Source organism: Anarhichas minor, unplaced genomic scaffold, assembly GCF_050575085.1.
Source record: "Anarhichas minor isolate MPS153535 unplaced genomic scaffold, ASM5057508v1 ptg000062l, whole genome shotgun sequence".
Lineage (NCBI taxonomy): Eukaryota > Metazoa > Chordata > Actinopteri > Perciformes > Anarhichadidae > Anarhichas > Anarhichas minor.
The window spans coordinates 2,332,202-2,404,290 of NW_027466508.1; positions in this window are offsets into that span (position 1 = coordinate 2,332,202).

The window sequence follows — 72,089 nt, forward strand, 5'->3', positions numbered from 1 at the left end:
GTGTGTCTGTGTGTGTGCATGTTCACGTGGTGGAGCTGACACTTGGTTGTACAGGAGCTCAGTGCTGACCATACATAGTCTGTTTCATCTAGAACAAAAGCTCAGTTGGAGGACACAAAAGGCCAGGTTCAAAAGCATTGCAGGCATCAGGAGCCCAGGCCTAGATACATGAAACAATCAGTGTAAACTTGTCCAGAGCTAAGAGAGCTGTGATGCACATGCAGCAATGGTCCTCGTGCTCAACAGGCACGGTTCTGTCCACACAGGACAAGATTAAAGCTCTGGATAGATCAAACACAGTGTTGATGATTAGCGCAAAGGAATGTTTTTGTGTTTCCATCATTGATTAATATGTTGCTCCCAAGACGAGCGATCATTTATGCATGCAGTGCACGACCGAAACCGCAGCACTCTGTTCTGTGTAGTTGGCATTGGGGTGTGTGGCGGAAAAAAAGGCAGGGGACATATGTGCGTATGGAATGCCATTTCGTTCAATGTTAAATAAATAATAACATGAATATGTCAAAGAAATAAATATTATGGCATTAAAATAAGTCCTGGAGTAAGTAATGAGGCAATAAATATATAAAGAGATGTAAATAAAAATCTATAAATTAACCAATATAGTTCAATAAATAGGTTTTTATATTTTCAAAAAAGGCATTTTTCAAATGACAATTTTTATGTATTTCAGGGGTCTTTTATTTCTCGAATCCACATTTATTTTACAGCTCTTTTTATTTCCATCTGTTGTATTTAATGGGGCGTGGTTAGATTCAGACCAAAGCACAAGAATGAGCTAGCTACCTCACATGTATTTATATATTTATTGACTCAATAATGTTTTCCAGGATTTATTTCATAGCCATATTTATTTATGTATTTAGTTAAAGTGGCAATAGACAGGTTTTTTTTAACTTATCATGTAAATGTTGATTGCACAATGTATAGAATAACGACAGCATCGGCGTTTAGGAAGAGGGTCGCACTTGCGCTCCTCGCTGACGACGGAGGCAAAGAAGTCGAAGAGGGAGATTGATAAAAACTGTTCTTTAACTTATATACTGTACATGTAGGTACAAATGAATCTTATATGACAGTTGTGATGAGTGGCGGTGGTTGTGTAACTTCTTAAGGGCACATCTCAATGACAGATACCGGAGATACGTTGACGGATTGAGGCACTGACGAGCGGCAATGCCTGAATCCTGTTTTAATAAAGAGACATATACACACACACACACACACACACACACACACAATACTATACATGTCTGAAGGTCTCACCCCCCTTTCTGTTATTCCCTCATTTCCTCTCCTCTCCTCCACCACTCTCTCCAGGATATTTATGACTGATAGATCTGGCAGCGCTCTTACTAAACAAATGAAAGTTGCAGCTTGTGCCATTGAGGCGACGCTTTCATCAGCACCCAGTGGGTTCCGTTTGAAGTGGGCCCCCGCCTCCCTTCACGTGCCGCCGCTGAACTTGATGAGCTAGTACTTGGGAATGTGACATTTACATGCAGCTACCACATGTAGCATAACTATGTTTATTGTTCAGCTACAGAAAGCTGATTGGTCAGTCAAATTGTTAAATAACACAAACTTTGATTAGAGTTACATTTGAGTACTTCACCTCTAAGGAAGTAGAAGTCGTGCTCGGATAGGACATGTTTGACACATGGATGTCGAGTGTGATGTATTTTTTTACTACTGCATAGGGAATTTTGTCCCATCTGAATTGGCCATGTCAGTAATGTTTATGGACTGAGTTCTGCAATGTCAGTCAAGATTTGAGCTATTTTCAACACATATTTTTTACTTGAGAATGTCAGTGCGAATGAGCGTGTGTGTGCGTGTGCGTGCATATGTGCGAGAGAGAAAGAGAGAGCGATGGTTCAGGTTGTGTTTTTGTTCTATATACCTGCAGGCTGCTCCACTGTGACCAGATACAGGTGTGTTGTCAGCCCAGGGGCATTGTGTCTGGGTTGGCCTAGCTTTGGTCCCCTCGCCATCACTTTGCTACTGTTGCTTCCAAACCCGAGAGCCCTCCACCAATCCACTCTCTAACTCCCATGTCCTTATTAATTTCTTTTGCACAATTTGCCTCTACCATTTGTTTTTGCTTAATCTGACCCATATAGGCAACGCCTACTACAGTCTTTCACTGTTGGCTAAATGGCAGAAGGTTGAGGATCACACAACTTTAATTGCAGGACCAGCATTGCTCAGTTATTTACCCCCCCCCACGGTTTTGGGACATGGATTGGCGGCTCGATGAATAGATGGGTGTTCTGTGTGTGCCATGCTGATGGTGTCAGATCTGTGTAGCTAGCTTCTGTTTCCCCTAGAGTGAATGCATTGGAACGGATGAATAATAAACATAAAAGTGGGTGAAAGTCAGGGGAGCATCAGTCACAAAAAGCACTGAGGCCTATAGCACAAAACTACAACACAGAAATGCCTAAGGGATACACAAACTCACATGGAAACCATGCACACAGGGAGACATAGTAGCACACTCAGTCAAACAGGTGCTGAGGAATGTGTTTTGTTAAGTTGCAGCAGTTCATGCACTCGCCAATGTGAGCAGGCTTCTCAGCTAACGTTGCTTGGTAAACCATAGGCTACTGATGTTTTCTATTAAGGCCAAATCAAGTACATCAATGCTCTCCAGTCACATGAGAGAAAGCACTTTATTTCAAAATATATTGTGATGACTGACATCTGTGGTCTTTTTATAAGGCAAATGCATTTCAACAGGAATTGTGTAGAGCTCAGAGAAAGTTGTTGCTATTTGTAAAAAATAGTCTGGAGCCTTGTATACCAGCTGCTATAACAGAACAACAACAAAAACAATCTGTATCGGCCGATATGGCTCAACAACTATCGGCGATCCGTCGGGGCATCTTAAAAAAGGGCTAAGTTATATTTGCTCCTGTTTTTTCCCCCTCTGATCCACTCAAAGCGTGATACAATCCGAACAAAGTTTTGTGATCCTTGCTCCCCTATATACTGTACATATATCCACCTGTTGCAGACAACATGCTAGCTGTATTTGTTCATGTTTGTTGAGCAGTGTTAAGAATAGCCTAGCCTAAAAGGCTAATGCAGTCGAACAAACTCAAACAGAGCTGTGTTAGTAAGCTCCAGGTCTGGCCGTTGTTTTGTTCAAATTACTTGTGGCTTGGCACACACTCACACGCAACGACACATAAATATAGACACAAACACATGCACAAAATGTTTAGTCTCCTCCAAATATGCATGTGTGTATCCGAAAGTCGGAGGTAAACAAGTTTAATCATCCTGTTCCACGTCGGTTCCACTGACAGTTTACGTTAACAGACTGGGAAGAGATGGGAAAGGTGGAGCGCCGGGGTATTCGCCCTATTTGAGGCTATAAGTAGAAAAAAATTGCAATGAAAGGAAAAACAAAAGCTCAACAATAAATAGTTAGGCGGTGATGTCACATAACCTAACAGCGCTAATAGGATACACATATTTGTGGAGGAAAACTTAACGGGCCCTTAAATTATGCATTAATCAAACATAGCTTAATATGAACTGACAAGGAGCTTGGCAATCTGGCAGCCATCTGGAAGACAGGCCTGTCAGTCATAGAGAGGTGAGAAAGAGGGATGGCTGAACTCTGGGTTAACCCCAGAGAAAGGAAGAGCCAAGGAGGGAGAGAAAGACGGCAAGACCGAGGAAGAGACAAACAGAGACAAAAAAATACAAGGGGAAGACAATGAGAAATCCAGGTAGAGACAGACAGTGAGAGAAGCTGAGTCGAAAGGTTACTCTGACAGATATGAAGACTACAGAAGTTGATTTGGACATTGCTAAAGATGGGGGGGGGGGGGGGGGGGGGGCGGTCAAGTATCACTGACGCCAAAACAAGGTCAGAAAGAGAGGCGTGTCTTTGACAGCTCTGGTGAAAAGCATTGTCAGGGTCACCATATCTGTTTTACAAATAGCCACATGCACACACACATAAAGCTCTTTGTGCTGCACACCTACACACCGCCACTCGCGAACATCAACCAAACACACTGAACCGCACAGAACGACACAACCATCCATTCTTGTGGATTCAAACAAACACACAGCACATCCCACGAGCATCCAACACGCACTTGCTTCCACCCAGACGAACACCTTTCATTCTAAACCTGCGGTGTGTGTCTGACTGCAGCCTGTACCTCATGAACCCTGTTGACAAGTGTTGATAATATTGTTGTCGGTCGCAGTCGTGCCTTACAAGTACTCTATGATGGCAGAGCAAAAGCATACAATCAGAGAGCTCTCCAAATGGCACAGTTACACAACCGGGCTGATCGGTTGCCATTGGCAGCCGCTTCATTCCACAGATGGGGACACAGTAACGAGGCGAACAAGAAGAAAACTGACAAGACTGTGATACAAGCAAGGAACGATACTTCTACCGGCTCACGCTGCACTTTGATTCGCTCCCTCCAGTGGTTAGAGCGATTTAGATTTTAACCGCCTGTAGTGTGCTAAGACTCCTTTTCTCCTTTAAAATCCAAGTCTGATTTCACATTGTTCTCCACCTAAGTTATGTATGACAAACGCCTGGGGCCAAATCACCATCAAAGCCGCACATCGCGGGAACACGGATGCTTCCGAGATTCTTAGTGATGACAGATGTCACTTTTGAAGTGAGCAAGGGGATGAAAGTGGCGAGATGTGACAGGCGGCGAGAGGACAGCCTCTCCGCCGCGACCTGCCGTCATCAGTGCTGCGGAGGTGTAATGGGGAGAGACTGGAGGGGCCCCGGAAGCTCCAGCGGCCGTGTGGGGTGTCTGTCTCGGGGGCCCAGCGGGGGCCAATGTCTTAAATGGCGCGCCCGCCTAGCCAAGCAAAGCAGCCAGCACCCAACCTGGCAGCCCCTCAGCCAGTCAGTCAGTAAACCACCCGATCGGGATGGAAGTGTCTCCCTCCGTTGCACCGGCTGCTCTGCCAGTGCATTCGTCAGGGTATAGAGAGAATAGCTAATCTGAGGGAACCAGCGGCCCGGAATCAAAGGGGCACTGGCTTCTCTCCTCCTTGTGTGCAGCAGCGCTCACCTGGGTACTATCCCCGGTGTGACAGAGCGAGCAGCAAGAGGACTCGGTAAACAAGGCAGAGCAATGCAACTTTCAAACAGAGAGGCAGCTAGTGCAGGGAAACCAAAACAAACTCTTAACTCAGGAAATTCACAGAACGTTTTCCCCCTGCCTTCTCCACTGTTCCCGGTGTCTTTATTGTGGCTTGATATGTCACCACTGTCTTTATCTCCTACTTACTCAGGACTTCAAGTGGCTGTCTCTATTTTGCTGGGCCATAAATTATTCAGTGCCGTGTGTCTTCTTAGTATCTGCGCTTTCCGTTGGGATGCTATCTTATCCCCTCTTCTGCAAGATGGGGCTGGTGCTTTGAGACAGAGTTTGCAAAAGGTAACACAGGAACTTCAGCACCGACAACCACTTTCTTAGTAGGAGCTCTTGTCAAGTACATATATTTGTTCCAGCACAAGGAAAATATGAAAAAGTGAAAAAAAAGGAAAAAAAGTTGTATCTGAATACAACATGGCAACCAACAAGCTCCACTGCTGCTACTACAACAACTTGGACTAGTATCTGAGCCTAAAATAATGACAGTATTCCACACTGAGGAGTGTGTGTTTTGTTTCCCTCTGTGCATGCATGTGTGTGGGTGTGTGTGTGTGCGGTGGAGCCCGGGGAGCCTACTGTATGTAAATAGCCATATGAGACTGCATAGCATTACTGTCCAGACATTGAAGAGGTGACCTGATCCCAATTAATCACACAATCCCAGGGAGAACTGTCACATCCCATCTCCATCAGCAGTACCATCCTGTTCTGTCTCCCTCTCTTGTCATCCTCTATTCCTCAATCTCTCTCTCTCTCTCTCTCTCTCTCTCTCACGCAAACAGCAGACGCTGCACGGATACACTACACCAAGGCCCATCATCCTCTCACCAAACCCCCCCCCCCCCCCCATTTTATTCAAACACACAGGGTCTAAAGCTGACAGGTCAGCTGGCACGGGCCAGTCGGTCCCCACCTGTCCCCTCGCTTCTTCCCCCAGAAGGCAAAGTGCCAGAAGAATGGTGAAGAGGCACTTCTATCTTTACAGCTGCCAAAACAGGATGCAGCCGAAAGCTTTCTATCCCCCGAAGAGATGAAATGTTTGCATTGGTGAAGGAGAGTATGTATCTTATCTAAGGGTGTAAGAAAATATCGACAAGAGTATCGCAACAATATGTTTTGGGATACTGTATTAATTCTCAAAAACACTCAATCAATTTTAAATTGATTGGTTTAGTTAATTTATTGTTTTGATTGCATAAAAAAGTAAACTTTTTTTTTTTTTACCAAGATGTTATGCATGTGGTGGTGCATTCTTTATACTATGACAGTTTCCCTAAAATTAGATTTAATCTTATCAACAAGAGTGTATTGGGATGAAGATAAAATTCAACATTTATGTGTAACAAGCAGGTTGTTTCAGCAAAATGTGACACTTTTTTAATACGCTGGCATTTGTAACGCCGGTGTATTTAAAAACCAAACGGCAGACTGAACCTTTTTTTAAATGTGGTATGCAAGTATATCTTTACTGCTCTCTTGACTGACATGACAGTGGATGTAGGTCCTTTGAAGCGTATAGTGATGACTGCGTTGGTGTGTCACACAAATCCACACACACACACACACACACACACAAGCCTGAGCTGCAGCCGTGCAGAGTATCATTAAGAAAATGTAACCAGAAATATGATGTTCCAGATACGTGTCATTTCATATTTGTGTTGTCAACTCATATTACTTCTGGGAGGAATTTCACGAGTAGATAAATGATAAAGCATGTATAAAGAAATTAATCTGTCTTCCGATGTAAAAGTGACCAAAAAAGGAAAGAAATCTATCCGACTCCAGTGTGACCTGCACCGGATAGGACTGGTCTAATGAAGTGTGTCTGTTGAATCTATCAGCAACACTTGAATGAAACACATCCCTTTTTTTCTTATCTTTTTTTTTTTTTAGACATACATACAAGTGGAGATCAACACCGGGTATGTCTATAAAGCGGCACACTGGATACAGGAGTCATGTCGTACCTTTGTCTTGATTCATCCTGATATAACCATTTTGAGTATTCCCTTTGAAATATGGAGAACTGGCATCTTGTGAAATCACAGTAGAAGTCAGGAGACTATGTATCACATGTCGTTAAAGTTCTATTGTTTCACCCATCTGTTCGTAGACTTTTTCATGTCAGCTTGTTCAAGCTGTTCCCTTTTGTGCTGTTACAGTTATAGGACTGTGACATAAAAGAAGTCTGCAAAACGACAGGGTAAAGCAGGGTGTTCTGTCCTCATTCAAACAATATATGACAGTAAGAGAGTTTTTAAAAGTTGCGTTAAGAAATAACTTTTTTGTGCTGCGGTTGCGTGGCAAAGTTGAAATCACATAAAACGTGGTATAAAAGTGTGGAAGACTTGTAAACTATTGAAGTATACTGCACTATTTGCCTCTAATCCAAAGAGGTTTTTTGATTAGAGTCGGGTCTCTCAATCAGTCTCTTTCTCTCACACTCTTCCTCTACTAGTCCTCCGTGTCTGTGCAGCCTCCTCTGCTGCCTCCATAGTTCCTCATTAGTGGTTATGCATTTGCTGTAAAAACCGGAGTTCAAGCCCAGAGAGAGGAAGCTGGGAAGTAGTGGGCCAAGGGGCCATCGTAGGGGCCCCACAGAGGAACCTGGAGAGGAGGGAAAGACAACATCTTGGGAATCAATCTTAGAGGAGAGGGGAGAAGGTTGGATCTGCATTCCCCAAACACCAGAACCTCCCCTCCTCTTACATCGTCTTGTGTTCTTTCCTAACTCTCTCTACCGTCTCCTCTTCTCACCATGCCGTGGAAAAAAAATGGGAAACTGGGAAGAAAAATGGAACACTGGGATACGTATTTACAATGGTAATGAGGCCCCATGTGTCTTCCTCCATCTTGTTATCACCAGGTGAGTGAGGGCTGTTTTACTGGGAATCCACAAAGGACAGCAGCAAGTGAAGGTGTGTGTGCGCAACAATCGGTTAAGATCTCTGATTGCAGCACCATCAGCAGCAGCAGATATGAGACATTCACCTTTACCACAGTGAGAAAATCTTCCGTAATTTTCCTTAATCTACCATTGACTGCTCTATGTCTTCTTGGGAAAAATAAATATAAATTACGTACTGATTTTGTAATGACAGCAATATTGTAAAGAGAAGAAAGAGATTCCATCATGGCAGGTACAGTATTACGCTACACTATGTAGATTATGCAGTTACTATGCCTTTTGAAAATGTCTCTGAAGCAGAGAAATAATGCCTATCTTCAAGACCAACAAGTCAGCAAGATATCTCAGCAATTAAATGTGTCCGGTTGTTCATATTGCCCAGGTTCATGGTGATGACATTGGTGACGTCCAGACCTTTGTCTACTGTAGCACCGTAGATCAACTCACTACTATATCAGAGATTTTTAATTGTACACATATTGGCTCCCACAGGGTACAGCCTAAGGTTCATCTACAGATTCATTTTAACCATTTTTGGCCTACAGGTCTCTCTATATCGTGTGAACCCTGCATGGTCCAGCTGCTTTGACATATCTACTGTAGACCCAGGCTGGGTAATTATGAGCTACAAAGCTCACTGACCTTGTCAAGCTCTCGCTACCCTCCCCAAGCTATCCAAGTGTACTGGAGGAGGGGGGGTACATTCTGTGGCTGTCTGGTTACGCCCGGCCCAACACACACACACAAACACACCTGGACCATGGCTGTTTACCTGCCAGGTTAAAGGGCTAATGTCAGTGACAGAAGGAGATTTAACAAGGAAGCAAGGAAGGTGGGGAGGAGGATGAATATGCAGGAAGAGTAGAATGTGAGGCAGAGGGGCAGAGAGGAAGGAGGGTGGAAAGAGAATGACAGTCCAAAGCAGAGGGAGGGGGTGAGTGGGGGTCACAGAGTGATGAGGGGGTTAAATGCCACAAATGCCATGTCTCAAGGCCTCATAAAGACAAGCTCTGCATTGCTCCCAAGGTCAGGGCCTGCACACATGCACCTGTGCGATGGCGGTGGAGGCTTCGTGGGCAGGGAGAGCAATTGAGCAACACAGTCTAGCCAGTTAGCGCTTATTGTCTGGGACAAATGGCCTCACAAAAATAAATTGTGCACCACTCTTAAAGGGGATTAAAGGAAGAAATAGATGCTTTTAGCCTCGTCTGCAGCAGATGACAATAGAACAAAGGTTTGGTGAGAGGGCGAGAGGAAGATGAGTGGGGAGAGAGGAAGGCATGAACCATCTCGTGGCATTGTTTGCCCTTATGAGTCTCAGCAGAAGTGACTAACTTCTGAGAGGGATTTGATAATCTCTAACCTTTTCAAATTTGTGTGCAAAACTATATGTGTTGTATAGTATATGTTGTGTATTCAACTCCATCGCACCGTTGCAACATCATTAAATGAGCAGTTCTTATGAAGAAAACATGAGCTTAGAAAGTCGGAGACAAAAAATTCCAACACAAACGGATCATTTGGTCTGCACTCGATAAAACAACAGGCTGTTTGAATTTAAAGAGTCCGCGGTCCCAAAACTTCCACCAAAGGGTTTGGGTTAAGGGGCTTTGTTAAAAATACTCGTCCCATAAAATGGGATGTGACAAAATCAGATGATGAGAGCGAGTAAGTACATATAAAAACATGTAATCTTCAAATTATTTGCGTTCACAACATGTGTTTCAGAGTTTCAAAATTACAAAATGACATGCAGCCGTGTTGGAATCCCCCTGCTGAAAGATGATAACAGGCAAGCCAAGTGGCAGGTTGAACATGCCAGCGGCCAACCAGCATGCACCAAAGTCCCTCTAGTCAGCCAGCTAGAACCCCAGATGGCTGGCCAAACTGTGGTCAATGGAGTCTGCAGGAGGCAGCATTACCGCCATCCGGGGATACCAAAGCCACCATGATCACTATGGTAACTGACAGATCTGGAATCATCTGGAGAGCCAAGTCTTCAATTAGGGGAGGTGGGAGGCAAGAGGACAATGAGTGCTATCTTCAGTCCAGGCGGGAGAGCAGTGACTTATAGCCACAGGCTCTTCACAAATATGCTGACAATCACATATGCATGTTCTGTAAAAATACACACACACACACACACACACACATATGGTACATACCCTCAACCTCCAAGGCCCAAAACGGCACCGAAGCCAGACAATGAATGTGAGATGGTTAGGAGTCTGATCCTTTGATCACTTTCAATATCCAGTAACTTTGCCACCTAAACCATTATTGTCCCATGAACTTAACAGGCAGAGGCAGCCTTCGGCCAATTACAGGACGGCATTAGCGTTAGGCGGGAGTGTGTGTTATATGAGACAACCAATTAAAATCACTTATGGGAAGGGTAATATCCAGTGATTTAGGCCTGAACAAAACGGCTTTGGGGGGATTATCCCAAGCGTAACCTGATCTCATTCTCTTCCACTCACTCTCACACACACACACACACACTTACGTCCAGGAGCTGACACTACAAGCTTTCTGGTGTGTTTGTCTGTCCTGTTTCCTATGACATTAGGGACCATGTTGTAAATAACTGTTTACACTTTACACGTTATCCCTTGGATTGTTTTGTCTTCTACTGTATATCTATAAATTAAATAAATAATAAAATAAAATGCAACTTTGCAAACTAAGTACACACACACACATACACACATGAGACAACTGAGCCTTGAGCTGCATTCATGCACATGCCTTTGTCATTCTCAGACAGACAATGATGAGGCACATTCAAGTCTACACTAGGATTGTTTGCAAACACATGCTGGCAATCGGCCAGTCGTTGTATGAGACATACAATTTTTCCAAAAACTAAAACACAGAGGTGCGCAATCACAAACGAGATGGTTCTTCAAATATTTGCAACTTTTACTATTTTTGACCAAAACTAACATTTAACGTACATGAAAAATGTTCAATTAAATCCTCAATAAAAATGAAAATATGCAAGTTTAATTCTCAGGCAGACTTTTCCTCAGAGAGTTGAGCTACATAGACACCACCTGTCAGATGGATAATGGTCAATGTGAACTGTGTCTACACAGATCCAGAAAGTCAGCAATACAATCTGACTGATACCAGTCAATCCCAGGGGATTTACTATTTATGCTGAGGCCTTCAATCTAATCCTTAACTGGTTTGGTTTACAGGCCTTGTGTCTGCACTTGTTGTGCTTTGTTGTTTTTACACTGTGGGTCAGGAGAAGAAACGCCAATTCTGAGTAAATGGAAGGTTAAGTATTGATAATATTGTTGGGATCAGTGTTGTAACCTATGAGTAATTCAAACAATGAGCACAAAAATGACATCATTATGAACTCTGATAGCCGGTATTTCTCATTCCCATGGTCTTGACAGCAAATAGCTATCATCTCCTCACCACAGCCAAACCCAGCGTGTAGCCTACTGTGGAGCTGGGGTCTGCTAAAGAGCTAATGGCTGCAGTCATTTGACTGACACGGCCAATCCGCAAGCTCTGTTTGCCTTTCACCTACTTGTGGTTCCGCTGTACTGCCAAAGTTCCCACTAATTCTCCCCATGGGCGTTTTTTAAGGCATCCACAGAAAACCGTTGAAACGCAACCTAAAACCTCAAATGGGCATGTCAGTGTGGGCTAAGTTTAAACTGGCACAGTGCAGTGTACTTTCCTGCACCTCGGGACCACTGAAGCTGACCTCGACATGCAGCGAGATGGTTTAAGGGATGTGTTTGCTGATGTGCGCCTTGGCTAGATGTCTCTGCGAGATCACTGACAGTGAGGACATGTAGCATTGTCAGGATGTCGTGGCAGGCTCTGTGGTGAAACTGCTCCTCACTTTCCCCACATTTCCAGCCACCACAACTGCATCTTTCCAGGGGTCAAGACAGGGAAAGAAATCAGAAATGCTCTTCCAAGACCTTATAAAATTCCCATGTCTGGGGACAAATTGTTTCACTCAAATAAGGCTTGGATGAAGACATTTTCGAAAGAGAAAGAACAACAGAATTAGCTGATAAAGGAAGAGATTAGTAGTTCTACGTAGAAGGAGGTAAAAATAAAAAAAACAGCTGACTAACACTAAGCCTTTTAATCTTTCTGATTTGGAAATATAAATAGAAGCTCTCGTTTAAATTCATCAGTCTAAAACAAAAATCATACAGTCTGCCAAAATGTATGACACAGACACTCTCCATGAGAACATTAGTCCAGCAATTTGAAACCTTGCACTCACAAATCACCGTACAAAGCACAGAGGCGAACAAAGCAAAACTGACCTTTCAAATGATTAAGCTGAAACATTATCATCATGTTCCCAATTTTTTCTCTCCCCGAGATCACAACAACTGGTTTGCCAGTTCAGAGCTGGCAGGGGCAAAGCCCATCTATGATTTCAGTTCAGAGCTGCCGGGCTAAGGGGCCAAGCTGGCCGGTGCCCATCTGGAGCGGGCCAAGTGTCTGCTCCACTCAGACTCAATGCACAGTGGTGATTACTGCGATGATGCGGCAGCGGTCATGGTGGTGTGGTTATAAATATAAGCCCAGGTTTGATCCCTCTTGTTCATAAACAGAGGTTTGGGGCTGCTGTGGGAACTGAGCACAAAGGATTGTGGGCCTTCGAGGGCAACTGAGCTCCACGCCACTACTCTACCTCAGGTCTGTCTGGCCAGCTGCTGGTGTCTCACCAGATGAGGACAGTTGGGCAGCCAATAAGGGGGCTGAACAACAGTACAGAGGGATGAAGCCACGGCTGGCACCGGGAGAGATGGTGGCAGAGATATGAGGGTTGGAGCATAGGAGTTGAGAGAGGCCACGGGGCACCGCTTCCAATTGACTGGGGTATTCTGCAGCACAGTTTAAAAGAAATTAGGCTCAATGATTATTTAGCACAGATTTAGTTTGTGTTTCCAAAGGAAAAGAGAAAGTCCAGAATTTAGATATTACATGAATATAACGCTGACCAACCCAGCAGATCAGAGTTCGACTGTGATAAAAGTCTTGAATCCCAAACACACAACATCTCCTACACTTGATCTAATTAGTGTGGTAGGAGCTGAACCCAAGTGGTGGCATTCTCCAGTGGACTAACTCTGCCATGGTGCCCACTAATCCATGCAAGGATCAGCTCACCAGCAGCAAGCCCTCGCCCCTCTTAACTCCTACCCGCCAGGGGTCATATGGCTCACAATGCATGCTCCATGCCCAATCCTATATTAGCATTAGTATCGAGGGTTAAGCCGCTAATGCTGCCAGCTGTGCACGGCTGCCCCCTCCACACCAATCCCTTCAGAACAATGGAATGGCATGTGGGCAGGACAGTTGGGATGGGGTGGGCTGGCATCCCCAGGGGGTAAGCGTGGATGTAGTGCCCTCTTGTGCCAAGTGCTTTAACTTGTTATTCATGGTAGTGGCCACAGAAAATAATTTTTAAATGAAAGCGATGAAAAAATAATAGATAAAACCAAGAAAAAAAATTATGAAATACTCGGTATCTATCCGGTTAAATAAACAATCTAATAAACAGCTAGCAGCTTCACTGTCAAACCAACAATATATTTGCTCGAAACTTAAATTCTCTAAATGGTGGCTTGCCAAGTATGTCGTGTTAAAGTTGTTAAACTCAATTTGCTGCCATTTGTTTCACTTTTTAACCTGTAAGTAAGTGCCGAGCTAAATGTTTTATTCTGCTTGGTTTTTAATGGGTAGGCCCAGCGGTAAGCGGAACCCTTAAATCTGGCAGTGCTGTTGCATTGCTTTACTAAAGCACGTCAAGACAGTGCACTGGTGTAGAGCACACAGGAGAAGGGCATGGCTGAGTTGGCGACACTGCTTTCTCAGTTAAGCTGATAATTGCCCTTATTGATGTATAAAAGATATCCCACAGAGCCTTGTGAAACACCATTAGCAGGCAGAAGCTGAATTGTTCATGAGCTGCCTCCAAATGAGAGAGAAGGGCAAAAAAACTCTGAAGATTAATAAGACTTCCCCTGGAGTGTGATAATAGCACGATGTATGTGTGTGTGTGGGCCTATGTGTGAATGTGTATTTTCAGCCCAGCCTCTGAAGAGTTCCCATTACTAACAGACATTATTCGGGGAAACTAATCTATTTAAAATCTCAAATTGAGGGGAAAAAGATGTAATGTCATTTAGCATACAGGGGAGGGTGATGGCCATTATCATAAGGGCTCTCTCAATTTGACTAAGGCTGCTGAAGCCTAAACGACGATACTTAAAATGCCCCAAGAGCTCAAAAAAAAAAAGTAGACACTGACAGCAAATGTACACCAGTGAGGCACACTGTGAGGCCAAGTCTACCGTGTAGACGAGTCTATGGTGAGCCACATCAAAGAATATTCCAAATACGGTGGATGTTTGCCTCTGTAGGCTCCTGATACCCATTAGAGCTCTAAAATCAGCTAACAAAGACTAGTGGCCACAAAGGACAATATTACAGTTCAATGGTTGCAAAAAAAAAAAAGGGACAAGTGCCGAGTGAAACTTTGAACAAAATCTTAACCATGTACTGGAATATTAGCATTAATATCTCCCATGAAAAGAAAAGGGTTGACATACCATTTAAGTGGCTCCATAGCAATATATGAACTAAGCTTAATTATTTACTACCATGTCAGGAGGAGTTTAAACCAGCTGCAACACACTGTACATAACATCAAATCTACATAAACTTTCTCTACATTTTTGAGCAGGAGCTTGGAAAAAGAAGTTGAAAGAACCCATTACAAATATTCATGGTTTTTACTGAAGAAGGCAGTTTGTGAAATATTAAACAGAGCATTGCACACTGTATCTAACGATTCCTGAAATCTGTGTATGTATATATATATATTTAAATCCAAACCTCCTAATTATTCAGAAAGGGAAGCTACGGAAATTCTGACAGAGCTTCTCGATGAGAAATGACATCTTGTTAAGTTAGGAATTCTCTTTGTGTTAGCAAGCTTTCTTTAGTTAATCTGGCACCTTTCTTGATCTGCACCAAGGTAATTGGAATGCACAGTGAAAACGCCTGCCGTATTGAGCCAGCAGAGAACAATGAAAGAATTGGATATCAAAACAGGCGTTAGCTTCGTAATCAATCCTCCGACTTAATGTTCAAAAGTAGGTTTGTACTTTTTTAATGAGGACGCGGGGGCTGAACCTTCCTGGCTCCACTAACATGGCAGATTAGAGTTCAAATTAAGTAAACTTTCACTTAGACATCAAGTAGTTATCTCTTTGTTGTGGAGACCTTGTTTGTTGTTGGCTTTCCAGACAAAAAACAACAAATGTCGACTAGAACACCTATATTCATCAAACAGTTGCAAAATGTAGCGAGACGCTGAAACACAGAAAGTGTCATCTTTAACTTTGTTTGACTGTGTGGGTTAATGTGGTTCCTGTGTGTGTGTGTGTGTGTGTGTGTGTGTGTGTGTGTGTGTGTGTGTGTGTGTGTGTGTGTGGTGTGTGGGGGGGTGGGGGATCTATGTGCTGAAAAACATGTGTGCATGCTCATTTATCTTACTGTGAATAAATGGGTGTTATCCAGTCATCACACCCCCAGTGCTCTGGCATTAAGCAGAAGGAGGGGTGAGGGGTCGGGTCAGGGGCAGCCACGACCTTTCCGTCTCCGCGGCACGGTGTCATCCTTTGGGCAAGGCAAACAAACAGGCCTGGCCCCCGGGCAAGGTGGGCCCAGCGGGGGTGGCATTGCCAGGTCAGGCTAAAGCCTCGGACAAGACAGGACGGGATGGCAGGCCCCTGATAGATGCTGCTCATTATTTTTACCCCAGAAAACTGGGACAATTACAAACAGAAAGATGCCATGGCAACTGGGGTATGGGGTCACGGGCAGAGGGCTTTTCATCTGAGCTAACCCGGCCACATTTGTCAACTCAGCCACACACAAGCACATACACACACACACACGGACACAAATATACAAATACACATGCTAAGTTTCTCCCATTTGATTAACAAACAACCTTCTATGGATGGAGTATCCGTGTTCAACCTCTTGTGTGATAATCACAAGAAACATTTAGGTTTAGACTGTGAAATACATGAGATGCATTATAATAATTTAGATCTCTAAAATTAAGAAGTGTTGACTTGTGTTAGGTATATATAGTATAGCATATGCCTTCTTCATAGACATAGAAGTTAGGACAGGTAGGATTACATCATTGGGAAATTCTGAAAATATTACATTTTTACGCAAAACATTAAGAACTTATGAGGACCCATTCACAGGATTTCTTTTAATTATGTGCAGAGCATCACTTAAGTGCTCATGTGAACTTCTTCTGAGCAAAACCTCAGTACCCTCAAAAGCTGTAAATCTCCCCCGAATCCCAAATGAACCAAATCAAGAAGCTGATTATTCCCCTTCCATTTTGGTGGTGGTGTTTTGTTTTTTTACCTGCATATCTTCCTCGGTTGTTTTGTATAATTTAAAGAGACTGTACGGGAATGAGGGGTGTGTGTCATGATGTCTCTCTGAACTACCTATATTTACCACTGAAAGTGAATTCTTTATGAGAGCACAGATATCAAAGACAGCGGGATCAAAGAGGATTTAATAAGCTACCCACTGTTCTACCAAACCTGAACTTTCATGTCATGCATTTTCCTTGGTTTCTCCATTTTGGGCTTTGGGCCAAGAAGCTGACACTAAAGGCAAGCGTGTGTTGTCACATTGCTGTTCTCTATTCCTATAATTTGTTAGTCTGTAACCCTTGTAGTGGAGAATGTCTCATTGGCTGGCAAGTGCTCATTTTCTTGTGTCAGTTTTGTACACCACATCAACTATCTGTTCCTGTCATTGCTTTCTTTCTGTACATGTTTCCTTTGCTTTTAGCCAAGGGGATCAATAGTGTATTCCTATCAGCTCTTGTAGGCGGATACATCTCCTTATAACATAAACTATACAATAGTATACAAAACTATTACATATAGTAACTGCTTTGGGAACACTAAGTCTTTGACAAGATGCAATAAATGCTGCTCATTATTTTTGTCCAATAAATGATTGTTTGTGTAACCACAGAAGGTTTGCCACAAATGTGGCAGAGGTTGCTATGATGTACTAGTAAAATAGTGCAAATAGAAAAACTATGCACTCAATACATTACTCAACTTTTTTGGGCTGTAAAATAGAAATCAAACACAGCTAACAACATTTTAGGAATTACAATGTCTTGCCAAGAATTAGATAAGAGGGTTGACACCACTCTCTCTGTCCATTGTGTATGAAGCTACAGGAGGAGACAGTTAGCTTAGCTTAGCATAATCACTGAAAATAATGGTAAACAGCTAGCCTGGCTGTGTGCAAAGGTAGAAATGAATCTTCCCACCAGCAATACTAAAGCGCACACATTAATAATGTATGTATATTTTGTTTCATCCTGTACAAAAGCCGATGTGTGAAAATGACGGTTTCACGGGGGGTAAAGTGTGGGACTAGGTCTTGGCCGGGGAACAATAACCTCCTGAATTCTTGTCATCATAATGAGGTTGCCAATCAACCAGTGGAGACAAGAGTAAATCACTGCGCCTGGCCAAGACATAGTCCAGCACATATACGACGTCTAATATTAATTTAGGCAGATATTCAGCCAATCAAAACTCTGTACTGGTACTGGATGATTCCATTGCACATTCACAGTATTACGTTTTCATTATGGCATTTGAACTTCACAGCTTCCTACAGAAGCTTTTACAAAGGACAGTAACGGGTTTAGTGTTCACTCTAATACACAAAGGAAATTTCATTTTGTAAGCAAGTTTTAAAGCTGTTAAAACGTTGATGCTGGAGTTATATCCTGGTATAAGAGTTCAACTAATGGTTAAAAAATACAAAAAGCCTTAGACTACATTGTGTTATAGAAAGAGTAAAGTTTGTAATTCAGATCTCTACCTGCAATACAATACAATTTTGTAAATATTAGAGACTTTTGTTTTCTCATTGTAATTTGTGATGGAGCACACTCTGACCGCGATCACAGAACTGTGGCTCGGTAGAGCTGGTTTATTTATGGTGATTTTATGTAGCTTTAAAAGCTGTCAGCACCATACTAAACCAGTCCCTTATTTAAGCTTACAGCAACAGAATCCGACCATGCCTTTCTCAACACTGTATTAGGAAAGTCTGATGAAAACCACAGGATCAGAAGAGGATCACCAAGGTAAATCAATTTCCTCCTTCGTAAATTTGCAGCACAATATATACATGTTTTGAAAGGTGCTGAAAGAAAAAGATGTTCCAATTATGTTAATTGGAAGTACAAGTACATTATATTCACCAGCATGTAATCATAATATGTACATTTAAGCTAGAGTAGATCATCCTATAGGTCAGTATGGTTTTTCTGTGCAAAGCTGACTTGCAAATCATCTGATAGCCAAAACCTCTTCTTATACCAAATACAGCATATGGAGAAAATACAGTTCTTCCCAGCAGATACACCCCAACTCTAATCTTCTGGGTCCCATGAGGTGCTGGTCCCCTGTGGAGGAACCTCACAAGACCCTCTGATGTCACTGACTGCTAGGTCTGTGGTGTTATGTATTCGATGCCCTCCTCCCCAGAGGATTACAGTAGCTCACTGTACCGGTGTGTATGTCAACTCATGTCTTGGAGTATTGACACATAGCTGCTGCATGGCGCCTAGTGTATTCATCAATACTTTGAGAATATATTGTATGGGTAAAAAGCATCTTGCAATGCAGCAGTTCAATACCGTGGAGGAAATTCACAGAGGTGAGTTGTATACAGTATGTTATGAATTTAGAATACAAAAGTGCAGCTGAAGTTGTGCTAAGAAGCCTGCCTGCTGCGAATACACAAGCTGCTACGACAAACCCAAAATGCAAATGTTTTCAACAAAGGACCCATACAGAGACACACTCGCTCGCACACACAAACGTGCAGCGCGCCAGCTCCATGCAGCCGGTATGCTTTCCCTTTTCTAAACACCATCCAGCATCTACCTGGTTTGAAATGTATTAGCCAATTACATGGTAGCCGTCCAATATATGCAGAATACATTGGAATACGATACTGTAGCCGGCATAGACAGCAAGCTGGCTGGTTGCATGGGTGATTAACATTTAATGTTAATGGTAGGCTTATGTTCAGGGCAACTGCGCTGGGGTTAAGTAATGATAATAGCAGACTTGGCCACACCACATCTGTAATAATGTTTTCTGCAAAGCGTGATGTGATGATTGTGAAATTGCTACTCTCTGCACCGTTTACCGAACAGTCAAACACGCAGTTTGACTGTCAAGCAACCCGGTCACAAAGGCATACACAATGATACACATCAGAGAGACATACGTAGTCACAAGGAAGTGGAGTGTTCCTGGGTATGAATGAATGAAAAATTTGTTTAAATGATGTTCCACAACAACAAACACTGAGAACAGGGGGGGGGGGGGGGGGATTTAGTATTCCTAGAAATGTAAAATGAGTGAAATTTGCATGATGCTTTTATAGTTTCAGGACAATGCTGAATTCAGTTTGAATCATTGAAGTGGTGTTTCCATTCAAGGATGATCGGACATGGTCTTCATTTATTAAGCTGTGTTTACTGAGACGATGAAACAACATCATCAATCATTCTTAAAGACTAGTGCTCCGATGGGGAGAATTAGAATGCATTACAGATGTCACGCATCATCAAGCTAAACATCTCATTTCCACCTCGCTGTGCTCTGTGTCTGCTCTGTGTCTGGGACTCGGATCTCGCTCTGTCTGTGGAGCATTTGTTTGTGTGTGTGTGTGTGTGTGTGTGTGTGTGTCTGTGTTTGCCTGCGCGTGTTTACGGTTAAGTGCTCTTGTGGCCATTCTCCCTGGGGCAAGGTATCCATCACCGTCCAAGCAGTTTTTGACTGGGCACAGCTTAGGCCCTCGAGCCAGTTCTGGTCCCCTGAATGTCTCCCTGGGGTCCCTCTGTGTTAAGGGATACCACCTGCACCAAACACATACACACACACGCTAATACAAATCACTGTGACCCTAACACTCCTCTAATGCCCTCATTAGGTGATTAGTCGCAGAGGCGGGACTAAACTAACATTGCCCACTTCCAAAAAGCTAGCTTTGCCCCTGGAGGATAATGGTGGAGACAGGTGGCCTCAGGTGTGGGTACAATACATGCAGACAGACAATAGGGTGATAATGTATATTTTGCTCACCCTTTCAAAGTGGTTTGTATTATTTTGTATTGTTGTCAACCGGGATGCATGAAATGAGGCCAGCTGTCAACTACTACCTTGCTTTTATTTCTACTTTAACAAACACACAAAAAATATAATTCTACCGAGAATTGGTCCAAAAAATAAACTTTATTGCCTTTATGCTGTGGACAAACCGCTCGGCAGGCTTTTTTTTAAATGTTATAGTTTGTGAATACTTTTTTTCTATTATTTTATTTGACATTGGTGTTGGGCAGGAGTGGGTGACTATCCATATACCATCCATTCATCCGACACTTACCCACAGCAGTGTGTCACTAACAACAATGAGCTGCAGAAACTTACCACAAGCGCCTCTCCAGCAATATTAAAGTCAGTGGCTTTGGTGTCGTAATTAACTATGAAATATTGATGCATATAACTTCTTCTGTGGTCCCTGTGAGCAAGCCTTCCAGACACACCGGGTATAGAGGAAACTGTATGCGTCTGTGAGCTCGCGAACCTGAGTCACCAATGAATAATTGACAGCAACATAATTAGCTTGGTGCTCTATTGTGTTAGCAGCTTTCCCACACATCCTCGAAGCATGTTCTGCTATGAAGAAAAATGTCAAACACAGGCACAGAGAGATCTCAGAAGATGTATAATTGAAATGTATTAGAAAAATGCTTCTTGGACCTTGTATTGTGTGTTCAGTTAAATACTAAAATAATTATGATAAAATGTAGGTACGGTTGTTTTGTTTTTTGAAACCCAATGCTTAAGCACAGCAGGAAACACCATATGTACAAGTGAGTGAACCTGATGCATCAGCTTGGTCGCCTGGGCTCACTGAAGACAATCTTTTACCTTCAGACACAGACATGTTTAGAATAATAATGTGCCTTACTGCCACTCATACACATTTATTTAAAACAAAATGCTGACCAAAATGTCAGTTTTGTCATGTTAGGCTGATTGCTTTCCCGTTTGTTGAAAGGGAGTTGAATGTGCGTTACTCACTGGGGGCAGAGGCCGCATCTTATAATGACATCTCCTTGCAAACATTTAAGCAATTTTACCAAACCATTACGTCTAATATTACTATGTTAGTTTAATGTTTCAAGATGCAATTTTAAACAAGATGACTGCAACCCTTCCTGACGCAGCATCACCTGAAACACACCACGACTATTCAAATAATGACAGCTACGACCGCCTACTACTGTGTAACGGGCACATTTATGAAAAATTACAAGTGAACTGGAAGCTGACAAATCCACAGCTAACTGAGTGCTGTCTGCTCAATGCCATCCTCATGCCATGGAATAAAATAATCCCTCTCATCTGCTCGGACTTGTTAACAAAGCTGTCAGCTTGCTTTTACAACCAAACAGGCCTCAGTCAGACCCACTCTCCGACAGTGGAGAAGGAGCAGACTCTGTGTAATGCTTCAAACAGCAGCAATACTGCTCCCCCCCAACACACACACACACACACACACACACACACACGCACACCCTCCCCTCTTTCCCTCTTGTGTCGACTAAATGTCAGCTCTCCTGACATACAGCCTTGTTTGCAGCCAATGATTACCTCATAGCTAATTAATCCTGATTCAATCAATGTGAACTATTCAGATAGTGTGTGTGTGTGTGTGTGTGTGAGAGTGTGTGTGTGTGTGTGTGTGCGTGTGTGTGTGTCTGTGTTTATGCTACTTGTTTGTGCATGCATCTGTGAGTGTGTGCCCGAGAGTCGCAGTGATCAGGAGGGAGGACCGGTGGGTTAGATGATGATGGATGGCACTCAGTGAGAGGCCTGTTCTAATCAGCAGGACCTTTTCCCCGTGGTAGAAGAGGTGGCAGTAGAGAGGATGGGGAAGGCTGATTGACGACACAGGAGGGTGTGCGGGAGTACGTGTGTGCATTCGGCAGGTCCCGTGCATTCACAAGAGTCTACAGAGCACGTCTCTCACAGAGGTAGGGGTATGAGGAAAATATCCATACACTCGAGTATCGCAATGTTATGTTTTGTGATACTGTATCGATTCTCAAAGACACTATTGATTGTAATTAACAGCTTCCATGTAAAGATTCGTGGCAGACAGTGGTTGATTTCTAAAGTGCTTTGATGTTGGACGTCATGAATGCAAATGTAGAGCCCACTGTACTGATTGGATAAACAAGTTCACTTTTCTAACTCAGATATTATGCATATGGTGGTGTGTTCTTTATACTGTGTGAGTTTTGCTTAAATTAGCTTTTTTTTTTTTTTTTTTTTAAATAATCGCAATGCATCGCCTTGCTTAACTGTCGCAATATATTGTATTGTACGCCCTGTATCCTAATACGTATTGTGTTGCCAAATTCGTGCCAATACACTGCCCCAAACAGAAGACCAAAAAACAGCAGAAAGACAAAACGAGCAATAAAAGGAGGATGTTCTAGAGGTTGCTAGAGAAAGGAAAGGATAAAACGAGAGCAACACACAAAAAAAAAAGGAAAATATTTACAAAGAGCACAAGGGAAGATGAATGCAATAAGTTGAACTGGCTATTTAATGATGCATGTTTGTTGCTTTTTGTTAAACACCAAACGAATGGGGCTAAGGCTTGTTATCCCTATATGTCCTCATTCTAAGAGTGCCACACTCTTACTTTAGCATGCATACTAAAGACGAGCCATGTGTAATAGCTGCTCTTTTTATAGTCTCCCCTCTGCACTGCGCCAAACCACAAGAGGTCTTGGCACACATCTTATATCAAACAACCAAGGCCAGGAGATTTAAGAAAAGAGAACATGTTTGTTGTCTCCCTTCCTCTGTTCATTAGCAGCACTCGAGGAATCGTCCCCAGGTAGCCTCTTTCTGCCGGTTTTCTGGAGTGGCTTTAGAGAACTTTTACCAATGGCATGTTTAAAAGATCATTTGTAGATATTCAACACAAACAAACCAGCCTCATTTAAAATGTTACGGCATAGTTCGTTTGTGGGGCTTGTTTGCATTTGGGTAAACATGGTGGCGTAAACATGTTATAAATATGTGAGTATTCTTATTAATCTGGGATTTTCGAAGATAATTAAAAGTAATTAGTTAACAAGCATTAATAAGTGAGGAAAAAGCTGTCGCATTGCCTCTTTTCAGATGACATTGAAGCATGACATTAAATATATATATAATATATATATATATATTTATCAAATGTTACTGAGAGATGGACAGCATCACTCTTGAGTTTGAAATATGTATCATTTATCATGGTGGCAACAGCAAAATGTTGCAAGGAAGAATGATAACATGTAAAACATTGTTAGCTTTTTAGGTTCAATTATGATACATGTTGAGTTCTTCTCTATTATTTGAATCTAGCTTGATGATAAACACATTGGGGCAGTGGTTTGTCGCCTCACATGTCTTGCACTCTCTTTGTCGTGAGCATCTCCGGTTCACTCCTACAGTCAAAACACCGTCAGGTTACGTGAATTGAAGACAGTAGTTGTGAATTGTTTGGTTGTCTCTGAGCAACGTTAAACGTACCTTTGCATTTAGACTATGATCAACAGAGAGCAGGGATGGAAGGAGACTCATTTAAAAGACTATAGGTTCTTCTTCCTCTGATCTTAATAATGATATTTTCATGTTTCGAGGCCTGTTATGATTATTATCATTAAGGGTCCCAAGCTTCACTGGTTTTTTCACAAGTTGCACACGAGTTTAATGCATTGTGATTTTGACAACACAGACATAATTCAATCAACAGCATGTAACTTCTTTTGGTTTATGCAGATTGAGACTTCGCTCAGACTCTTGCCTAAACGCTGAGGACATGACTCAGAGTGACTTCTCTCTCTCTCTCTCCATCGACAACCACTGAGGTCATCCGCTTGATGCATGATGACACACAGGGCAACGGAGTTTCAGGGACTCCAAAAAAATCCTTTTGTGCAAATGTGTGCATCTGTGTCAATGCACCACAAACGGTGTGCTTGTTGAACTTGCGCGTAGTATTAGTGGGATCAAAGGCAGAGACACACACACACACGCACGCAGCCAATGAGCATCAGACTGTTGCAATTTCTGCAGTCATTAGGTGAGGTAGGAGAAGAAGAACGGTGATGTTTCGACGCCCAGTATGCTCCCTATGGAACAGGAGATGTAGGTGGCTGATTGAACGCAAACACACACACACACACACAAACGTCCAGACAGGCTCCCATACAAACGCACACAAAGATCTTCACCCACGTGCAGCCAGTCACATATGCGAGGCCGCGAACGCACTAAAACATCCACGGGTGTAGTGCGAGAGCTGCACAGGTGGCGCCTCGTATGAGGTCTGCACTCCACATCAAAAGGACACCTCTGACATCTCAGATTGCTCACAAATGATGATGCACAGAGATCTTTTGCCACTACAAAGGCAGAACAAAAGAACTGACATGAAAGAGAAGTCAATAAACATAAGGCGTTTAATAAAACATTTTCTTTTTTTCCTGCTGAATTCACTACAAAGGTTTTCACGGTTTTTCTCCAACACGACACAACAGAAAGAAAAATGGAGAAGTGTTGAGTCACATGATTGACTGAGAGGAGTGGTAACAATCCAGTAATTCTCTGTCGGGATGGGCCCGCCCTGCGTAGATAGCAAAAATGTGAGGGCAACATTGCTGTGCACGTGGAGGAGTTTTATTGGTAACATATGAACACACATCACACATCGGGTAAACTCCAAACTATCTCTTGTAGTTGACACACTTTGCTAATTCGTTTGCTCTCGCAGACACGTAAAAAGTCGCAGTGACACGCTGTGCACACACGGACACAGCGGCTCACAACTCGTACCAAATGCGACCAGCATCAAAGTACGCTGCACACAGCCTCGCAAGCTGTGCTGGAAATACACACTCGCAGCAGCAGCACAGAGAGCGTGTGCCCGGTGCAGAGGCGGCTGAGTGGGAGCGGTGGCTTACAGATGTTCAGTGTCCCACAGCAGTTGTTGGAGCTACAGTGAAGTGTCAGCCCAGGAGGCCAGAGAGCCGAGGCACAGCGGCACAGAAACAGAATGGAACATGAGGTCACACTCAAAGCCTCGCAGCCCACAGCACCTCAAAAACTGCTGGCCCTGCCAGCAGCCTGTGAAGCTTCTAGTCAACACAAGTCAGGACGGGGGACTAGATGATGACTAATCTGAATTTCATCATTTCCCAGTATTGGCCTGTTTTTGCATTGATACTGCCCTCCCCGGCAATGTTCAATAAGCCAGGACTAAAGGGGGTCAAAGTAGCAGCTGGAACATTACCAATATGGGGGGAAAATAACAGAGTTGTTAGAATGTAGAACCTTTTTTTTCTTCTTGAATGCCATCAAGAAAAAACAGCTAAATGGATTTTAAGGCACTGTAAGTTTCTGCTCAGCTAGTTTGTAGACAGCGACATTTAAATAAAACTAATCATCCCTCATACAGCTGCGTATACGATATATTCTTGCTGATAAACTTTACACAGTATTGCAAGCACGGTATTTTGAATCTGAATAAACAACTAAACACAACCGTGCCTGCCACTATTTAGTTCGCAGTATTATGTTCAGCTTGTGATAAAAAAAACATTTGAATTTACCGACCGTTTAAAATCCTGGCCAACAATGTATTGTAGGTGTAGTAGAGCACAGAAATTCTACGATAGCTACTTCTGTACCTTATAAATAACATGGACTTGACATCTTGCGTGTCCACTGTAAATCTCTGCAAACACTGAGGTTTGTTTGAGAGTTGAGTGACAGCAGAATTGCTCCTCAGTTAAGGGGCAGGAGGGGAAGTTGCATGAATGGTAGTTAACGTTAACTCATTGCTTTTCCAGGTGGTCTGTGGCGAGGTGAAAATGACTCCGGTCATGGGTCAATCTGCTCTTTATTTCGTCTCTCTGATGTGGCACTGTAGAAGGCCTTTTTGGCGTTCAGACACCTCTCAGGGCTTTTCCTGTTGACCCCTTGCATCGGTGCGTCAAAGAGTTCCCGTGCTGGTTTTGGCCTCAGACGCCCAAACCCTGACTGAAAAGTTTCCTGCAGAGAAACCCAGATGAAGCCAACTGGTGATTTCCTCTGTGTTTCAACATGCTGTGTACTATTTCAAATAGATGATGCAATATAATTCAAAAGTTCACTCGACACAGTTATTTCAGATGTTTAAAATGACTTAGCCCGTTTTCTTTTTTCCCTCATTTCAAACATTCATCGCGGCTGCTCGGGCCTTTTCATGTTTGTGTGCGTGCGCAAATGTATCAGCGGCTGTGCGAGTGTTGTGTTTGTCTGTGTGTCCATGCTTGTGTGCGTGTCGGTGTGTACTTAGGCCGACGGAAGGATCACACGCACACGGTGGTGTAACATGAATATTCTACTTTGCGTCTGGCTGCTGCGGTCTCCCTCGGTATGGGGAGCCGTGTAGCTGGAGGTGAGGGGGGGGGGGGGGGGGGGGGGGGTAGTCGGGCAGGGGTACACTCTCTAATGGGCTACCCAGGGACCCGACGCCACTCTCCAGAGACACATGGGCTCCATACATCCCCAGTCTGTAGCCTTTGTCAAAATGCACACTTCCTCAGATATTCCTTTTCAAATCTATTAACTCCAAACTAAAATCTACACCCAATTAGGCTAAGCAGGCCAACTTCATAGGAACTGTAAAAGACACACGGCAGGAGAAAGTTCTGATGGGGAGTGTGCAAGGGGCGAGTGTATGTTTGCTTATGATTATGAAATGAGAGTGGGAGTGACATTGTCATGAAATTAGAGTTGGTTCCTCAGACAAACTTATCTGCTCATCGGGATTATAACACAGTTTTATGAAGAAACATCATTAGCAAACTAAGAAATACATGTGAATAATGTTTCAACTGAACTTTGAACAAGAGTCTATATTTTCCCGTAAATCCTCAGATAATGTTGGATTACTAGTACGCAGACTAAAAGTGGGGCTGTGATACATTTCCTCATTATGCGACGGTGTGCAGACGCTTGACAAGGACATAGAAAAATGAGATCCACGCTGTAATTACATCAATTACTGCACGTGCGCCAAGTCTCTCAACCTTCTCTGTGTGCTTTTGTTTATTTATGTGCATGTCTGTGAGTGTATTTAAGCGATGGCGCACATTCGTCTCTGTACCGGCATTCTGCGTGTGGAGTCTGTGTGTGAGCCTCACCTGTCACCATGACCACCACGGGAAAAGCCGTGTGCCTCCTGCCCCCTTTAATCAGAGTCACACAATGGTGAGGCTAAAGCCGCCTTATCTCTACACAATCAGATTAGAGAGGATTGCTGCTCTGCTAAGCACCACAAAGTACCCCCCCCCCCCCGCCTCCACTAACCCCTCCCGGATCAAGATGATTTGATTAATAATTTGTGATCATATTATCCTTTAAGAAGCATAAATTGTTTTATTTTTATTTATTTATTTTCCATTTGTTTCTATTTTTTTCTCCACAGTTCCTAAGGCTAAACAGAGATTGAAAGATTATCTTCCCCACCTGAGCAACTGCTCTCCCCCCCCCCCCCCCCCACACATCACCCCTCCACTCTTTCTCCCCTCTGCTTCTGCTTACTGGAGATGGTTTGCCTGTTAGTTCCGCCAGTGACCAGATGGGGGTGCCATGACTGCTGCACACAGTGGGGGCTTCCTCCACACCTAATCTCATCAAAATAAACATGCCAGCAGTTGTCAGCTCCTCTAGCAGCGAGAGGCAGGGAGGGAGGGTGCTATAGAAACAGGTCAGGCTAATCATGCATATAATTGCATTTTGACATTTTGGGCTACTGGGACCAGACCTTTGGATATCAGGTTATCCTCGAAGCACTTAAGTGATTAACAAATGAAAATGCAGCTCTGAAACTTAATTAGATATTATGTCTCGTCCATGCCTGCGGGGTGTTTTTTTTATTTTTTTATGGTAGCTGTTGTCAGTGGGTGGGGGGTGGGGGGGGGGGGGTTGTAGTTAGTTAAATCAGGAAACAACATATTTTGAACCTCACAAAATGGACATCACTGTGCAAATAATTTCTTTTAAAATGTAGCCCTTACATTTTGGAAATATGGTAGTTCCTTAAATTCCTCAATATACATAGCAGTTGGCGATTAAAGCGTTGATGGTCCCCACACTGTATGTATGACCCAGGCCGCAATCACAATTAAATGGCGAGGAAGTTAGAGCACTTCATCATTAGCGCGCTTCAACCTACTTGTTTGCTCTTAAGAATAATCAGCCTCCCTTGTGGCACAGTTAATAACATTTATCCTCCATTTTCATCAAAAAGACGCTTTCGGCAGTGAGAACTCTCTCGCACACATTCTCTCCGCCTCTCCACCCCTTCTGCCCAAGAGTAAGTTGTTCACATTAGAGAGATGTAAACAGCTTCATCACCACATCATTCTGTAAAAAACTCCTTTCAGTCACAAAGTTGAAGAAAGCCCAGCGTTAAATCGCTCAGCTGGTCTGCAGATTTGTGTTTGACTTATCAATAAACAGCATAGGATCTACAGGACAGGGTCTAATAATAATACAGATTTTGATTAAATACAAAAATAAATTCATTTTCAAATACTGCTACTTTTATCTTAAACGCTTTCAAGATAAAAGGAAGGTTGAAGTCAAAACCTACAAATATCTTAGTCCTCAAATCAATTTTTTTAAATATGCGAAAGAACACAGTGTCCTCCTGATGCCCTCCAAAAAGATACAATCCAACCCGAAAGCAGAACAACATTTTAGACGAGCGTCCCCGTGTTTTGTCCCTCACCCTGCTGATAATAAGGATGGAAGACTGTGAAGGCAGTAGATCAATAGGGTGTTCCCCACAGTATGACCCAAGAGGACTTCTCACTGGCCACTACCTGACTCTTTGCTCACCACTCATCTTACCCCCATGTTGGAACCAGCTCTTGAACACGATTAGCTACTTTTCCACTTTACTAATTCATGGGCCAACTTAAGCCTCTGAACACTAAGGGCACAATCCATCTCCTTATCTTCCTTTATCATGCTCTCTAGTCTATCTGCACTGCTTTTGTCCCCGTAAAGTACAGATCCACTCCATCCGCTTGTCCTGATTCCTTGTCCTGCTCCAGCAGACTTGGCAACCCATCACCGTGGGGTTCACTCCTCCATCCATAACAATGAATCCCATGGCACTGCTGTACCTGGAGACCACCTAGCCTACTTGACTTCTAAAATAGCCTTTTTTCTTTCTAAGGGGAACAAAGAAATAAAGGTTTTTGTTTTTTTTCCTCAAAGAATTAGTTGCATGACAGTAGGTATTACGCTATCAAGGCTAGAGCGACGTGAGAAAGAACATAATTCATGCAACTGTTCTACAGTGTCAGCCCTGTCCTTTAGCTTATCAATGGCACATGTCCTTCCATCAAAATCATTTATCGTTGTATTTATTATACAGCTGCACGCTCTCTAGTGCGCCTATGGCCAATTACAGCATGGAGGAATCCTAGTGAGGCTTCTCCATTCGGCAGACCACTTACAGTATATATCTCACAAGGATAAGTGACAGATACGACTGCGTGTTTGGCCCTTGAAGTAAATTACCATTTAATGAAGTAGTTGGATTTATTTATTGATACAAACAGAGAGTACAGTGTATAACAAGATAATCACTGATGTCGCTGTTTGAACGGCATGATATGAAATGGGAATGACTTGTTAAAATCATTGCATCATCATTGGAGGAGGGATTCATGAGTGGCCACCAATAAGCATGAATATTGCCGACGTCATTTTGGTTTACATTTCATTGCTCTCATGTAAACAAGAACATATGCAGCTTTCTCTTGAGTAGCCCATAAATGATGACAACCGGGCTCTTACTCACTTTGTCAAACCCAGTCGTTGTAAGGATCTGCCAGTGACAAATTATTTTCATTATCACACAGATGAGCTAAATAAGGGCATGACAACAGTTCCAAACAAGGTGATGTATTTGTCGTGTTGACTGTGATGCGCTAAGGCTGTCAGTCCCCTGCACCCTATCCCGTTCAGAGCTCATCATCAGCACAAAGACTGTGATGAAGACATGGCTCCCGACAGATGTCGTGGACCGTGTCTGTGCCTCTGCTTCACGGGACAACAAGAGCCGTCAGTCAAAGAGGGTAGGCGGGGAGAGGGAGGCATGCTAGGGGGGTTTGGGGTTGAGGATGTGGGAGGGTGGACGGGGGAGGACTGGGCCTCAGCTGTCAGCTCTGTGCACTCGCACATGGTTCAGTGTCCTAGCAGCACTATGTTAAATGACAAAGAGCCCCCCCCTCTCCATCATCATAGGGAGACACACCTTTACAGACACCTCTGTCTGTAGATGTGCACACACAGATACCTGCACGAAACATTTTAACATATGCACAACTCAACCACACAACAATATATAGACACAAGTATGCACACACAAAAACATCTACAAAGCCCATTCACAGGCAGACATACTCATCTCCTGCATTTTGCATAGGTGACACTTCATTATTCAAAGCTTCTTTCTGGGGATGTGGTGTGCACATCGAGAGGCGACATGCACTCTCTCCAAACAAGGTACACCTTAATTATGCATGCTCAGACTACTGGCATTGCGTTTTGGTGTGCATGTGTGTGTGTGTGTCTCCGGAATACTGTTTAGTGCTCACTTGCTTAATTGTAAGTGTTTATATGTGGGACATGTGCAATGTTTCCTGTATGTAAGCACTTTCGTTATACCTCTGTGTGTCTCTGTATGTGTCTGAATGTAGAGTCGGCACATGTCTGCCTACACCTACATTGAATACAATATTTTCATGTATGTCCTTGCAGGTCCACAAGTGCAGACATACCTCTGTGACAGAACCTGTGTAGAAATCCCATACTATCTGTGAAGAAGCGACGGTAACTTCCGAGGTTCGGTAAAAAGTGGAACGGTATGTCGCGTGCTTGAGAAAGCCAGCCTACGTTAGCTAAGCCGATTCAGTGTGAACAGATGAGATGCAGCGTGTCATATAGGGCTCCCACCTGACCCGCCCCTCATCAGAGTCATCTTCCGCCCTCGACAAAACATATTTGTATTGTTGTTGTCTGCTTAGTGTCTTTATCCGCCTGACAGGGTTTCAAACTTGCACGTCTCTCCCTGTAGAGACAGCGGTAATGAAACACTTGGAAAGATGGCGGCTCCTGTCGTTCACTAAGCGTTACAGCTCACTGTGAAATACACAAGTAGGCTTTCACTTAGGCAATTACACCAGATTAAAATTTCCACTAATGTTGGGGAGTGTACGTTCCTTTAGAGGGGGGCCTCCGCTTTGAGTGTCGACACAACGACGCATTAGAACAGTGAGCATCACATTAACCAGCAGCACTGGCAGCTCAGAGGTGCAGCAAGACAGGGATTTTCAGCTTGATTGGGTTTTCATATTGGAGTAAAGGGATGAATTATTTATTTTCCTACTTGAATGTGTGTGTGTGTGTGTGTGTGTGTGTGAGTGAGAGAGCATACGGAAATGTGTGCGCGCGTGTGTTTGTGATGGATGAAAAAAGCCAAGCCAAGGTAAATACTTTAAAACATTCTACCTTTCTCTTGATGCAGAAAAACAACAAGCTTCAGGGTCAGAGTGCAACATTCCCAAAAGTGAAATTCCAGCAATTATTCACGGGAGATCCACAGCGGGTGCTCAGGGCAACATGTCCGCACCCTTGAGTGGGCAGGGGAGACTGACAGCCCCATTATAAAACGGCCCGCGTGACAGATAAATATTTCAGACACAAATAAATAAAGGATGCTCGGCGTTTTCCCTCTGAATGACTTTTCACAGCCGAATGCCCACGGCCGCTTGCCCCGGGATCTCCTGACGGCACCCTTCCCTCCCTCTCACCCCACAACCTCTTCCACCTCAGGCTCTGTGCGACGCCCGAAACAGGCCGCCCCCGCTCCACCCCTCACGACCACGGTCCCCCCTCCTCCCGTGCACACCTCCCCCTGGGCCGAGCGGCCCTGGCAGCAGCATGCAGGTTAGGGCGCTGCTCCTCCATTTCTGGGTACAAAGAAGCAATTAATCTACGTGTCTGAGACCGGGTGTCTAGGAGGCCTTCCTTTTGTGTTTGTGGATCTCTCTGTCGAGCAAACTCGGGGAGCGAGGACCCATTGTTGCGCAGTAATTACTGTAATGTGTAGAATACATGTTGAATTGAAATTACTTTGTACTTTATCGTTTGTTTCCCCCCCCCCCCCCTTTTTTTGGCCAATGTATACCTATGCGGCGATTACAAATGGGTCGGGCAGAAGGTTCTCGTGGGATGTGTTAAAAAATAAAAGATTTAATTTAATAGTACATTAAGTGCGTTAAATGCCTGTCGCTGTAATAGGCATGGCTAAGCAGCTGCTCTGCCCTTCCCAACAGTTTCTTATGGATTACCTCGCTCCACTGTGTTAGGGCAGAGTGCCATCCCAAAGGAGGACAGTGTGATCATTTAATTAAGGGAAAATTACGAGATTTTCCTGTGGTTACAATCTAAGAGAGGCTAGATAGGAATCTAGCAGCTATCCGTTTCCTTGACTCCAAGCGAAGAGATGGAGAGAGATCGTAGAGAGAGAGAGAGAGAGAGACAAAGTAGGAGAGAGACAGTTTCCCAAAAGTATCAGTTCTTCCCTCTAAAGTACACACTGGGAAAAGATAGGAGACGAGCACGAGATGAGATCACAGTAAGTGACGGGAAATCTCAGATCAGCGTCCTCAAAAATATAGAACAGTATCTATTGTTCAGGCAAACTTTCAGACAGTTAAAATCCCTTCCATGAGTAGTGCTGAGAATGATAATTTCAAAAATGGAAGCCATATATTGTACAAAAACACATGTATACATCAGCACTGACAAGCATTGCCGTTGAAGTATCAGAGAAGTACTGTATCTGGCTAGAATGCAATCACACACACACACAGGTCCGCCTGCATTGGACTCGTCCATATGTTTATACTGTTGGTACAGTAGTTTGGATAACAGCTGTTTTTTCTTTGGTGCCACGCTGGGCGGCACAGAGAAAGCAGCTCCTCTATCAATGGGACTATTACACCAGACAAGTTGAACACAAGGTCTTTCTGGCTGTCTTTTTGTCTGTTTCTCCGTCTTTCGCTTCCCCCACCTCTCCATCTTTCCCAATATTTCTCTTTCACGGTCTCCCTACCAAAAATCATGTTAGCATTGAGATAAAAAGAACGCTAAAATATTAATGGAGGTGTGCTTTGTTCTGGCGAGCACGGAGACGTAGATCTTCTGACTGGTAGAAACCAGGTCTGATTCATTAGCTGGGGTGTCTGTGTGAGGAGGTCCACAGAGGGCTGCCACATCCGCTGAGAATGCTGGGTAGACTAGACCCCCCACACACACACACACACACACTAGCCTACCCCCTTCCAATCAAGCACTCCCGTACACTCCCTCTGTCTATCTCCTCCTTCCCCTTCATTCTCTCCATCATTACCCCCCACCTCCATAGTCTATCTGCAATTCTTTAACCTCAAATTCTCATAACCTCGCTTTACCGTCTTGTAAATTCTTCTCATATTATCCTCTCCTCCTCCTCCTCCTCCTCCTCCTCCTCCTCCTCCTCCTTCTCTATAGTGATAAGGTTCCATTTACCTCCCCCCCAACCCAACCCCCCTTGGATGCTTGTTGTTTGTTCTTTCTAATGCCTCTCCAGAAGTGCAAGTGAAAGAAGCTCATGTCTCCCAGCTCCACTCGACACTAGATTTTGGGGTAAACAAGCCGGAGACCTAAGAGCTAGGATCTGGTGCTACACTTTACCCTCAGTGACTGCCTTTGAGAGGTAAAGCGATGCGTATTCACACACGTTTGAATTATGCTGAGCTGCGCCGGCGAACACTGTACCACAGGGAGAGTCCAGCTTCTTCCTCTATCTCTCTCGTCTCTCATCTTTTACTCTACCTCACTTTCCCTCTGAGACAAAAGATGATCAAACCATGCTGAGTGGACACAGTCCCTCCACAAACTGGGAAGGGAAAACCTAGAGAGAGTAACAGAAAGAGATGGAAATGATAGACTCCTCCGAAACTCCTTTCTTCCACAATGCCTTAAAAAAGATGAGCTGCTTCCCCGCTGAATAGGGAACAGCTCATTGGGATCGTCTTGGAACAAGATTGAGGATTTCTGGGATGTGTTTTATCTTTTTATGCTCTCATTGAAAGAAAAAAAATCAATACAGCAACACAGGGAAAAAAAGATGAGAGATAACAATGAGGCTGGATAAAGTAAAGTTTTCACAGATGTCTTGATACGAGGAGTACTACACTTGTGACTTTGTTTCGGTATTAAAACTTATTAACTTGGGTTTCTGTGTAGCAAAACTCTTGAACAACAGCGACTTGCCAAAACATTACACTGAAATCAGTGCACGACGACTTCTCCATTAATAGGTCGGAATTCACAACAGATGAACACGAGCTGTAGTGTCTGTTGTGGTTTATACGCATCTATTGTGGCTCGTTGGAACGCAGCTCTTTTCTTGTTCAAATGGCTCATAGTAGTCCAGTGGGAAGTTGGGGAAATATGGGGACACTTGTTCTACTTGTTCTTTGTGTAAACAAGGCTTGACAAACATACCTGACGCAAGAGAGGGAAAATGCACTGCACAGAAACCCAACAACTGAGATTATCGCTGGAAATAAATAGTTATGAGTGCAAATCATGTTTGACATCCTCCTCACAGCCACTGGTATTTTAGGTTTCTGCTGTTATTAGGTTGTATTAATCTTGTTCTTTATGATTTTGCTATAGTATATTTTATATTTTGTTTAAACACAATTAGTTGTATTACACACACAGATTTGCGTTCACACACATTTACTTTCTCACACGCGCAAAGTGCTCTCTCTCTCTCACACACACACACACAAGCACCCTAGCAAGCAAACAATCGCACAGATGAGTCACAACAAGCTCAAAATCCCTTTATTACCTCTCAGTGTGAAGAGGACGCAGAAGTGGTCCGCCAAGTGCACCCTTCTCTCTGTATATAAACCCTTAAAGCCCAGTCCAACCAATGAAAGGCCGGCGCAATCTGTAAGCAACGCTGTTCCCATATGGGCCAGCCTGCCATGGGCCTCGTTTGCCTTTGTCCTGTGGCTCTCTGAGGGCCAAGCCCCACACGCCCCAGCCTAGCTCCAGGCATTTATTAAATATGCACCTTCCAGTTGCTGTGAAGAAAGATCCCAACCAGCTAATCTCATCACAGGCTGGGGACCCTCCACATATGTAAATCTACATCTGTTCCCCTTCAAAGAGAGAGATTCTCCAGGATTATCCCGCACACAGACCAAGACGCATACACAAACGCAAGACGTGCACTATTGCACGCACACACAAACACACATAAGTAGTCTCCCACATGGCCACTACCAATCAAGAAGCCCCCCCCCTCTGCCACATGTACTTGTCTGCCATCCCCAGACTCTGAACATACCCTCCTTTCTCAATTAGCTTGATGACAAGCAATGGCCAAGAAATTGCTCTTTTTGTCATTGCTTTGTATTTTCCTTGGTTGGAAGTGACAAGGCAAGGCCTTACAAAACCTGCCCCTCGACTAAAGGCTACGGCTGGCATTGGGGTGCTGGGACTGGGCCAGGGCACATAAAGAGTGGCGCCAGAGGGCCCGGAAGCTGGCACCATACCGAGAGAAACATCCTATAGCGCCCAGGGATATCATTATACATCCCTGCAACACAGGATTAGCTTTCTCCCTGGCTGGGAGCTGCCATAAGACGGTCTATGAGAGAGACAGCTTCATCAAACATCAATGGCTGACTGGCAGATGACAGTAGAAACGGCTAAATGTAACGCTCTAATGTAGATGTGCCCCAATCCAACACTAACTGGATGCATATTCAAATTATTAACACAATTCAACTTTTTCATTTGTTGGTATACACTGTATATGTAGCAACATGAACCAGAAATTGAATCATTATTTAAATTTAAAATACAAGTAAACAATCATAGATTAAGGGAAACAAATATTTTTAATTTATATTTTATATTTTTTGGTTCTGTATTGACTCTGTGTATCCATTCCATTTATAAACTAGGCTGTATGCAGAGAACTAAATCATATATTTCTTTATTAGTATATTTAGTGATGAGGTGAAGTATTTCAGAAACATGTCCAACTTAGTGTGAGTTTACCATCATATAAATAAAACCTCAGAAACAAAAACACATATTTGCTCTAATAACATTTTATTCTTATAGTCAGTGTCACCAACCCAGTATTCAATTGCCATAATTAAGAAGCACAGTGGTGCAATATGTAGGAGATGCAGCCCCACGCAAGTGTCAGAAAACACTGTTTTTAAAAATAGCTCGTGTTCTTTACAGAAGTGTTTGCGTAAGCCACGATCGACTGCTAATACAATATAGTTTAACACAAAACATTGGTACAGCAACAGATTGCATGGGTGAAGCAACCCATTTTATTAAATGTAAGATTACATATTTCACATGACTGAGCAATGGATTGCCTGGGGGGGGGGGGGGGGGGGTGTAGACGAGAGGAGGTGGAAGTTGTCCCCAATTCATCATTACTTGCAGGGCGACCGTATCAGTAGTCAAAAAGCATCAGTCCATTCGGAGTGTTTGCTTAACCCCTGGTGAAATACTTCTCATCAAGACCGCATTCCAGCCATTATACAAGCTTGTGGTGACAGAGGCCCTGACATACGGTGCTTATACATGAATATTACTGGTGACAGATGAATATGTTAGCTTATTTTACTATTGTGGCAGTCTGTAGTAATGGACTTTGGGCACTCAAAATGTAGTTTCTTGGAATGTCGGTGGCATAGACTTTAAATGTACTCTACTTTCCAGCAAGTCAAAATACAGAGCTGTCTGGACCTCCATCCAAATCAGAAAGGTAAATATGTGTCACAAGCAACAATATACAGCTTGTAATGAATCATACTATTGACGAAGCAAGCACACCTGTGTCAACAGCAGAATTCAGCACAACAGTGGGAACTCTGAGCAATATTAGAAGTTTAATGATCAATTTTGATGTGTGACCAGCACTACTGCACAAATACTGTTTCACCAAAATCAATCAGGCATGTGTTAAATTGAATTCACCTCGACCATGTTCACACGAGTTGGTATCGTATAATTAGATTTAAAAAAGAGGCTCAAACACAAAGAAAGACCATCTGACACGACATAACAGCTACACCGAGAACGGTTGTTAAGACGTGTTCGATAGATCAGATTTGCATGTTTAATTAAGCTATCAGCTCAGTACAACAGAGACCCAAAACCTAAAGCCGCAGAGTCAACAGCCCCTGTAATAACACCTCCCTCCGGTCAGAAGGGCTGAGGAGAAGTGGAGGGAGGAGAGAGGAGAGGAGGCAGGCAAAAAGGTGGGAGGTGTGTGTGGGGAGGAGGGAGGGAGGGGGGCAGTCAGTCACTAATACACTGAAAGGGAAAGCGCAAAGCTTTTCATTAACACCCTGTGAAAGGCACATTCACACTCCAGCCCACTAATTAAGTCAGGCCTCACTCACTAGGGAGCAGGAGTAAAGGGGAGCGAGGGAGAGGAAGAGGAGTTGGGAAAGAGAGCGAGAAAAAAACGAGGAGACCTGAGGAGAAAATTGAAAGGAAGAAACAGTAAAAAAGTGAAGTGGCGAGATAGAAGAGAGAGACAGAGACACAGTGAGAGCCAGGGAGCAAAAAGGAGGAGGGAGGTGCTGAGATAATATCTGTGCACCTAATCAGGTTGATTTTAAAGTCACTCGTTGCCAGTCCACTGCAGGCCTCATTAACTCGCCTCTGGCTGGCATCATTGTTCAGGCAGCGTTTGAAATCCACCAAAGGAATGTAGATTCGCTTTAATCCGGGCCCATCAAAGGTAACACTGATGCTGCGGTGACGCTGTGCCTCTGGATTAGGCCAAGCTCGAGGGGGGAGAGAGAGAGAGAGAAAGACCCATCCTCAAAATTTAACCATTCCGAATTCAGTAGGTGACAGGTCTCAGGAGCCTCACGGGCACCGAAGATGACACTTTTAGGTGGCATTTAAATAATCTGGATGGTCTGGGTTACATAATTATGCCATGACAATTTGGGCACATATGTCAGAGTACAGTCTGGCAGCCAGCGTGTCAGTGTGGGGAGGCTTACAGGGGTAGGGATAAGCGCCATACTGTCCCTGCATTTACTCTTCCTCCGATGTGTTCTGCTAGGTGCTGATTTGGGGAAATTTGCAATTCAAAACAACTTTTTGAAAAGAATATTTTTTCGTCTCATGAATACAGAATTTGGGAGGCAGGTTTTAAATTGCACATAGCAACAACGGGAGACCATTTTGTGGTTAGCCTACCCCTGGCTGTGTCAAACGAGGAGGACTAAAGACGGGCGGCATATCTGGGGAAACGACAACATCCTGGCGCTGTGCTTTTCCTCGTGTTCACTGTTTGATTTTGTCAACAAGGAAGGCCGGTTCAAGCCAACAGGAAGTTCTACATGTTCCAAAAGGACAGCGTATCCGGATTACTACAAACTGAGATGATAAGGTAGAGAAGAAAAACAACATCTAGTGGGGCAAACACAACAGATGAGTTTTAGCCGCATACAGAGTGCATGATGATGCTTGACAGTTGTGATAAAAGGCATGCTGAAATACACACTTTTATCACTTTCTAACTGTATCTTGAAAACATGTTTTCTGAAAGAGTGGTGTCCGCTTGCAGAGAGAGCGAGAGAGAGAGAGAGAGAGCACTCTCCTGTCCTGGGGTAAAAAGAACATACCGGCATCTCATCTTTATTCATGAGCAAAGCCATCACGGCGGGTATTAAACTCTAAACAGCTTCAAGAATAACAGAGGAAAGAGCATCTTTCTCAGAAGGCTGCATTCTTGCACTTCTACATTTCAAACAAGTGCTAAAAGGACAAGTCCAAACGATCTACCTGTTCATTCTCAGCATTGTTTAGACACAGGATGGGTGTCATGCTGATGTTTTATGCCGATTCCTAGCATGCTTATAACATGTTAAACATGAGTTCCAGGTGTCACCAGCATGCTTTGCCACAGTCAGACCCCAGTGGTGCTGAGGATTCTCAGGGGACCTGAGGGCGAGGCGAAGAGCGGGGGATAAGTAGGAGTGGCAAAGAGGCGAGAGATTGTGGGCATGAGGGTCCTGGGCTCACAGGGGGAGCCAGGTTAAGCCAGTTAAGGGCATTAGACCTCCAGACTGATGAAAAGGGGCCCTCCCAGATCAAATTGAAGTAAATCTAGCCTAAATCCACCCTACAAAGGGAGTTTAGACGACGCCATTGTGCAGGCCAGAGTAAACAGGGGGTCCTTGGGTAAGCCTCCCTTCACAGGGGACAAAGGCAGAGAGTTGAGGAACTGATCTTACCCCAGTAGGCCAATGTTAGCACACAGATCACAGGGTTAGACACACTCAAACCTATCAGCTGCTACACAGGCCTCTACGGTCACAACACTCTCCTAAGCCTTAAACAAGCTATAAGTTCTCCACTGGCTCCGACACTCTAGCATGCCTCCCGTGTCTGCTCACATTTTGCCCTGAAGACAGGAGTGAAGATAACTTTGTGTTCAGTCGCCGAGTCTTGGTGAGACATCTCAAAGAGCAGTTTCCTCATCCTCCTGGCTGTTTCACATATCTTGGCATTTTTTCTTTCATTGGCTAAAGGGATTGTTACCGCATTGGGCCTCCACGACAGCTGACGTATCAAGCCTCCATCATCCTTTTTCGTCAAAGCATGAGGCGATTTTTCCAGATGGCCGCCGGGCACTTGTGCTTTGAAAGCAGGATCACAGTGGCAGAAAAAAAAAAAAAAAAAAAAAAAAAAAAAACTCCTCATTAACTCAAGAAAAACTTTCCAGAGAGGCAAGCACAATCATCCTGTTAATGGTTCTAATTGTGGCATCATCATACCAGTCACACTCCAGCTGAACCTAGCACAATAAATATGTGTTCAATTAGGATCCATCAAACGCTCCCAGCCACCGCTGCTGGAAAAACAAAGAGGGCCCCCGGCCCATGTTCAATTCACCTGGCAATCATATTGTGATGCTCTCATTTTTTGACCTGCTTCAAATTATCTCTGGGAAAACAAAACCCTTCTCCTTTCCGTTTGTGCCAAGACGATTGTTCTCCCTCTCTCGAGTCAAAAACTGTGGCAGATTATAGCCTCTTTGTGCTTGAAAGGTACTAAAGTACGTTGTCGGGTACTATTACAGTCAAGGTTTACAAACATGCACTCACACACACACACACACACACACATAGAGACAGAGGTTAAGGGCCCGGCAGGCGTTTGTGAGAGACTGCAAAGAAAAGAAAAAGCCTACGTCGCTTCAGTAATTATCAGACGAGGAAACCATAACAGTGTTCACACAACAGAAGAATGTAAAAACAAAAGAGCCATTCAGCAGCAGTAACACCCATGGTGTTTTCATAGTGACGGCCATCTTGTCAGCTGACACAAGCTGCTGACTGAAATGAAAGATAACCACCGCAGGCAACCAGGTGCTTCTTCCACTTCACGGGAGTCGCTTCACAGCACACGGAGCAGGGCCGTGTGTGCGAGCATGTGTGCTTATTTGAAACGTGAATGACTGAAGTGAGATTGCTCCGTCTTGATTACACATCTGATGGTGATGATGTGGTTCACACTCAGAGGGCTACAGTTCATCTGATCGTGGGTTAGTAGGTGTAGTATTCTCATACCTGTTTATTATTGATATATATATATATATATATGTGTGTATGTTTACTAAGGCAGTAACTTTTTGTTAAAACTTGTAAAAACTACCATTTGAACACTGAAAAAATGAAGTATTCAATGTGAAACGAATGCCTGAATAAAAAATGTAAAGTGCAACAGTCGATGCCTTTTACTCTATGTTTATTTTTCTTCATTTGTATATCAATTAAGCTATGAAAATAAATAACTATTGACCCCAACTAGATCTTTAGAAATATTTTATCAGAGATTAAACCAAAGATCTTAAAACATGCCGTTAAAAAAAACAGCGTGTTTTTCTGGGAGCTACAATTGAGAGTTTTACCACATTGCGTGGCGTGTGCGTCAGCGCACAGGCTTGTGCATGTGTGCAGGCTCCAAATGAGCAGGAGGAGGGGAGCGGGCTCGTCACAAGCCTGGCTATAGGAGATGATAAACAATCCAGCTGAAGTCAGCCATAAGTAGAGTCTGCCTGTCAGTACTCTTAGCTTAGAACAGCCTGGGGTTATCATGACGTGCCAGCACAGTTGGTGTGAGCGTTTGACTGCTTCACCTCCTAATCGTGCCTCCTCCGGGCAGCACTCTCCTGGGAGACCTCCCATCCTCTCCTCTTCCTGCTCACCCCCTCGTTCAGCAGACTCAGTGTTGCCATACTGTGGATGGAGGAAGCGTGTAAAGTGTGAGGTTTGTTTCAACAGTGGATGTGTCCGTTCTTTACTGTCCTCTTATTGTGGGTATTGTGATCTTGGCCTAACTTTGCTGTTTTTGCCATCATGGCAGATGATGTGTTAAACATGATGTCACCCATATTCTATTCTCCCATATACACTCAGGGCTAAGCAAGTGCCAGCAAACACATGGACTGAAAAGATTTGTTCAGCACAGCAAAACCCACTCTGCACTGTTTTCTACCGACATACGATTTTTTGGATATATTTTAAGTACTGTAAATATGCTGTTCTTGACTAGCACGAGGTAACGGATAAGTAGACCACTCAAACCGTGTTCATGTTTTAATGAATGTTGTCATATGATAATCTGTCAAAGAGGAATGGTCTGTTCACAGCCACCTCCAAGTGGAAATTACAAGTATGAAATGTGGAATATTTTGTGAGCTTGAATATCCTCCACTTGGTATCACAAATTGCAGCAGTATATCAACACTGTTTGCTAATTGTAGCTCTGTAACCACCAGTGTTGGCATGCCGGGGTACTAAAAAAAACACATCAGGCCTGGCACCAATTTTGTGGGATCTAGCACTTCATCCGCCACGTTTTCTTGGAAATCACTTTAGCAGATGATGGGTTAGGTGGCAGGGGAGTGCGATTGTGCCTTTGATGGTTATACAACGTTGATGGGGATGAGTGCATATTATCTACAGGCACTAATACTGTCAGTGTCTAAATATTCTCAGCAGGTTATCACTGTAAGACCTACAGCTCAGTAAGATAATGTGTGTGCTGTGCAGTAAGATTAGTATGGCTAGGTTACGACCCCTCCTTAGCCAGGTTGCAACAGGCTAAGAAAACTTTTAAGTCCCAATACTGTGAGCATAATATGTGCATCTGTACTCTAGGATTAACTGTCACATTAAATGTAGCATGATATGCTGCTATAAATGTGTATTTACGTATTAAGTATTAAGTATAGTATTAAGTATTTAAAGTAATACAAATAAATATGCATATAAAGAGTTTGTAAATCAGATGTGACAAATAAAATAGTTATGGCAAAGAGAGAGAAACTTTATATCCCTTTAATAGACTTTTCTAAGGCTATTTTAGTATCGTCTTCATACTTAACAGGCATATTCCCCAATTTGAAAAACACGATCTGCATGGCAGAATGAAACTTCCATCCACAGTATTTGAATCGTAGTTGTAAAAAGTTACAGCAAAGGTCACGTGACCATGCACTAAAGCACTTCCAGTAAATGTGTTCCCTGTGTGTCATTGCTAACTATATTTAGCCAAACTCATGATTGCATAAAGTTATGATCAGTTGATCTATAAAAGTAAACTTTTCCACAGTCAAAGCACCAACGGCCACAATTAAGACCGCATTCGACATCAGGTAGGTTTGTATGAGAGGCTTCAACCACACTTAACAACGTTCCCAGCTCTAATTATTGTGACAGTGTCACAACTATTTTCTTTCCCAATGCAAGCATCTATTTCCGTGGCAGAGGCAGGCTGTTTGTATGTGGCCTGTGTCGGCCACATCTTCCCCTGTGGCTTGTTGTTCTGCGCATTTCTGAACCCACCCATTTATTTTGGTTTGTCATAAACTATATTTATCTTTTTTTCTCTCTGACAAGTGGGACTTGAAAAAGAACATGGTGTAAAGAGCAAAGCCCTAAAAGTTATCCCTTTCTGGCTCTCTGAGGGTGAAATGAACTGCTGTACGCCTGCAGTACATACAGTGCTGCCACTCTTTAATCCAACGTTTTGATTATTCATGCAATGATTTAACAGGCATGTAATTGTAACTCATAAAAAAAGGCTAGTTGGTCAACTTGTTGACAAGCACATGCAGTAAGTACAATTTCTGAAGTCTAACAAAGCACACATGGCAAAGTAAAAAAAAAAAATAAAAGGATTGAGAAACCAAAATAATAGCAAGTACAAGGCAGTATATTGTTTCCCAAGACTGTTTGTGAAACAATGATGCGACGCTTTTATGTCCATACATAATTCAAACCATCATGGGGATTGGATCTGGACACCAGATGTAACAATGTGAGCAGCCAGGTAACATTGGCTTCAGTCACATAACTAGAAACCTTCCACTGCGTTCTCACATTTTGTTCCACGAAGTTTCAGAACAAGACGTATACTGATGTCCCTCGTGGCTTGTATGTCGTGCCAAAGTTCTATCATTTTATATTTGAAAATGTATTACTTCCAATTATTCCTTTAATTAGTTGGAAGGAAACTATATTAAACCTTTACTGCTCCATCTCTGAGATGTATTGATTGGATAATACAAATTGCCTTTCTCAGACATAAACAGGTTCAAATACTGGTTTGGTAATAAGGCATTTAAAATATGAATGTAAAGTACATGTTTCACACATTACAATTCACTCATTTTAAGACATAAAAAGAGAATATATATATATATGAACTTCTTTCCATTTTTAGGAAAGTAATGGAAAGGCCAAGTTTTCTTGAATTGCCTAACATGTTTATAATAGTACAACACATCTCTAGCTAGAAAATAGACATGATAGGAACAGGCTACCTACTTTGCAGTTTAATGAAGCGTCAAATGTTCCACCGCATCACAATGACAGCAACTTTCTTCTAACCTTTGACTAAAAACAAATAGACGAGACACTGGGCGTAGCCTTAGCGACTCAATCAGATTTCAGAGGGAACAGATGTGCCACCTTGTGCCACCCTGCTGGTCCAGTGTCTTGGAACAGTTATAAGTTGGTCTCAGACTGGGTTTGCTCTCGACTCTTGTTGCTCTTTAAAGAAGCATGCTGACTAAAAGAAAACAGACGATCCTGTCCACCCACACAAACTTCTCTCTTACGCCAAGATTTTTGACAGCTCTACTGCAAAGAGCATTGCGCAGACGGAGAGAATAAGCCACAGCGAGAACTTGGGAGGCTTAAATGATGCAAGAGGGTGGGCAGCTACTGAGGAGGATGAATCAGAATTTCTCAGTGCATGGGTATACACTCTAAATATGAATTATTAAGTGGCTATCATACCCCCATAGTATGAAAATAAATCCAGGGGTGAATGAAATGAGAAGGGGCCGAAGTAGTGGACCTGAATACTGATGCGAGAACAGATCCCAGAGGAGGCGCAGGTACTAAAAGGCCGCCAGGAAGCTCGCTTGGATCTCCCGCTGCAAGTGCCTCTCGCCTTTTAACCTCTGACATGGAGGATCACAACACAGGTTGTGACCGTCAGTGCTCAGACATCCAACTGTACACTGAGTTCTAACTTCTTTATTGTAAAGCTATTAAGTGTTCTAAAAAGGCTAAATGAGACAATAAAACGTCATCACGCCGACTAGTCAGCCTTCACAGCTTCGTTGTGCATACTCACGATTACTCGACCGAGGTGTAGTTCATTTATAGCCTAATGTTAGCTTTTTACTTCTGCCGATTGCATTTACACTTCAAAACTCATGAAAGTGGTGTCCATTTGTGAAGATTAACTTGCTGAACAAAACCTGTAAGCATTAAACTTGTGTTTGCCACAGACGGAGGTTTCGATGGAAAAATCCCGATGGTTTTTGGTAAGGGAACTAGTGCAATGATAACTTCCTGGGTTTGCCGACAAAAATACGTCATCTCTGCAGCACCATCTGTGATCTGGTGCAGTTCGATTGATAAGAAATAGTGAGAGATAGCATTATCCTGGTATATCCGAAGTGAGGAGCCTAATTCAAAGAATAATGCACGACTTCAAACAACTACTGCTGAACAAACTTAATTTATAGAGAGAGTTATTTTAACAAACTGCTTTATGACAATTGAGTTATTCTGATCTCAGGGTGGGGCTGAACATGTATAGTTGAGGTGCTAGAAGAAAGGCCACAGGGTTATTAAAACTAAAAGAGTGTATGTCCTTGGGCACATGGATGTATTTAACAAATGTCATGGTAATCAGCCTATTAAATTAAGCAATATTTGGCGTAAAAAGTAAACATTTCGACATAATGCCACTAGAGTGAAGCTCATGGGGTGACAAATATTTAAGAAATCCTACTATATGGACCATGAATGTGCTCAGTAAGGTTCATGGTACTCAGGACTTAGATTTGTATATTTCTAATGTACAAGTAAAAATGTTGGACTGATGGAGAAAAATTTAAATTAGGGGGACACCAAAAATATTTGGATTCATCCTATGTGGACCATGGTTTTAACGAACAGATGGACCGACCCACTGATCAACACCACCATCGTTATGCTGCTTCCAGAGGGCCAAAATGACTCTTATCTCAACCATAATGCATCCTACCATGAGAATCTGAGGAAAACATTAAGTTGGTGGTTCAACCACATATTATTATATTTGTAAGAGGATAATGAACGCAGCAAAATATAGAACACCCGCTAATTATAAGCCAAATATCGAGTAAATATCTTTGCCTGATGCCAGATATACATTTCACAGTAGAGCTAAACTTTGGCCCCAGAGCATTTAAAAGGTACTGCAGAGACAGAGGACAGTGTGGACACATACATCTTTGACACCAAAGTGAGTCTTTTCTTAAAAAACATTTTTTAAATGTAAAAGTTTTAGAATGTAGATAAGCAAACGTCATATGGTCATGTGTTGTCAGTATGAAGCCATATTCAACTGCCAATCTCACAGTCTAATCGTCACTATGACGGGAAAATGTGGTAATTAAAAAAAGGATCATTCACAAATAACAATATGGCTATTTCAAAATCAAAGAATAGGCCACAATGTATTAATTAGAGCACTCACATAAGTACCTGCCACTATCAGAGTGCGAGGTATATTTTGAGCTTTTGAAAGATTCTCTAAAATCAACTAGCAGAGGCAGGTAGGAAAGGCGGTTTGCGGCACTAGAACAGCTGTTTGCATCTGGCGTCTCTTACTCCCGCTGAAAGTCCCTTCACGTCCCTGCCATTATCTTTCTGTATGGGGATTGCTACAATGGAAAAAAATGGTATTAGGGGGATTAATGAGCAAGAAAAAAAGAGACATGATTCGACGATCAGTCGACTGTAGGCAAGACTTCACCAATCGGATTTGACGTTGTAAATTCTTAGTCGGGGACAGCCCTAATTTATACACTGATCTAGTTTGATGTAACATTTGGTGAGTGTGTGAGAGGTGGGAGGTTTGAGAGTGTGGAGGTAAATGTTATTGAGTGTTTCACCACAAGATGGGGTCTGTCTAAGAGGTCTTAATCCTCTCTGCACATGCTCATGGGGCTCTGGGGCACAGTGCAGTTACATAGCATCCCAATATGTGCCTCTGATGTTCACATCATACTCCTTAAAAAACCCACCCCTATATATGGCTTAACTGGTCTAGTTACACATCTACCACATTTTAGGTAAATGGTTGTCAACTTTACAGGCTTACAAATGTTAAAAATAGATTAGTTCACGTTTTTCCAAGTAACCTGCTCTCCAGTTTGGTGGATGTGAACCGTGGACAGTGAAGAACTACTCTATCATCCTGTGACTGTGACTTTCCTCATTCGTAGATGAGGAAATTTTATATGATTAATTTCAAGAGGAAGCCTGGAGATTATGAAATAAGTTGATTTCAAGAGCACTCCATTCTGACCTTTTGTAGGAGAGGCACAGTGATCCCATCTTGCCTAGTAATGCTACAAACATCTGGAAAACAGTTGCCCAACAAAAGGACTTTTCAAATGAACTGAAGTTCAAGAGGCTGCAGTCAATTTCACAAACATCAAACTCTGTTTGTTAAAGTAAAGAGATGAAAAGCTCAGGGCAAGAAAAACAACATTTCATTGTCCGAGGTCACACCAGAGCTAAGCTGTAACATCTTAACACGTCACACCTGATCAGATGGCTTTAAAACCCTGAACCCTGCATGGTTCCTCCAGAGCAAGACGTAGCAGACCCAACCACTGGGAGTGAAGCCAACTAAACATGAACCATGTGTGAAGCAGCATCCACCCATGTGCTGAGCTCGGTCCAGCATATGGTTTTAGCTGATGCAGAAGTATGCAAAACTATCAAAATTGCAAACACTGCAACTAACTACTGGTACTGTAAGAGTCAAAGTTCCAACACCCCATGAACATCCCTGTAAAAATGATAATAGATAAGTTCTTCAAGATAAGATTTTTCTGATGTCAAATCTCTGTAACCACCTGTGGGTATCCAGTGAGAACATATTTTGACTTTGCATGTGGTCCCAGGAAGCAAAAGAGGATCTGCTAATCCAGGCTTGATATAAAACCCACATTGTAGAGGAAATATTATCAGCTACAGATAATATTTCAGATCATGAGTCTCACCAGTACAGTGTTGTTCCTCAGAGTAAGTCTGAGGCTGGAATAATACAGTGTGTTCACAATACATTGGAAATTATTGGTCTTTGAACATCAAGTTCTACTCATGGGTGCATAATACACTAAATATGGCAAGGCCTTGCCTCTAGCAATAAATTATGATGACATTGATTCATGGTTTTGTCACAGAATCAAGTAATCCCTTTTATCTCCAAATTTGCCCTGTCACAAGATATGTCTAGTTTGTTAAATTAAAGCACAAAAAGAACAATGCCTGCTAAACTGTACAATATGTATAACAGATATTGTAGAAAGGCTAGAGGGGGAAAAAAGAGAGAAAGAGAGCGCAGTTGTTTGTCTGACCGTTCATTGGCCCTATAATTCACTCTTTATGTTGGGATGTCCTCAAAATGGGATTTATTCCCACATAAAACAGAGCCTTGTATAAGCCTGTTAAGAGAGTATCCAAGAGTATCCTGTGAGCCTGGTCCCAAAGCACCCAAACTACACAACAAAGCATAAAGCTTGTACTGATGCCAGTCTGACCGTCTGCTTTCACTATCACAGCCGGCTGTTTGTTCTTCTCATCTCTCTCTCTCTCATCTCTCTCTCTCTCTCCCGTACCTCTTCCACACTCCAAGCACCATGAGGAGTGTAAAGAGGGGAGCAGTCCGAGAGAGAGAGAGAGAGAGAGAGAGAGAGAGAGAGAGAGAGAGAGAGAGTGTTTTCTAGAATTCACCTTTTATCTCGCATGTAGTGTGTGGCAAGCGGAGTGTAAGAGGGGAAAGGAGCAATAAAGTGGTTGGGAAAATTAGAAATGAGAGCAGAGGGAAAGATACTGAGAAAGAAAGGGAGCAACTGAGGAGAAGAAAAAGAGTGGGGGTCATATTTCTTTACTTCAGCATATATTTCATGTTCTCTGATCTTAGGAGGAAATGTAAGTAATTCCAGAGAGATACAGAGAGCATGGAAACAGCTTTCAATTTCTACTTTACTGACTTCTAGCTTCAAAAGTACTGCCAACTGTGTGAACTACCCACCAGTACAGCCTTTGTAACTTCATGGACATCGCCACGTTGTTGGTTCTTTAACACATAAATCAAATAAGTAAGATCATTCTACGATGTGCCTAAAACACGTCAACTCATTTTAAACAGCAAGCTAATTGTAAAAGTTTACCTTCTCCTCAAGAATTAAGCTCCTCCAAGCTCTCACCTGACAACCCAAATTAAGCTACAGCCGTTACTGAGCAAGAACTCCAGATGTGCATCCTCTGTGTCCGTGCACTCCAGAAGCCCTGAGGTGAAGTCAAGAGACTAAAGGGTGAGTGAAGTATGGTTTGCTTTGCTGTGAAACATTTTTTAGCTGCTGTCAATCGCAAGCAACCGTCCTGCTGCTGGTGAATCGCAGCTTTTGGACCACAGGAGGACCGGCTGTAGCGGCTATCTGGCAGAGACACCCATCCTATCCACTCAGGGGAGGCCCGCGATCACATCAGTGACTGATAATACACTTTAGAGCCGATTCCCTGCTGCCTATATATCACTTGACAGGTGAAGACAGGGGGAGGGGGGGGAGGGAGCCAACGTGGTTTGGGTCTCTCCAGTAGCGCAACATTCTATGCAACCAATGAGAAGTGATGGGGGCTTATTGACTTGTCTGGCTTGATGGGCACTCAGTGGCTGACAACGATGCATGCTACATCCTTCAACACTGAACCAAATGGCCGAGCATGATCAGATCCTTTGCCTAACCTCTTTACTCCTGAGATTACCCTCTAACCTGCCATCCCCATTCACCTCGCTCTGGCAACGGAGCTGCAATGCATTATGGAGATCGATTCCATATACGTCATTTTCATCTCTCCTTGGAAGTGTGTCACAGGAGGGATTCCAAAAACGGTAATTCACAGCCTGTCTACCTGTCCTGGCACAACCTTGACAAGGACCTCACTTTGCGAGTGTGTCTATGTGAGCAGAAATGTCCTGCTCATCGTTACAAGGAGCTTTGTAAAGAAGAAAGGTCGTTTTTTTTTACTTATTATCAAGAACTAACGTTTAAGTTTGGCAGCACAATGTGGTGCACATAAAGGAGGCAACAATATAAGCTCACATCTTTCTATACACGGGGTTTGCTTTGTGAACTGTTTTGATCAAATCTATAAGGAAAGGGGCAGTATAAAGGGGGTAACTATCTCATTACAGGTGTCTCCGCGCCAAGGCAAAGTAACCGTGTTGAGGACAGAGCTATAGAACAGCAAGCTCCTCTCTTCAGACCGACAGTAAATTGAGATGAACCTACTTCAGATGAACTCCTAATCAGCCGCCAGACACGGACAATCCCTCTGATGACCGGTGAAGGGTATTCATTGGAGACGAGTTTAACATCATTGCGTCTGATTGACTGGGCTCTCGACCACTGTGGGTTAAGGGGGCTCCTGGGGTTCGCCTGGTCAGACAGAACACGAGAGAGACAGACAGAAAGTGAGGTGGAAGAAGAGAGAAAGAGGGCCCTTCAGTAAATGAGCAGTCCACAGAGAGTTGTGCAGCAGTCTAATGGAGCCTCATCACGGCCAGTCTGTCAGTCAGTCAGGTGAAACAAGGTCTAACGGGGTCCTAATGAAGAAAGCTTCACACCGAGTTGTCTTGAAACTGCCCGGCTAAAAAGCACACACTCCTATTATCCATCTTCCATACAGTGGAATATTACCCACTCAAAGCCAACAAGAGCAAAGCACGAGCCAACTTTAAGACCAAGGCAGCCAACAACAGACTTTGTTCATTCTGTTTGGAATGAGCATAGTTGAGAAAATGCACAGGAGAGGAAGTACTGTTGTACTGTACAGCTTGAAAACAACATGCTGCAGGCCAAATGCTAAGGATAATTACATTTGTGCAAATAGTGAATAGAGTAATATATATATATATATATATATATATATATATATACACACACACACACAATGCTCCAGTCTTGTTATACATCATGCACTTGTGGATGGCCTCTCGTCTAATCAAATAGATGCAGATGGAATTATCTGTCATATAAACTCCTATATAATACTCCTCGGTTAAGTACAATAATTCTTTGTTTCATTTGTTTTTTGTTTGTGGGCTGTAACAAGCTACTGCATAAGAAGACATTAAATATATCAAGTACTGCATGTTTCCCCAATCTTATTAATAATACACAACCATGACATTGCTTAACTGAGTCATTAAATATGTATATGCACATTGGGATCCAGATTTTTCGCAGATTTATTAAACATTCCCCACTAAATGCTCCAAGAGAAAATAACACTGCAGTGGGCCAAGAGGGAATTAGGCGGATAATTGAAAGACAAAACTGGAGGTAGATAAAACAAAATTATAATACTTTTTGCATTCAAAAGCTTTACATCATCTGCTACTCAGTCCAACTTCAATAAAACCTCTTTACGGACCACTTTTAATGCCCACCTGGGAAATTTCAGACGATTATGGGAGTTGGATACTCTCCTTCTAAAGCCACTATTGTACTTTTATCAAGTTTTACAACAGACAACGCACCAAAACCACCAACAGGTCGGGGATTTGTGGTGTGAAGATAGAACGAAATGGTCCTTCATGGAGTTTATGAAAATGTCCCCTGATGCCCATTCTACAAAATTAGAAATGCTTTTAGGGTAGTACAGCAACAGTAGATAAAGTGGAGAGCCAATCATCCCCACTGTCCATCCCAGCCCAGTAGCATTGCCTCAGGACAGAGCCTCTGGGTGGCCCCTAACCGGGCCCCGGCCGGCCGTCTCTACGGTAAGTGCTCTGTCACGAGGCTGCCAGGGGCTGCAGCATATGCCACCAACTCCCTGGCGTCTCCACCATGGTAAACAGAGGCCCTGCTAATGGAGGCATGACTCTCTCTATGTACATACGTACGTCTGTCTGTCTGTCTGTGCCTCTGACTAACCTTCAGCTGGCCCACTCCTCATCGCCAAATGGCTTCACGGCTGGATGACGCTGCACTGCCTGACTCGCTACATGTGGGAAATAGAGAGTGACAGAGAGAAAGAGAAATGGGTGAGAGTGAGGGAGGGAGAGAGAGAGAGAGAGAGAGCTACCATCTCTCCTTGACCTCTGGATGTTCATCATCTGTGCAGTCAGACGGTATTTGCTGCCTATTGCCTACAATAAACAATGAACACAGTGCAATCATGTCTTGATTATTGCACTGTGTTCGTTGTTTATTGTTATGCACCAGTCATCAAGTCAAATTCCTTGTATGTGTAACGTACTCGGCAATAAACGGTTCAGATTCTGATAAAAAATGTTAATATTTAAATGACAATACTGATGCTCAGACACTGCTGTATGGGAGCTGTAGAACAAGTTTGTTTACATTGTTGAAAAAAAGTACAAGGTTTGATAGATGCTGCAAGGACACCACATGGACAACTGTAGTAATGTTAAAAAATGAAAATACATGTTTTTTTTAAAAGCATACCAAACTCTCCCCCAAGTGTTATGATCACAAGCATAATCACCGGTGGCGTATTTTCATTGTTCAACATATAAACCCAATCTCTACACATAATGACAGGCTTCTAGGTCATCCACCTATGTGTAAACAGTCTGCTGAGACTGCGTAGTGGAAACTGCTGCACTGAGGGTCTGACCTCTGAGGAGTCTTGGCAAACAAAAGCTTTCCATGTATTTATTTGTGTTGACTTTGTTTGTACTGCACGCATGCCTACTGCCAGTTAAGCATGCCATTGCCCACGCAATACCCTATGAACCGAAACACAATCATAGAGCAAAATATAGTTTTAATAGACGCTTGGTACTTCTTTCCCTCCTCCCAATGGCCAGGCCAGTGCCCCAGTGTGTGTCTGCCATTCTGTGGGCATCGAGCATAATTAGAGGGCTTTGCAGGTTTGTATAGGAGTATCGGGGCTAGATAAAGCCGTCATTACAGTACACATACACTGTCGAGACACAACCCCAGCGCTGGGCACAAAGCAATCACTACAACTGTATTATCTTTCCTGTACAAGTCCTATAATTAGTTTTCCCCCTTGTTACAAAGTAGGCATATGTTTCATGGAAGAATAAAAGAAACCGATTATTTCAAACCTTAACTCTGTCCTATTTCTCTGAGATAGTTTTATAGCAGGCAAAGATAAGAGGAGAGCTACAGGGAGGGACTTTATAATGTGTCTCGGTATCAGGGAGCATGCGGGGAGTTCAGAAGCAGAGTGGAATGAGGAGCCCGGGGCTTATGTCTTCAAATCACAGCTTTCCCAAGCACTGTCTCTGCTTTATAACAGTTAAGACGTTAGAGGGATGGGAATTAGCTTTGACAGTATCATTTCATAGATGCTCTTCCAGTAGGTGTGTACTGTATTTGCGTGTTTATTACACACACATAATAATATCAATATCATCTCTGGTGGCTACTGTCCAATACGGAGCAATTAGTTTACAATACACCTCCCCTCTCATATCTAGAAGGTATTTTAGGAGGGAAGGGGTTTATGCTGGCATCCATAAAACATAAAGGGGTCACATTTAATTGCAAGGGAGAGAGAAGAGACGAGACTAATTATCTTTATTGCCTATATTTTATTTAACGTCAGCACTGGGTCCTTTGCTGTGTTGGCCAGTGGGCAGCGGACATGAGAAGATTTACTTCCTGGGGTGCAGCTATGATTCCCCATCAACTGCCAAAATGACAACTGTAATATACGGATGTGATATACCTATTTGTCATACATTCTGTTCTCGAGGGCCAAATACAAAAGGCAAATGTACAACTATAATTCCAAACACATATTTCTGTACGCGTGGTACAAAACAAAAGGCCTGGTTTATGGCTAATGCAGCTCTAACAGTGAGAAAATGCCAAGAGCCTGAGACAAGAAGGCAGTCAGGGGGAAAGACAAGACTGTAAGAGAGAGAAGATAGAAGGAGGAGAGAAAAAAACAAAACAGAAAAATAAATTGAAACACCCCAAGAACAGAGACGAGGGCGGGAGAGTGGTGTCATGGGAGCTGAGAGAGGCTAGTGCCATGCTATTGAGCGCCTGGAAGAGCACGGTCTCTGATTTCTTCCCTTTCTGCTTTTTTTCCCCTATCAAAGAGCACTTGAAAGCTCTTCTGAGGTATCGAGCAGGTGGGAGTGTATGGCGAGGCGGACTGGGGCCGAGGATGGGCAGGGCTGGATAAAGCAGCTCCCACTTTTTCTATCCAAAGCACAGAAGTGGAGAACTCAGAGGTCCAAAGGCCCAGCGGCCCAGCGGCCCAGCGGCCCAGAGCTCCAGCCAAGCGTCTCTGAGGAGCCTTCAGCCGGGCAGAGGTGGAAATTGGAGGTGTGAGGCTGGGCACCCAAGATGAAGGCTAACCACAAAAAGCTGCCTGAAAAGTATCCATGCTTGGAAAAAGGAGACAAACAAATTTTCAGAGAAAGTGCCTTGACATTTAGATTTATTTATTTTTTTACCAAAAAAAGAAAAACATTCGACGCCATCTTTCCCAGTAGTTTTACACCGCTGATAAGAACCTTCTGTATTCTTTCTCATTGTTCAGTTTGGCAAAAAGCTCAAACAACTCTAATTAGATATTAAAGTATCACTTTGTATTTTATTCAAACAATACCAGGGCAAACACAAAATGATGGCATTGTCCCCAATATGTTTACATGTAATATACGATACAGTAACGCATGCAATGTTAATGAGCGTCCTTAATTTGAGTCATGACACTGATGTTTTTATTTAGACGTGCATTACGCTGCTGAATAAAAGCGGGCTAGAAGGCAGTATTGACTCAATCCAGATATTTTAAAGTTTGCACTTTAATATAATTGATCAAAACAGCAGCCACGCTTTGAACGCTCGGCCCTCTGGGACTAACTTCAAACCGTATCAATTATAGAAATCGGCTCGGAGGACTGGAGTCAATTCCCTTTCAATAAACTATTCAGCTGCAGTCGCCAGGAGATTAGGGGAGAGATGAGACAAGTGCGAACCCACAGGACCGCCTAAATCTACTGCACGGTGGATGCTCAAGTAAACTAAGTAGCTTCAGATGATCAAACAGGAGGTATTCCAATCAAACACTGGATAGAGCTACAGTAGCTCTTAATACAGTGTTAACCTCCAGAGGACCGCTTTTAAGCCTCAACTGAGAAATGTGAACCGAGATGTGGCACTATAGTTTTACAATTATTCTGCACACACTGTATGTTATGCTACAACCAGGCCCACTCTTCAACACTCAATATAAATCGATCGATACACAACCTGGGAAAACAGGATCATCAAACTGATTGAGACACACAACCAAGACAATTATCCTGGCTAAGCAATGTCTAATTATGAATGTCAAAAAACATCTATATCAGGGTATTAACCTTGAGCAGTTAACAGGTTAGGGGCCACAATCACTTCTATTGATTTATGAGAGAAGACTCGTCCAGAGATGTGCATTTAAAGCAAAAAAAGAGCAGATTAAAAGAATTGAGTACAAATGTCCCAAAATAACCACAACACTTTAACACTTTTTAAATGTCATCTGCAAAGCTCAAAAATGTCCAAGAAATATCAATTTATAATAATGCCAAACCTGAAGTCCTTGACAAGCATGTATAGGTGACAAAAAAAACTCCACAGTTTAACAATGCTGCAAGCCTTTAGCAATCAAATGCTAACAGCCCTGTGGCATCATTCATCCTCCCTTTGCTGCAGATCTCAGCCTCAAAGGGTTCAATAATTCAACTCATTTTCAGATACATATCTAATTTGTGTTTGTTTTCAGCGCTGGTAAAGCATACCGGCTGTGGGTTAAGAGAGGGCAGTGACTTTGTGGAAGTTTAATGGTCTGTTGTTCAACAGGTGTTTGATCAACTGCTCGCAGCGTCTCCGTTATTGGCGGGTTTTGTTAGAGTCCTAGAGTGGCAGTCCTATAGTCCGCAGCGAGATTTGCATTATCAGGCGCAATTAACAGCTGAAATTCCATTTTTAGAACAATAATAATAGATTTTTTTAACTTATCTGCCAATAATACATCATTCACTGATAGAACGTGCCAATCCTTAATTCTAAATTTAAATACATGCTGTATTTTCCTGGCTAAACAGTACTGAGACAGTGAAGAGGAAATAACTCATTTTTGCAGTTGACACAAATAAATAAGTGTATTCATCTTCAGCTCAGGCTTGTTAAACAATTACAGGTAGCTGTTATCAGGATGTATATGGATGACTCACGTACACCATACAAACAAAAATACACACGTATGTGCGCACACTCACTCACATGCATCCATTTAAGTACACACCCACTCCGCCAAAGTATCAGCAGCACACGCTATAGATCTATTGACAGAGCCGTGCCATATCAGTGACACCTTCAATCTTTACAGGCCCTTCTCCCTGAAAGCCTCTGTTGCGACACAATCATTACAAATTGATTGCAAAATAGCTAACAATCATGATTAAATCATTAAATTCTTGTCTACGCTTCAGAGAATGGGGAGAAAATTAACTTCCCACCAACCTCATTTTTTTCCGAACACGAAATAATGATTTTCTGCCAGTCTAATTACAAAGCCAACATCTGATCAAGCCCGCATCCAGAGGGGATTATCACATGCGCCAGTATTAGACCTCATTACCAGCCTGAGTGCAGAATTATTACATCTTGTAATTGGATGGTGAGATTTATATACAGATCAGGCCGGTTTCTGTAAGATTGTAATTACAGGCTTCGTTGGTTAGCTACTTATCACTCAGCAGTGGAGTGCAGGAAATCGGCGCGTGGAAGAGCATTTCATTAATCCCTCGTCCTGTCGGAGGGAGGAAACGCTGTACCTTCCATGTCTGTTTTAGGGACAACATCATCATTGGCACATCAAACCATTTATCACCCCCACCTGGTCAGAGAAGCCCTCCGTTTCCTCAGCTTTTCAATGAACAATCATTCAGGAAATTTGTCTGAATAAACTGAAATACCATTTTCCAATTACCCAAGATAAGTGTGTAGAATCTGCCCTCAACAGAGGCATCGTGAAGCACCCCGCTTCAGAATTATCCGGCTAGGGTTAAACGGCTAAAGGCTCATTACACTGCAGCTGAGGAGGAGCTGTGTGTGCATATAGGTGTTTGTGAATCCATTTGTCTTCCCCCATTTATACAGCCCAGAGACCACATTATCTTTCTCTTGACTCGGTGGGCAACGGCTGTTCTATTTGCCTTCAGCTCATGTGAGTTATTGAACCCACTCTCTCCTCTTGTTATTCTTAAAGATGCTCTTAATGAATGGACCGGAACACTTGTTAAACACCTCACTTTGCGTGGCACAAATCTGCCAAGTGTGATTAGACAGGACCAGCGTGCTCCAGTTCATCAGCAGGGCCAAAGAGTGAGATAGAGAGGCTTCTGCAGCCAATCGCTGCTCTACTTACAAACAGGTCACTCCCGGTAAACCAAAGCAAATCTGCTCCGACAAAGTCAAGTTCTGACACCTTTTACATGTGGCAATAAATTGACAACGGGACTGAGGCAAATCTTGAGGCAAATAAAATGAAAAATTGACAGACGGAGAAAAAAAATAAAACGAGAAACGTGTGTTGCAACGTGAAGCTGATGGAACACAACTCATTTGCTGTCTGCCATCCTGCAACTCAGCAAGAAACGCCTTGATCCACTTGCCAGGGTGACACTGGCGGGGGGGAAGAAAAGAAAGCATCAGCACCTCTTCACAGTTAACACCCATACGACTTACTTTCTCTCTGCATATCACTGAGCCCTCCCCAGTTACAATCAATACAGGCCTACATTTTATGAGACAAGGAGTTAACTTGTTCAATTATGCCACAGACAGCTCTATTCTTTTGTAACAAGTAATCTGGGTAGTGAAATCAATACTGACAGGCTCACGGCACGCTAGCTAATTTCATATTACCTCCAGCCAATAGCAGAGCAGCTCGTAATGGAGCTGTAGTTCCACTTCATTATAAGAAAGGAGGGGGGGATCAATATTAGCACAGACAGACACACACACACGCGCCCAAGGTAACACACACACACACACACACACACACATGCACACGAGCCAAAAGGTCTGATTTTCCACACATGGACTAACACAAACACATATGGGCAAAGAGGGCAACTCTGCTACTTCAGAGCCCCCAAGGGGCTACACAGAGCTGTCTGATGCAGGGGCAGATGGAGTGTGTGTGTGTGTGTGGGGGGGGGGGTCCAGGGTCGTAACCCCCCCCTAAAATAAATTACACTTCCAATTGTCAGCAAACACACACAACCGCTCACAAACACACACCTCTCATTTCCAAACTGTCAAGCAATCATGAGGGAAATATCCTCTTTTTCCATTCACTGATCTTCCTTTAGGCACACACACACACACACACACACACACACAATTAACACCTGACCTCTTCACAACAAGGTCATGATCTGATTGGGAGGTTGACTACTGAGAAGGGAAAGGGAAGAAGAAGAAGAATAAAAAAGGGAGGATAACCTTCAGATGGTGGATCAAGTCTCTGACCTCTGCAGCTAATTACGAATTAAACTCCATATCTTCTTTTGTTAAAGAAAAATATCTCCATTCTTTTTTCCCATTATTGTTATCACTCTGTAGGATTAGCTGGGGACTAAGGGGATGATGTTGTCTAAGCCGATGTCAACTGTACAATTACTCGACTCATCCATCCCTCTCCAAGAAAAATAAAACACTGTAGATTAAGATAAGCCGTCTTGAGAAAGAATGGGGACGTAAAGCCTTTGACAATTACTAAGTACACGTGGCACAGGGTGACGATTGCTCTTAGTAAACAAACTAAATACTCATTAGACTTAACTATGGCGTTCCCTTTTTCATAACTTCCTATTATACAATTTGGATTTATTGCACTCATTAATAATCTTTACCAGGTTAGGCTACAAAACAGCGTGACAGCAGCATCATTTAGCTTCAGGAAAGGACACTCAAAGAACGGACTGCTACGTGAGAGCACATCTCAACTGCGTTAGGAGAGAACCCCATTGAATGCATTTTAATCGAAATATCCCTCAACATGCTTTATTGTTCTCCCTCAATTTCCTCGCCACTATTCCATATGGAGCTCCAGCTATCAAGCAGACAGGCTTTATGAGCCGGACAGAGCTGTGCAACACTGGGGCTCATCAGTCCTCCGCCATTAACAGGCTGCCATCGTCGCAGCAACAGGGGGCTCAGTGCTGTAACCAATGCACGGCTTATGGTGGGAACGCATTTAGGACTCAGCTATCCGCTGCAGATATCCAACATTTATTAACAATTAGGTGTACAGATTATCCATCACATGCTGGAATGAGTTTGCTTGTAAAAATGTTTCAATTTGTGGATCATTATGCTCATTGTTTTGCTTATTAAGAGCAAAGGGAATCTCACTATATCAGTTTGAATTACAAATGTATAAGTACCACATTTTATGATATGACTGCTATATACACAACCTCCTGCTTTCCCCTGTGGTAATGTTTGTTTTTCCTCTTTGGTACGCGAGTACCCTCATTTTTTCATTATCTTATGAAATCAAACCCTACAGCTAAAGAAACATGTTTAATGTTTACTCTAAAATAGATATGCTTCCAATAATGTGTGTCATTGATGATCTAACTTAATAAATCAATAATGATTGCATCGTTTACATCACTTCTTAGGTTCTGGGCAAGATGATATGATTGAAGTCAACGAGTTGACACATTCTGTAGAGACATGCAGGAAGCAGAATGAATCACCTTTTACAGGACTACGTGTGTGAGAGAGTGAGACAAAGCAACACAGACAGGCAGAGCAGGAGTTGAGATATTGAAGATTCCGACTCACTCTCGCCCATTTTCACCTCCCATTATCTGATTAGCCTCCCATTTCTTCCCCATCAGCGCGGTGACCTGGATTTCGGTGGGATGCTGATGGTCAGCCAGGGCGGGGTCTGGTGAGAGGGGCCAAACCATTTGGGGGTGGCGGAACCATAAATCAGCAGCGGGGGAGAAGATAGAGGGAGATTTATAAAGATGTTGTGCTTGGCCAGCCCACTTGTGGACACTGTGATGAATTCACAAGCACATTGCCAAGGCAAACTACTTCATTATACCATGGCCCAGTGGTCATTAATCTCCCTGGGAGGCCAGCATCCTGGGGGATCGCCAGACCAGAGAATTTATTCAGGCCTGGAGGTACCCATTTCATTAGCCATTCAATCTGTTCAGTCCCCCTCTCTCCCTCTCTGTCTCTATTTGCCATCACTATAGTTTATATTATCTAATAAATAGTAGCTCAATTTCTCTCGGTGTGTTGTCTTTGTAGAACAAATTACTCATTCACACAACATTCTCCCGAATGTTAAGTTAAGTGCATTCAAATACTAGCTTTTCTTTTTACACATGGATTTAGTTTCAGCTCCGGTTGGATTTGTATTAACAAATGTTATATTGTTTTTTTCTATAACCACATGTGTATGTAGGGATGCTCCCTCTTAGTCGATTTGTTGACTTATCGGTTGTTTTGGTCTTCGTCGACTAAGATTTCTTCAGTAGATTAGTCATTTATGTTTTCTTAATGCTGAATTACTTATTTCTAAGGAACTTAAGAGCACATCTTTGGTAAACACAAGTGGTGCTTTTGGATGATTCTCTGGGTAGAAACTCAGTTTTACAGATCTGTCGCCCTAATAGTGAGCAGAGCAAAACTACTAACTGCATTTGTGTACAAAAGGGTCCAAAGCTGCAAGTTCAGGTGCAGCAGACAACCTCCCGGCCCATATGTCGAGGTGGTGAGGCACAGTGGTCATTCCCAGAGGTAAACTCTCAACTGGCTACTTCGGTCCTGTAATGGTGTCATTACTGGGGACAAGTGCTGCTGGCCCAACATGTTATGGGAGGGCCAACATCCAGAGATTACTTATTAATGCTGGGACTCCTTATTCCACACACACACACAGAGAAAACAAATATGCTATCCCCCTCTGTCTATTACTGTGATCAAACAGATGCACCTGGACACAGAAACATAGCTGCACACACACACACACACACACACACACATGCTTCAAGGTGAATCAGTGTTGCCGGTGACATTATGAATGCTGGAGGATATGAGTCTGTATATTCAGCCAAGGCCTGCTAAACAACGCAGGTTTAGTTGTAGTGGCATTATGTTGAACTGCCAATTGGTAACACTGTGTTAGACACTCACGCATATTATGCTTGTCTGACACACATGAGACATATTCTCGCTATCTCTCACACACACAGCGCAGGAAACATTCACATTAAATACATCACAGTTGCTCCCATGTTGTGAGGTCTGTAATACCACCGTGTCGGCCAAGCACACTAGCACCATGAGTCTGTTATCGTGTGATCAGACCTTGCATCTGAAAATGTAGAAAAGGCTTCATCTTTCTATGTTCCCTTGCTCCTCTCCCTGAAGGATTTAAACATATACGTGTGTGTATATATATATATATATATATATATATATATATATATATATATATATATAGAATAATTTCATCAACCAAGCCGTGTCCCGGTGGACCCCTTCCACTTTAAACACTTAACGGGTTAAATAAATAATGATGACTTCCACACAGTGTGTGTGTGTGTGTGTGTGTGTGTGTGTTAACGTTAACAGCACCAGCCACTAGCCCCAGGTCCCACAGCAGCAGGAGTCCTTAAAACGAATAATTTGCTTCCGCTCAGGCCGCCACACTGTAGCCATTCGGCAAGCAGATTATGGGCCTTTAAGTAGCAGTCAGGCCTGAAATGTGACTCTAGGGCTCACTGCTGTCTGGGAGGAGGCGAGCCTCCTATGAGAGAAACGGTGGGACGGGGACAGAGAGGGATGGGGACTGACGGGAGAAAGGCGTAATCTACATTAGCGTAAAGAGAAAGAGGTAGCGGGTGCACTTAAAAAAGTCAGCTACATATAGTAGAGCAAGCTCCGTGTCTAGATCAATAGAACAAGTATAGGTAGCTGTATGCACAATGAAAATACCTTCTGAGAATTTAAGGGAAACAACTGCTAATTGTGAAAGGTGCTTAAAACAGTAGTGCGGCAGTCGACACAGTTTTAAATAATGGGAGGCTATTTCCTCAGTAGCAAGGCAAATAACAGCTCTCTGTCACCTGTTGCTAGGTAAAATATAAAAAGACAATCAACACATATATCAAGCAGCAGGTTTGATAATGGACATCAGTCTTACATCCGTTCCATACTTGTAGATGTGTTAAGCAGCTCTCAAATGTCCATTAAATTGGGATTAGTGTGCAGCGTGATGACAGGAATGACACAGTGAGAGATGTTGCTTACCTGGATGCCATGTTGCAGGTTCGAGTTCACCCAAGCTGAAGTAAGCACCGGACACCTTTTCATCCACCCGGCTCACTGTGGCTCCTTCCTCTTTTACCGTTCGATCCTTAACAAGACAACACAAACAGGAATTTCACAAACTTAATGAACTCAATTCAATGGGACAAAGTTGGTCTTCAAAATGATTCATATTAAAATGAATATGAAAAATGTGGTCTTCTTTGAGGTGCATCTATGCAAATATAAATAAATAAAAGCCTATATGAAGAAGACAATACAACTTAATATTTATCCAGAATAGATATCTCTCTCTCTCTCTCTCTCCCTCCCTCCCATACCTTTATTGTACACGTAGCTATCTGCTGCTGGTTTATGCATAACCTCCCATGACCCTAACTCCATCCTATGCACTGTGGTTTAAACATAACTCCCTGTTCACCCACATTAACATTCTTACCTCTCCCTCACTCTGTGTATTTATAACCTCACAAATCCAACTCCATCCAGAGCTACTGTAATACTACACCACTATTTTATTTCACTTATACAGTAGCGTCCCATCACTCCCATTACTTTTGAATAATGAATCAGTGTAAAAGATGCAAAACATATTGACAGCATTACAGTAGAATGAGACCAAATGAATCCTACAAGCTACTCGGAGCAGAACCAGTGTATTGAGACACACAAGACAGTGCTGATCAATTGATTGATAAAACGCGTAAGTATGTGTGCCGTCATCTGCGTGCGATAATGTCTGTTCGGAGCCCTCGCCCTGGGTTTGGAGCTTACGATGGTAACCCCATTAAGATATCAGGCTTTAATTCAAACAGCTTTCCTGATAAAAAATAAATAAAAATCAATAGCAGCTTTCCCTAAACCTTTCCTTCTGTTTTTTTCTTTGTAAGCTCAGCACGTTCTGACTCAACTTTACATCTATGATTTTAGTCCAAACAACGCCAGGCTGCAGTAACACCCTGGAGAAGGCAAGCAGACACCATCAGTTGATCTATCGGGCCATCTACTCACGGAAGAGGGGACAGAAGCATCAAATCCCCCTGAAATGACATCTGAACATCAATACATGGTCCCCGCCCCTCCAATGTGACAGTAGAAGCCATATTGATTTCCACCCAGATTAAGGATACTACTGGGAGCAATTTAAACATACAAGCTGAAGTGTCCTGGCCCAATCGTGAGTGATGTCTTTCACCGTGTATAATCACGCACTGTGCATTTAGGAGGAGCATGAGTCTGGATCATGGAAATTTAAAGGATTGGAAAGACCTCATACAGATAGATAGATATATACAGGGAGGGGGGGGGGGAGAAAGAGAGAGAGAGAGAGAGAGAGAGAGAGAGAGAGAGAGAGAGAGAGAGAGAGAGAGAGAGAGATACTTATCAAATGCAAAATTTGCATTAAAGCCTCTCAGATGCAACATTTTCTTTCTCAAAACATTGAGAATTGAATTTAACTTTTAATGCATTTAACAGGTAATAAGCTCAATTACAATGATACTCATTTTTAAAAAGCATTAGTTGTGTAAATGGAGGTTTCAGGTCAACATTACAGATGCTAATAGTTAGCATGAGTGTTTACTGTGTGCAAGTTAGCTTGCAAAACCTAGCAAGCCTGGCTAAAGTAATAAGCTATCAAAGCCTAGTTAGTAGTTAGCTTTGCTGGTTAGGTAGTGAGCTAGCCGAGTAAATAAAGTAACCCATGAAAATAACGTTTAGAGCGCAAAAGTTGAAAATTAATATTGTAAAAATTGCATCTTACTGAAGTTAGTCACCACAGCCAGCAGTGCAGTTCCGCTCCTCTGGCGTTCAAATTTGCAGCAACAAACTGCGTGCGTTCGTCACGTCATGCATCCGTGCTTTGCGTGTGTCACGTGATCCACGTTTCCAATGGCAGGTTGTTACAAACATTACGGTTAAGACGCATTAGGGCCACTGCTGCCTGCTGGAGCGGGGACAGCTCTTATTTTGTCAAGGAACTGAATAAACAGGCATGAGTTGGCAATACATGAATCCACGTAAAGAACCAAAATAATGTCAACCTGGTAGAAAAAACAAAAACGTGTTGATATAGATGATGCACATGTGATCAGGCATTTTAGGTTGTAGCTTACACTGTAATCATACTCTCTATTACAGCATGTGTGTTGTGTATGGCTAAATATGTGTATCCTACTGTGTATTCACTCCCCTAGTGTTTCAGTTTCACAACTAATGCAGAGCTGGAACTGTATTTTGTATTCTATTAGCGGTAGAAAAGAAAATAACGTTTCTGGTTTGATCTGTAAAAAAATCTCAAAACAAATGGAAGCTGTATAGAACAAGTTTTCAGGGCACTACCCAAACATGGTTATATGTTAGATAATAACACTAATAAATTATTTTTATATGTATTTACATCATACAAAGACTTACCGTTGTCATCTTTTAGAAGTTATTCCTAAAGACTATAAATTGCATCAATAGCCGGTATCAGCGCATACTAATTATGTGTGAAGGTGTTCAACATAATCACACATTCTGTTCTAGCCAGCTTGTCTGCCTTTGAGGTTATTGCTACATTTGAACCATCATTCATGACCCTCATATTTACACTACCGAAACAGATGCACCCAGGCACCTACAGATGTGCAACCAAATACACGCGCACATACACACCTATTCAGTTCATCCAGATTTTCTTTCCCCCAGCTGCGCCGCAGCACTGAGGCCATGTATCCTGATGGCACTGATGATGCTTCATGCAGCCCTCGGGCCTCTGAAGGTTAACTTCCCGACCTCTGTGGTCTCCTGGCTGAGGGATGCTCTGATAGATAGGCCTGCTCGCAGATAGAGAGGCTGAGCAGCAGTATATAACTCAACAGAGAGAGTGCACAGCAATCCACCTATTGTTTCACTTTTCGCACACACACATTTTGCTTTATATTTCCAGCAGAGGAGCTCTCCAGTCTAGCTGCATTTAGCTCCATGCTGGCCGTGTCACTCACCCTCATTAGAGTTTCAGCTGTCTCTTGAGATATGTCCACACTCGGCTTGTAAAACCTGTCCGATATAATCCAAGGTGATGTTCAGTGCAGAGATATTGCATTGGTTTTATTTTCTCTGGCACATATTATATGTGCAGTTCTGTGTATGTTTGATATTAATGATATATATATATTTTTTTTTATAAAAGTTCCATTCACAGCTCCATAGTTGTACACAATGTGTAAACAATATGTTTACCTTTAGTCATTGTACTGTACATGAAAGCATCTCTCTTCATGGGCATTCTACTGTATCTGGCCTTGACAGAAAGAAGTGTATAAATGCCTTTGTAACCTTTGTAACCTATCAGGTCATTTTGGTTTGTGCTTCCCTGCCCTTCAATCTGCAGTGTTTCCTTCTGTTCCCCTCAGTACACACTGCCTGCCAGGCATCTTTACACAATATCCCACCTGGGGAAACCAACTAGGTGAATTAGTTAAGGTGGGGGGGAGGGGGAGGCAGAGGAAAAACAGTGCGAGGGATAAAAAAAAGGGGGCACAAAGCTAGAGAGAGGAATGAAAGTTAAGAGGCGCTTGAAAGACTGCGAGGAAAACAGAGACAAACAATGTTTTTGGTCGAAACTGGAAAACATCACTTCCAGTGTTGGAGAACAATCAAAGCCCTAGGTGAGACCTGAACGTGTGTGCACTTGAACCTGGCTAAATGTTGCACTTGAACATGCTAGGTGCTGCGAAAAACAAGCCATTAGAGTCGGCTCAGGTAAACAAAATAGGACTCCGGCAAGAACAAGCAACATTGAAGGGTTGTGGGGGTGGGTGGGCGTCTTTGAAGTGGCTCGGAGTATTCCCCTGACACTTCTGAGATATTTATTTGAATAATGTGCAGATTCACACCCGAGTGAGCAGAGATCTGTACGGTGGGTGGGGAGATGACAGGGTTTAATTTCCAGCTATACTGAGAGGGGTAGTGAGAGCGAGGGAGGGAGAGAGGGGAAAGAGAGACAAGGGAATTACAAAGAGAGAGTAGATCAGAAAAAGAGCTAGATATGAGATGAGGAAGGAAGATGGAGGTATATCGGCTTCCCTAAAAACATTTTGACATTTTAAACCTAAGGCAGTTTGTAGGCAGTAAATAAAGAGAAAGGAATCGATAGCAGTCAGTGATAAGGGGATAAAGCAGCTAAATATGAAATACAGCCTAACAAAATGGTATGGATTTCCAATGGGGCCACGTGACAGCTGCTTTGAAATGCAAATAGCAACTTATGCACATTGTCCTTCTCGGGCCCTGCCACCTATTGATCGGCTAAAACAAATTCTATTGATCATTGAATATTTAATGGCGATAATTAAATCTCTCATGGAGGTACTTACACCCCATTTCCAGTTTTCATCGTCTTTCTCAGGAGACCTGCCTTTGACTTACTGAAGCTTCAGAGCTGCACTGTGAAGAATAGCACCCAGCTAATTGCAATGAGTTTGTTTTGAGAATATTGAGCAGGCTGTTTCCTGTCGACCTGCGTGATCCTCGCACGGGAGGAGACATGTCTGCTGAAAATGAGAGGTGAAAATCACCTTGTACCATTCTAATTGAGGTAGCCAATTATCAGCAAATGTTGCAAAATGTCTTAAGTAACCTTTCAGAAAATGTATGGACAGAGAAGGACACAATTTTGATTCAATTATGTGTTGCTAGAATACCTTAAATGAGAAAGGGTTAGAGCACACATATAGTGACTAAAGAAGTGAAAGGAGTGCTTTGACTTGCGCAGATAAGGTAAAATTAGTCATCAGTCATGCAAATTAGTTGTACCTTTTTTAAAGAATATGTGTGTAGCATTTGTCTTTTCAATTAATGTACTCAAAGGGACCAAAAAGTAATGGTGCAAAATCACATTTAACATTATGTCACTTGAGGCAATCCTGAAAAAAATCTCCTGAGGGCCCCTTATGTGCCTGTTATGGTTCATCTGAGCCAGTTTACTTACTTTAATACACTGCTCCTGTGTTTTCTTGTGTGTATTGTGATTTAGGAAGCAGCTGAAGGGGCTGCAATATTTCTTGAACAACAAACTCTGGTCTTAAAATTCTTATTGAAGATATTAAACGGTGAGTTAAACAAACAACATGTGATGTGTTAAAAAATCCGGCTTTTATCGACATGTGTGTACTTGATTTCAATCTTTTCATCTGGCTGTGGGTTTTACAGCAAACAAGCCTAATACCCAGGATGCCAGGTTGTTGCTCTCAGGAGCCACTTGTCCTCTCTCTTTGGGAGCCGCAATCTAAAAATGTCCTTACACTGATGGGGCGAAAATGTGAGAGAAGAAATATCTCCTTAATCGACTGACATAATTTATGACATTAAGAGACTGGCAAACAGAAAAAGGTTGCTGTCAGGATGGTATTAGAGGGCAGCTCTCACTGCATGGGCCAGTGTTAAACAAAGTGCCAATCAATAGCCCTTTTATTAGTGACCGCAATCAATGTACCGGTGACTGAGTGAGCCAATTAACGCTATCGACCGCCTGGGCAGAAGAAAGAGAAGGGGACGGGGGCGTAGGAGAGAGATAGCAAAGACAATATATGGGAGACGATAGCAGAGGATGAGCAAATGTCTTTCTCAGGTCTTGTTTTCCTTCTCATCTGTAGGGAGGGGGGCATCTGTGGAGTGGGAAGACCAGATTCCCACCAAGCGAGGGGCCCCAGGGGTCCGCGGCTGAGGACACCCTGACAGAAAGCAGAGGGCGCCTATCTCCCCGGAGGAAGTGAGTGTGTGTGTGTGTGTTGCAGTTTTGGTGGTCGGGCGGGGGTGGAATTCAAGGGAAGCTGCTACCTACCCACCCCACAACGCCCCCATCCGTGCACATCATCCATAGCGCTGGGGCTGAGCTGTACTGGGAACGTAGCGCCACCCGTCTTCTCACCGCTGGTTCTGAATAGTAATGAGGTCACAGGGCTGTAAGGTCTCTGTGCATCCCAAGAGGCTGACCAGGTTTGTGTGTGTGTCTGTGTATGCGAGATAACCTAGGCTTGGGGACAAACATTACATAATATCCTAGGGTGTCTGTATAATACAAAAACTGCATGTGACTTTAAACGTCAGGGCTGCTGGATTTGTCTGAGCTTTCTCCAAAATATTAGCTTTTCAGGAGCTAAGAAAAACAGATCTGTTATCAGCAAGAAAACTTTGATCATTTATTATACTGGAAAAATGTGGAGATACATGGTGTCGATTTGTTTAGGTCACATTTCACTGTGAATAGTTTTTTTCTTATTCGACTTTTGTTTTTTATGTATATAAATCATGTATATTTTATATGTATTTGCCATGGACAATGTACCAATTGAAAACAACTTTAAATGAGCTAGAGTCAGTACAAAAAAGTAATTTTCATCTGGTGACCTGCTTAAATAATATATATAGAATGATTGCTGTGCACTACCTAAGCTCAAATGTTATCAAAACAAATTCTGCAGCGCATAAGGTCTGAAGCATCACGCCACACCTTCTCAGTAGCAGAGGGGCTCTGCCGACATTCAAGCCCCGGAGTGTTTGTGTTTGGGTGTCCTGTTCCCAAAGAGAAAGGGGTCAGGAGGACATCTGCTTCATGTCAGCTGGCAGTGTAGCACTTGGCTCAGGGGTTATCAGGCTCCCTCTATCAGCCCGTGGTCGGAACATGGACCTCTCCTTCCTGAAGGATGCCCTCCGAACCAGCGTGCCGACAGCTTGAGGAGGTGCTACGGAGAGAGGGAGGACCGGCGGGAGGTGGAAGGAAGAGGACGGGGAGAGGGATGAACAGGGGAGAGGCTATAGGAAATGACAACGTGTGTGAAGCGATAAGCCTCTGGCTAGGCCCCCTACACCCTGGGGGAGGACTGGGGGCTACAAGACTTCAGCCTCAGTGCTCGGTCCTACCACTGTCCCTGATGACCCTGTCCAGCCGCCTCATGTGCTGAGACAACACTAACTTACAGTATCTCGATAAAGTGTCCTCTATATAGGTTTGCTTCCATTTTGAATAAAACTTGACAAGAAGAGGGGAAATTACTGATCTGAAAATGCACCAAAAAAAAGAATATTCTTAATACTGGTGCATTACTTAGAGATGTTCAGTAATTCAAACAAGTTTAATTATCAATGTGACTGTATTATGTTTAAATACAGTATATATATGTAACCAATATGCAATATTGATTTCTTTCTTGTGTTTTAAGCATTCTGTATCTATATGATGTTGGAGGAACATCTCGTCTGATAAATGTACCATATATCTATATATAGACTAATCCAAAACATATGTAAAAGTAACAAATACTTGCTTCCAACAATTCTAAAAGATAAGGAAGAGTACACATCATCTTAATAACCTTATAAATATAATAAATGTTATTTGTTATATCCACAAATGCTCCTGACTTTGAGGAGTTGTTGAAATGCAATGCTTTTTTAATGCTGCTGTAATGAGAATGAAACCCATTATACCCCAGTACATAAGAATCATAAAAATATGTGAAATTGTGCTGGTCAATGTTGTGCCATTGAGTTGGAACAATACCCACATTTATTTTTATGTTGTATCCTCTTACCACTTGACACAGGCAAGTACATAAGACTTTGTGAGCACAGGTGAGCACACAAAGAGAGTCTCCTGTATGGGAGTCAGGAAAGGTGCCCATCTCAGGATATACACTTCACCTGGACTGCTGTAATGCTTCTACCGATTGTAAGTACGCAAAGGTCAAGACAGGCTAAGCACAGAGAGCTGAGCGAAAGAGGAAGAGAGAGAGAGCTGGATGTAAATGCGGTCCGTCTTATCCCACAGATATGCACTTTACCTTGAGTGTAATAGTGGGATGCAACAGTGCTTACCAAGATTAAACTCACACAAGGTAGCTCAGGTGAAGCTGAGGGCCAAAAGAGCCGAACATAAAAGAAGAGTGACAGAGAGAAAGAGGGAGACTGAGAAATGGAGGGACAGACGTAGAGAAGTGTATGTGAAGGCAGCCGGGCTCCAGTCTGCAAGGATACTGCCAGCAGTTTGTGATGAGGGAGCTTCAGATGAAGTGAAGCGAAGTGAGCCCCAAAGCCTGGGCTAAGTGAGCAGATTAAAGGACTGCACAGTGGTATCACTCTCCCACTGTATTTGCTCTCCCACTGGCAAAGGTCAAGCGCGTGCAACATCCACACGGTCTGCAGCGTGTGCACACGCACACACAGATACAACAACACAGTCCCCAGACATAGAGCCTTACAAGACACAGACAAAGTTAATGAAGGTAACAGTGACATCAATTTGGGCCTGGTGAAAAAGCTCACGGTTTGATGTGATGGAGCACAAAGGTGATGTGTAGACACCTTTCAAGCTTTTTGCCCCTGTAGCTGTAAAGAAGTGTAATTCCTTTCGCTCATGTTATCTTTTTTTTTAGTAGGAATATTGTCAGGGTAGTATTATCTGACCTGTTTCAGGGTTTGAGTGTTTTATTGCGACACTGATCCCTTTAAAACATAACATGTTCCATCACCACAACCTCCCTGTCTCCATAAAATCATGAGCAGGATCAATGCTATTGATGCTTCCCATTTTCAGATTTTATAGGCTGTGTCAACATCTATTTGTTGTGTTGGCCACACTACTGAACGAAACTGTTATCTGGTAACCATGCATCGCAAGTTGGTGTCAGTCTGTACCCTCTATTTAAAGAGGGAGTGAAATGCCACTAGGTCTCGCATTACCGGGAGGGTCATTTTCCAGCCAGTACGTGTTTACTGCACATAGTAGTGGAGCGTCATTGTTTGACTTGCTGGGCTACCCAGTGCGTTCAAAAGTGACGCCAAGGGGTCTGACCAAGCGTCACCATGTGATGAGTTGGGATGAGAAACGTGTTGGATGTGTTCAGCAGGTCATTGATTATTGTTTCCCTTGGATGGAGCAGTTACCCCCTGGAAAAGCAGGCTACTAATGGCCCCTCTGTCTACACCTATCCTCATTATATCGATATTTTTTGAAGATGTGAGCTTTGAGGATCATTTTTACTCTTTGCTGCAATGCAAATGCACTGAGGTGCAAGTGTTTCCTTTTGTTACATCTAATGTGTTCACTTTATTATTATTAAACAACTAGGAATCATAAATGTTATTACTTGTTCTCACTTTTGCTGCTCCTAGGTAACACACTCACTCTACTTTGTCACTGACACTCACTTCAATCTGTGTATGCTTTTTCCCCCTATTTAGCCTAAAGGTAACACCATATATTTACTCTCAACACCTTGGGGTGACACTGCTGTGCTTGCCGCTTGGAATTTAAGCCGTGCTAAAGAGCTGTTTTACAGCCCCCTCAGACGCCGCCTGTGTCAATTTGTTTTCCCACAAGCAATGTAAACACAACACTTGTTGAAGGACCCTCATTCACCATATATTTAAAAGGAATGCTGTTACACCCCCACCCTCTCCCACGCTCCCCCCGGGCACCACTTTTATGTCCATATTTTCCCCCTTATCGTTCTCAGGATAAATATCCTTGAGATAAATAGAAGGCACGTCTCTGTTCTAGTTATCTCAACCTCAAAATGAAAAAAACATCTTGAACAGAGCAGAGAAAGAGGATACGGGAAAGAGCCAAGTTGTATTTCAAGGTTACTGCCCCCTTATTT